Genomic DNA, 72,089 nt, shown 5'->3' with positions numbered 1-72,089 from the left:
TATTTTTCGGAATTCTTCCTAAGAACCGTAAAGGCAATGTGAACGCAGTAGAATTTCAAGTCGTAGAAAAATCCTTAAGAAAATTGGTCCCGCGAAATACTAAGTAATATTTTTCAGAATTTTTCTTAAGAACCGTAAAGGCAATGTGAATGCAGTAGAATTTTAAGTCGTAGAAAAATCCTTAAGAAAATTGGATAGACTTTCACACTGGATGCGGTAAAAGTCGTCTCGTTCGAGACGGCCGTTTAAGATGTCATTTGTTTGCAGTTTGCACTGTCTGTTTTCAGGCTATGAGACTGCACTGGTGTGGTGAGCAAAAGCGTTTTGACTGGTTTAGCCGCAAAGCAAAACCCTGTCCAAGAGTCTGTAACTGCTCAGTTGGTGTTTTCCAGTAAGTAACTCCGCAGCAAGAGCCTTCTTTATTCCACTGGTAGCCCTGGAAACTTCCTAGATTCGGCTAAATTCTAGTCCGAAGCGGCACGTTTGACGAAGAAGTAATTCGCCGTCAGGTTTCAGGGTAATGTTTTAGGCGTAGCACTTGCCCGCAGAAGCCGCTTTGACAGATCCGTCGGTTCATACTATACTCACCCTTCTCAAATGAGCTAGTTCACCTTGCATATTGTGCGAGAATTAGTTTCTGCCTAAGTGTGTCTTCCGTAGTGCTAAGAAATCCCGTGATGACTGAATTTGGCAAATCGCCTGAACCAGTTTACTCGTCAGTCGAACTGGCGTCTTCATGTATTCTTTTGTGACGTTGAGAACTGTTTTTCTATTCTATACTCCTATTACTGCCAACCAAACTTAGCTCATGGCCTGCAGGCAATTCTTCCAGTCGTCTCGTGATCTTGCACTGTGGTTAATTGATTTTCCTCGTGACTTTTGAGTTTTGTCTGTGTGACTTACATTTATTAATCAACACTTGATTACCTCCTCACGTTACGTGATGCAATGCATTTAGGGTTGGGGTAACCAATGTGCCATTCACTGTTCAGTCGATCAGTCAGAAAAATAAAGACTAGGAAATCTAGCACTGTGTGTTTCCACTGCTTAGCACAAATAAACAAGTATTAGGTCAATCTTCTCACTGCCAAAAGCTCAAAATTGAATGTAAAGTTTGTGAGGGTTTGAAACATCAAGTATCCGAATCAAGATACGTGATCAAAAGCACTTGCCACTTCAATGATAATCAAGTAGTGTCTTCGTTTCGTCTCAATAGTAAGCGAAAGATGTCCTACTGCCAATAATCAACCCAAATGTTAAAACCGTTATGTGGACGAAGGGAGTTTCAGTACATGTTGTGTAAGACTTTTTCAGATGGAAGGAGAAAATGAATGACTACTAATCGTGCAAGTAGTTGTAAAAAGGACTGTAAAATAGAATCGGAGAAATCAACCGAACATAAAAACTACTCACTATCTACTGGGTGTGTATAGCGTCTATTCAAGAGGGCGGCGCATCCTTGAAGTGTCGCGAAAACGGGGGAGAAAAGGATGCCACCAAGCTTGAACGTACCAAAGCAGAAGATATTCGGGAGATTGTCTGAGCCGGGACTGAGACCAAGGACGTTTTAAACATCCGGTATATCAGTATAGAGCTCAGTGCACTTCGCAGACCAAGAATATGTGTAAGATGCCTGCGCGTCTGTCACATCAAACCAAGCAACTCACAAACAGTCAACCTTTCCGCAAAACTGAGCTGAAATCATAAGAGAAGATTTAAGTAGGACGAAATGGAAACCAGATTTACTGCATCGACCGTCCTATGTTGGATGAGCTGAAGAACGGAAGTTTTGATGCAATTTGCTGAGAACGTAAGCACGTAATTCCCTTGAATCTACGTCATAAACTAGGTTGAAGGCGTGGTAAGCGGAAAATTACCAAAAATAGTTCACAATAAACTGGATCAGCGCTAGCGCTAAACGGGATCAAACAGTACGTAAAACGAATCAAATGAACTGTGAAACCAAAACAAAGTCGACTATGGCACCAAGAAGGTCTGGATCCAAGACCTCAAAAAATAAAACTCATAGCTTCGTTGAGTATAACCTGTAGACTGGTGTCCACAGGATAAAACGCAGGTGTCAAGGGGACTCTGGGCAGTCGGGTCACATGCACACAAGGCAACCAGTGGCATCACCTACCCAAACAAACAAGCGCGATCGAAAGCTTTATACAGAGAAAAGAAATCCGAGAACATCCAGTGGTGCACCGCCGAGTTTCTCCGGATAGTTATATGCTGATGACGCCACTTAGCTGGGAAGTATTCAGGAAGTGGTTAACCTCAGCGAGCAAAACGTTGGCCATCTATCCAGCCTGAACTAATAAATTTTCATTGGGTTTACAGCCTAAAAACTGGAAGCATTGTAACACTTCATTTACCATTCCAAAAAAGCCAGGAGGCCCAAGTTCGCCGTATTTTAGCTACTATTCCATGATCATTGGCAGGCATAGTCGCATTAGCTTACTTTGTACACTCTCAGTCAGATCGAATCTTGAAAGATTGGAAAAAAATTGGCCACATTTTTTAGCACTAGTGGAAAATAGCTCCGTATGACATCGGGTTACAAAGACTGCTTAATACACTTGTCTAGGTATGATTTATTTCGTCTCACCATAGACCCTGCAGAATACTTTCATTTTAACTGATTGAACGGATGGGGGGCATAAGGAGTAGTATCGTATCGCAACAACGTTATTATCGCACATTTCAAACAGGTGTTGCTTGTTACGTTCCAGTGGACAGGAATATGTTTTCTGCTTCAGGCGAGTTCGCATTTCAATCGGTAGGCTCATTTCCAATTGGCATTCCGCTTTGGACAGAAAAGTTTTTTTATTGGCCAGCTGAAAAACTCCAAGGGTTTGGGGGTGGACTAGGAACCAATCAAGGAGCTTCACTGGAATTAGTGAGCACAAGATAATGATAACCACACCACAAATAAGTGCAAACACTTATCAGACATTGCAGGTAGCCTGTCAAGAACCAGACATGAGGAGGGAACTATACTCATTTGCAAACTAATCCAGTTTTGCGAGAGACTCACCTGGAAAGCATCTAATTTCTAATTTCGTGTAATTGGGGTTCAAGTAGAACATAAGGTTGACGGAAACTCGGGGAATTCACCTACCTGATCAGTCCCAAGAAGGGTGAAACCGGTGATGGGCTGTCACAGAATTTTCAGCAACCTTATGAGTAGCCCATCACGTCTAGACACGGGGATTTTCACAGAGCTAGAAAATATAGGAATTTTAAGACGAAGGCAACGATTCAGAGTAGAATGATTGAAACTGGAATTGGTGAAAGTCACCAGGCGTACCACTGTACGCAGAATGACAGGCTTACCGCTCACAAGTACATGGAGAATGATTTTGGGTATGTCTAACTGACATAGAGCAGCGTGTGACCGTTAGTCCAGGGGGATATTCCAGAAGTGAACTAGTCAAGCCTAGCAGAGTTTACCCAATCTTCTTTCCAAACCAGTTGTCGTGGCCATACCTCAGCCACAAAGTTCAAGAAGAAATTGTGAATTGCAAATGAAGCGAACCAGGATAACTTAGCACCAGACCAGGCCCATTCCTAACAGTTTTACCACTTTCATACCCACATTATCAGACAACATTTCTTAGGTGGCACCAAGCAATTATTTGCCATGCTAGTTGGAAGGGATTTCGGTGATTTGTTCTTCTTTTGCCCCAAGAAACACCCAACCTTGAACAATATCACAAACAAGAGGCTCAACTGAAGCTCCACTGAGTCTTCCGTGGAGGCCAGACTGATTTGAAAATGGGTGTTCTTCGCAAATTTCGTACATTTTAATTGAGGAATGATGAGACCCGGGAGCTTGTGCCAACCTGATGAGCCCCAGGAAGGATGGAGTGGACTGTCGAAATGCTTTTAGCAATGCTATGAGTAGTTTTGTTCGGAAAACTGTGTAATTTACTCAAAGCCTGTGTTGAGAACCGAACGTTTGTGTTCATATTTATACCAACTATTCTAATGTGATGAGTTTTCGATCAGTTCTAAGTGTTTTGCAGCTGATTGAAAGCTTCCTGCTGTTGACACCCAATGCTTTACAAAACAGACCTTAAGAGTGCAGGACCGATGTAGAAAAAAAGTGCGTGCATGGAATGTGACGTCCTTCCATTACTGATTTCTGTCTAACCAAGTCGTGTTGACCGCAAGATGGAAACTGACAGTTTAAGCAGCATTTTTTGCGAAACGTCAATGAGGCCACCAGCATTTCTTGCTTTCCTCAGCTTCCGCTCAACGGTGATCGTTCATTTCTTCAGCACATCACTGATGACTAGTGTTCAGCAATTTTTTCATAAATTTTTACGTACTTAAATCCCCAAATTTCTCCCCTTGTCTATTGGAGATGTACTATCAAGAAAGTCTAAACCTGAGAATTTTAGGAAGTGGTAAGTCAAGGGCCGTTTCACAGTTTTATTCAAATTATGTGACTGAATCTCTCTCTCTCTTCATTGCGTCCACAGTACCGAAAAATATGTTTCGGTTGTGTACGCGCCTCGTCATATGACCTCAAAATTTTCCGAACAGGCATGTCTGTGGCGGTGTGCAGAATGGTTAGAACAATCGAGTATCTGGGAGAACGATCGGGGTATGTTGAACTGACATTTCTACTGCATGGATAATGTGAGGCTCAGTGATTTGGGCATTTTTTGCAATTTCTTGGTCTACTTAATTGGTTTGTTTGCCAAAATCATTCTCGAAGAACAGCCCTCTGTTGACCAGGATTATTCACGATAGTTTGTGATCAGGCCAACCATTTGTACATTCGGTATTTCAGCAGTTCTCTAAAATCCCATCGCCTATCTCTGTACCAACTGAAGATGAAAAAGAAATGGGATGGTAGAGACACCTCCGGGCATACCAGCCTTAAACTAAGTGATACAGTGTTGGCGGGAAACTAACAACCACAGTGTACTAATCTTCAAGTGAAAATGAGGAGGTTTTCAACTTCATGTATCCTCAGCATTTGCTAGTTCACCCTCGTCGGTAACTAGTCAGCAAAATTCCTAGTGCGCACACGTGAACTGCATACCGATGCAAGTTGAAGTAAAGCAAACTACACTCATTTGCAAACTAATCTGGTTTTGCGAGAGAGTTTCCCGGAACCCAGCTGAATCTCTCGTTTGTGATGTTTCCGGGAAACTGAATGTGCTGCACCCGGCCGCCTCATATTTTGTCGCTACGATATTGGAGATATCGCGATATATGTATAGTTGTATTGCACTACTCATAAGAGTGCTGAAAATTCGTTGACAGTACACTACCGGTTAGTTTGCAAATGAGTGTATTTCGCCAGTTTCGTGCAATTTGGTTTCAAGTAGAACATAAGGTTGAAGGAAACTCAGAGACTGCGCCTACCTGATGATCCCCAAGAAGGGCGAAACCGTTCGTGGGCTGTCGGCGAATTTTCTGCAACCTTAAGATTAGTGCCTTAAAATATTGAAGTAAAGCAGTTTTCGGGATGGTGGATATCTGGCTAGTTTGATTAGGTATTAGTCAATAAGGGTATTTGTTCCCGTGGTGAAGCTAAACCAGTAATGAACTGGGGGCTACTTTGTTCCATTAGGAGTCACTCGAAGAGTCCTAAACACGGATAACACACACATTAGTGTGATTATAATAACAGTTACCGGTGAATGTGGACAGCCTATAGTTAAATGCAACGACCCCGCCAAAATTTATGTAGAACGGCTGGGTAGATGACTTTACACTGGAATCAGCGAGTACAAAAGAAGAATAAACTGACCGTCAAAAAACGTTGGCGACGATTGAGAAGTACTGAAAAACGCGGTGATATCGCCAATCAATGCTCACTGAATAGAAATAGTATGTTCTAAAAGGTTCTGTGCCATTCAAAGCAGCCAGCAGTTTTACATTGGTTTCTGCGGATAAAACTGATCAACAGAAGCAGTTTAGACCGAAATTACACTCCCTAAGAAGTTAAAATCTTGCAAGAGTATTCAGTTCTAGATCTTTATGAAATATGCTTGCCTTAGAAGGGTTTAAATCTTTAAGGACTTGCGCGAGCAGTAAATTGAGTCAGACCACAAATTCACCAGAAGTTTTGGAAGGCAAAATAGTCTGGATTGCACAGGGACAGGGAGGTTAAGCCTAGACAACTTCCGTTACATTTCGCGTGCTAAGCAAAACCATCATTTTGCATTGCCTGGTTGACATGTTGCTGAATGGGTTCAAAATGGACGTGAAAAGAAAAGAATCAGTTGTCTTGTCGGAAGGGGCGGTGGGGTATCCCANGGAGGTTAAGCCTAGACAACTTCCGTTACATTTCGCGTGCTAAGCAAAACCATCATTTTGCATTGCCTGGTTGACATGTTGCTGAATGGGTTCAAAATGGACGTGAAAAGAAAAGAATCAGTTGTCTTGTCGGAAGAGGCGGTATGGTATCCCAGAAGTGAACACAGAATCGTACGGACACCAGAAATAGCCCGAACGAGTTTGACACTGACATAACAGTTGCTAAAAAAACCCTCAAAGCATGTTTTGCGAAAAGTAGTAGCCTTGACTGCTTTACCGAAGAGCGGGAAGATTCGTGGGACTACTACTGAAAGATGGATCAGTAATCCCTGCGTGTTCTAACCATTTGTATTGAAATTTTCCAATTTTTTCACCACTGTTATTCCAGATGGAAACTGCGGCCCCTAAACCGAAGTAACCTTCCTTCTGAAAATAACCATTTTGCAATCGATCGGAAGCAAGATTTACGCAGTGACAAGGCTGCATGGCGGAAAACTGTGAAGTGTGAATTTTCCTGTCTTCACTGTGGGTGGCCTGACACTTATAATGATGAAAACAGAATTCGTGCGTCTAGTGTTCATGGTTTTGATCTAAACTCCCGTGTCAAAAGCAAGAATTTGTCTGGATTTATAGATCACGGCAGACTGCCATTCGGTCGTTTTTCTTACTTGTCAAGAATTCAGCACAAGAGGGGAGAAACACACTAACAAAGTTAATTAGGTGGAGAATATGAGTTTCTCCGTGTAGACTTTCAGTCGTATGAATTTTTTAAACATTAAACGTCAGAGAGCGCAGTTGTTGTTGAATATTTGTTTATTTATTTGTTTATACGCTAAAAGAGTGCTAAGAAGAGAATCAATTGAAAATGTATCTATAGAAATCTTCAACCGGCTGTCGGAGAGTTTTCAGCAACCTGTAATAAATATATATTGGGTGTGCCACAACATCGGTACTTATTATGCTGAATGAATATCAGTGTTTATTTCAATAGGCACTGTCTTGAGCACCCACACTTGTATTCAAGTATAATTTTTAAACCTTTTGCTATTTGAAGATTTTTTGATTTTCCAACATTACACCGCCACTTAGGAAACAGCCCTAGCACCCTATTAAGGAGTAATGCTTTCAGAAAGAGGTGTTATATCAAAGAGTTGCCAGATCAGTGAGCTCGGTCGACCCACTGCCTGGATCCAAGGAAATTAACACTACACAAATCGGTTTAACTGGTGCCATTCCGAATTAAAGGGTAACTCACAACAGCCGGAGAATGACTGACAAAAACCGGAGTAGATTTGTGGAGCTTCTCCGCTCTAGGCAGATACACTTCTCGGAAGACGTGGAATTTTTGGCCCTTTCTGAAATGCAGAAAAAGACGTTTTCCTTTTTGATTTTTGTCTCAGACCCATGTTACCTGATTCAAAGCGAAAATGACTACTCTAGACTGAGATAAAATGTGCAGTGAACTTGTGGATTAATATCTTCTTTCTTCGGTTGTCAGACTGTGGAACTTAGAGGCCATCTTAGACGGTAAGACAATAAAGTATTCAATGTACATCTTGTGTGCTGCAAGCAGATATAACCTTTTAAACACAGCAAACGCGGCAAACTTGATCGATCTGCCTGAAACCAGTGATCGATGATCGCTGTTTTCATCTTCCCACCATTCTTCTTCGAAAGAAAAAAACCCAGCCCCAGTTGTATGATTGATCTTTGCCGACAAAGTTTCTTGTCTTCACAGTTTGAAACAAACTTACGGATTTCCAGACCAGTGACGGGATAAATGACTCGTTTTGCCACGATATAGGGTATTGTTTCTGGTCCATTGTTAGGCTGAGTGTAAAATCTAAACTGCGGCGTAAATTGCTTTTGATAAGATCGTCACCAAATCGGACCGACTGCTTTGATAAGGTTGCATGATACTATGGGCTTGTTAGCTTCCGAGTAGGTTATTGGAAAGAGTCTACATGTATACACCGATAAATCCATCATAACGACACCGTTACTACTTTCAAACAGGTCATGTGACTCTCCTGATTGTATCGTGGTAGGACAAATCAGCGAACAGTAATCAGTTCGGTACTTGGTCCAACGAAATAACGGCGCTTTTTGCCATATATGTAAGCTATGAAAGGCTCAGAACAGACGAGAAATCGATCGCCATGCCCTGACAACAGTTTTCGGAAACTAAACTTTTAAAATCTTTTTACTACATGGCTACGTGGAAAAAATAATTCTCCAGCCTATTCCAGACTTTGTCGGGCGCTCCTTTTGGAAAGAAAGCGGTGAGTGGTGTTTGATTCCTATGCATGTTTACGCATACTTCGTGTCTTCAAAGTTGAATCTATGCGTTTTGTTTACTGTCACTATTAACTTTACTAAAACTATTACTTTTATTCTTACCACAACTACTGAAAAAAGTTACTGTCTCCATCCACACGATCGCCGTTTATTTGGTGGGATTAAAAGGGGGTTTGAAATAACTGAGTGTAATTGGTCAGCACAGCAAAAGATGATCGTTGTAGAGACATTTCCAAACATCTTATATTCAACAGAGATTTAATCACGTCGGTGAAACTAATCTATGCTAAAAAGCCGAAAGGCACCATACAGCTGCTTCTTCCGTGCTGCGAATTATCAGTAGCGCACATCTCACGAAACACAGAGGGTTTCGATCCCACTAGCCTGCGGCCAGTGGTTAAAGACTTGACCATCTAACCACAAGGGGCTGATCAGCAGTGTAGCTGACTGTTGAATAACGAAAACCAAATCACGTGGTTGTTTTGTCGGCGGTGGGCGACCTTACAAGCAACTGAAGTTCTACGAAACATCTATACACTGTTGCTTATGATGCGGAGGTATCTTCACCAAAGTGAAATGGTACAAGCTATTGTTAGTCCTCATGACCTCGCTGACTCTCCATTGATGTCGCTTAGGGTAGCTGATTAAGCCAATATCCCAAAAACGGAGAGAACATGAACCTCTCCAGGCAGATTAGGTGGATCAGATCTCTCTGGGAATCTGACTGCCACAGTGGCGGTTCGGTTTCATCCCTGTCGGTTATCGGAAATCTCCATAAACTGAGGTATATATTCCTTTCGTATACGTACTTTTGTACATGTAGTACTGCATATTATTGCTAGATCTCAGAACTTTGCACTTCTTGGTTTGTGACTTCGGTTCACTCAACTGGGCTTTCACGAATACGTCGAGTATGCTGCAATAGGAAACTCAGTGGTTGGAGGGTACTGCTTTATATCGGACAACTACGGCTGCACCGACGAATTCAATGGTTCAACCGTCTCACCCAGAAGCCTACAAGCGAGCTCTGTAAACTTTAACTGGCTCCTTTGACATGCCTGGGATGGTGTACCCATCTTGAAGAGCAGCCGAAAACCTGGATTGATACCACCAACTAGACCGTGAGAATTTCAAACTAGCATGCGCTCTCGGTGGTCGATATTGTGGATTGATCTCATTTTACGCAGACATTGTCTGTTACAGCGATGTTTGGGCAAAAACAGTAGAGGATATTTTTGAAGCCGGTTCATCCTGTCGCAAGAGATGATCTCCAAAAAATAAATTCAAATTGGTTGTGGAGGTCTCAGTGAGCATCTGAATTTATGGAATTTGGGTAAGCCACATGATCGGAGCGTTTTTGACTTTCTGGTAGATTATCTTAGATATCACACCGTTTTCCTTCGGGCTTTTCTAGGCTGTTGTATATTGTTGCCCTATTAAGAGCGCTTTGTCTAATCGTTTTCCATCTGAATAAACTTGTTTGTGTCAGTCATACTGTCCATCGCCTTGCCCATATGGCGCGTTTAATTTATCACGACCATTCCGTTTCCTTCATCGGGGCAAGTGATCACCAGATCGTCTCGAGCACGTAACTCTTTCAACGAACCTTTGTGTTTTTTATTAACAAGTTATGGCGCTTGAAGTTGTAACAAGTGCATCGATAGAAACCATTGAAAAGTCCGACTTGAAGTGCTCAGGTTTGGTTGGACTTGTTTGGAGATAGCTGCCGAAGTTGATCGTGAAAACTCTTCAACTGTGTCTCAATAATAAGTCGATTGTCTTTATGCCAAGGAATACAAAATTTGGGCTTCAACAGAAATATGGCCTAGATCGTAAATATTAAAGTCTTAAATGCTGGTTTGAAAAGACTGCCGGATGACTCTCTAACCCATGACTATTCGTTTCACGTACGTTCAGTGAACAGGTAAATCCGCTGTCGATTAGTTTCCACTTCTTTGATCTTGTCAGCCTCATCCAGGACAACATTCGCCGGTTTTATACAGTGGGCTCCCTAATTCAAACAACTGTCCTAATCACATATCACCACTGAGAGTTTATGGCATCGTATAATTATCCAACCACTGATCCATTTGGTTCACCAGATACCGTCTCCTAGTTTGCTTAACGTTTCCTTCTCGATTACTCCGTGATTTAGTAAGCAACTTTGTTGCAAGCTTGTTTTCGATTGTTTAAAAATCAGGTACAGTATTATTTTCACGAAAAAGCGGTTGCATTTCCGATCAACAAACTCTAAAGAGTGACGGGAGAGGAAAATCCTCTCCCAGTCTCCTATGCCATTTCGTGACAACCCAGCCAGTCATCTGTTCGCTCCTATCAAATTCAGATTAATCCAGAACGTCACGCATGGAAAGCAGAATAAGCAGTTGTACGAAAGGAACTATGGTGAGGCCGGTTGAACGAATTGGAAACGATTAGCTAAGACCGATGGAAACAAAGACGCGGAAGCAAGGCTATGAGAACAACGCTGAGGGAAACTGCCCCAAAATGCAATTGAATTTTGAATATCTTGAGCTTCGTCATGCTGGCACTCACAACAATCAATCTGAAAAGAGCTATCTTGCAAGTGCATTTAATGGTTTGTAGTAAGAAATTTTATCAGCTCCTTGACCGATCGAAGTAATACTCCATACAAGTACAATGCGCTTGGCACCACTGTGTGCGATTCAACCTAGTAGTGTTCTGTCATGCGGAACCTGTTAGATTCAAAATAAAATTCATTGGAACCCGGCGAATGGGAGGGAAAATTCTGTTCAAAACTTGGAGTAGGTTTGATGAACGAAAAAGGACTGTGTGGAGTCATCTGTTCAAACAACTGCACTACCCTTCAACAAATGAAACTGAGCAACTTGCTTATGTGCGGTCAGGTGACGGAAGGTTTCATTTTGTTCGCTTGTTGTGAAAATATACAAAAGACTTTCCGTACTGACCTGTTATTATCCAGATTCATACATTTCTTGGAAATAAAGTATCCATGCACCGAAGTTCAGGATTTACACCATTGGGAGTCGATTACCGACAAGAATAAAAGAAAGCATACCAATATTTACGGGTTAATTACTGCCTTTTTCGCGAAAGCCTTCTTTGTATTTCAGGCCATAGTTCTTTCAGAAACCAGTTGACAAAAGTTGGCAACTTGTGGAACGATCAAACGCAGCTGGATCCTTCTGCTGAATCCATCAGCAATAGAACTTCTTGATCATATCATTAGAGAACACCCCATCAGTTACACAGTATTTAGAACAGTTAATCATCCGTTCTACCGTATGTTCATACCAACAGTGAGTTAGCTTGTGATTCCTCACTATGTAAATGACATTTTCAAATTAAACCAAATGTTACTTGCCCAAGAATTTCATCTTGGAAGCATTGAAAATGTGGATTTTACCCAACTGTGAACATTTTTACCCAAAGAAAACATTTTTGTGGCGAGAGGAAAGCAACACACATCAGAATAATAAGGACATATCAGTTTATTGCACAAAAAAATGTTCTGTTTTCTGTACAAGCAGTTTTACCATACTGTGTCCCAACCAAACTTGATTCCAGACAGAAAGCTTGAGCAGTTACTTCTTCGTCTTAGCCAGGGAGGTACGTCCTACCTAGTCACTGATTGAGGACTGATTAGTACTGGGATAGTTTATGACCCTCGGGTGAGTGAACAAAATAGTAAAGCACAAACCAGTTATCGAAAACTGGCTTCTGTTCTACTTGAAATCAAATTGCACGAAGTTAGCGAAATAGACTCATTTGGTTTTACGAGTGACTTACCCGGAACCCAGCTGAATCTCTCGTTTGTAATGGCTCAACGCAACGGAATGTGCTGCACCAGGCTGCCTCATGTTTCAGTCGCTACGATATTTGAAATATCGCGATACATGTATATCTTTGTAATGTACTACTCATAAGGTTGCTGAAAATCCATCGACAGCCCACGACCGGCATCGCCCCTCTTAGGGCTCATCAGGTGGGCGCAGTGCCCGAGTTTCCTTTCCTAGGCAAAAATTAAGAGGAAGTGGGCAGCTTGGACATACTGCAAAACGCTCCATATTCCTGGAGAAAAAGGAAAATATTGGACAGCCATCCAAAAACCAGTGAACTAGCCCATGGGATCACCATAGTGGAACAAGACGATAATGACAGGGTTGACTGAAAATCTTGCAAACCCCAAATGACAGGGTGAAAATCTTGCAAACCCCACCAAATAGGTACCCAGCGCTGTGTCAACCAAGTCAGGCCATCTGACTGACAGATGCCACCCCACCAACCGGCATTACTGGTCGTTGTGTCCTCTAGGGTCCGATTTCCGGATAAGTCCATATCCAGCATCTAGTGAAGGCAGGAGCAAACATTAATTTAAGGATTTGAAGGCAGCCAAATTCTTTCGTATTTTTTTCTGATCAGTCAGCGAAACTGATCAACAAGCTATTAAGTTCTTGGCAAAATATTCCAAGTGACTCAATGAGGGACTGCCGTCCTCAAGCCAAAAAACTCTATTATTGTTGTGTTATATTCTGTGATTCCTCGCGATGCCATCCGGTTAACGTCAGTATGCAGTGTTGGTGCAACACTTGCTTATAACCGTGTGAAGTTTAGCGTTGTTCTAGCATGGTTGGGTCTTACAAAGTTCTCTAAGCAGATTATAAATAAAGGAAGATTTACCTGCTCGGGCATCTGATGGTTTTGTAATCACTGGATGTTTTGATTGCTCGAGAGCTGTGGTACTAAAAATGGAATATGTAATTGCGACTACATTTTCAGAGATGAACGTGCAAAAACAGTTTCTGCTGAGTTTTTGAACAAGCATCTATAAGGTTTCCCAGATGCGATATTCCTTGGGTGATCATTTTCATCCTATCACGTAAAACAGACAGTTTTAGATATTGCGCCCCGGATCCCATGATAAATACACGATTAACTCCACCACTGACATATAGCTGTATTCTATAATGAGCACTCAACTTCCAAACTGGAAGGTAATTAATTGATAAGAATGCACGGACTCACGGGGATGTCGCTTGTGTAACCTTAGCCCGAAACGGCACGACTCTACACGCGTCAAACCCTTTATTTTGACAATAAAATTTTCGGCAAACGGACAGACGCTATTGAAAACCCAGGCGCAAGTCGGGCTTATACTCGATGAAATATGTGCTTGTTGTTTGAGGGAAGAACATCGTGTGCCAGAGCATTGTGAAGCAATTTGACCATGCCAGGCGACATGGTTTTAAATTTGTGGATAATACGATGATCAGCATGGTCGATTTCTGGATTGACAAAGAGCTCAAAATACGAGGCTAAAGATATACGTGACTTTTGCAGAAATCTTAATTATAGTAAACGTTATTCCTGCCTGCCAACAAGAAAGGCAAATAACTGAACTCCCATACAGAAGCTCAGATCATGAATATGATGAAAGATCTGTTAATCTGCCGGCAAAAACAAGCATCAGATTCGACTGGGCGTTATCCTTTCTTGGCAAACCGTACATCAATGCTGACCACATACTCCAGGTCAAAAATACTCCTTGTCAATTCTCTTCTACTGTTATTGTGTACCACAAGGTTCTCTTTTTTTGTTGTTTCAGTTTTGCGCACGAATTTGTGGACAATAATGGGGCAGTGATGTAGTACCAAGCCATCGTGTGCGATAAGGTTTGCGCAATCCAAACCCAAATTCATATGGTAAGGCTATTAACGGCCAGATATCCGAAAGACGTGGATGCTGATGACATCAGATATAGCAAGCGAAGAGTCTAAAATTTCGTCCACGAGCTGTCTAGCAGCTAAGTGTGTTATTCAAATCCATTAACTTCATAGAGGTCTGACGAACGATATTGACTGATCATGCCAGTTAATCAGATTATCGAATGACAGACAACTAGCAATACACCTTTGAAGAGGGTGGGGGGATACTTTTCTAAGTTTATTCATCCTCCTTAACTGTAAACGATTATGGATTATCACCATTATATCACCGTTACCTAGCTTCTACACTGCGATAGGCGAAGGAATTCCTAGCCAAAGATTAAGAGGAAGTGGGCATACTGCAAAACGCTCTATGTCCCTGTAGAAAAAAGGAAAATAGTGAACAAACATTCAAAACCAGTGAATTGGCAGGGTTGACTGAAAATCTTGCAAACCCCACCAAATAGGTACCCAGCGCTGTGTCAACCAAGTCAGGCCATCTGACTGACAGATGCCACCAAGCTGACCGGCATTACTGGTCGTTGTGTCCTCTAGGGTCCGATTTCCGGATAAGTCCATATCCAGCATCTGGTGAAGCTGTGGTGAACCGATCTTGATCGATCAGCGACATTCACACAAGTTTGATCCAGTAATCGCGTTTCGGGCTATCGTAAAACAGAGAAAGTCGGATGTTGCTTTGACCCAAAGGAACCTTAGAAGCTGTTGCTTGCCTACGTCAACTACACAGCGAACAGCACCGATATATCTTCTGTTACGCCGTTGAAAGTGAGTCCCGGTGATTGTGCCATTGTCTCGGTTACGCAATATACGGTTCATTGAGTAAGACTTACAACATCGTAAAGATATATATCATATTGAAAACCCAGGCGCAAGTCGGGCTTATACTCGATGAAATATGTGCTTGTTGTTTGAGGGAAGAACATCGTGTGCCAGAGCATTGTGAAGCAATTTGACCATGCCAGGCGACATGGTTTTAAATTTGTGGATAATACGATGATCAGCATGGTCGATTTCTGGATTGACAAAGAGCTCAAAATACGAGGCTAAAGATATACGTGACTTTTGCAGAAATCTTAATTATAGTAAACGTTATTCCTGCCTGCCAACAAGAAAGGCAAATAACTGAACTCCCATACAGAAGCTCAGATCATGAATATGATGAAAGATCTGTTAATCTGCCGGCAAAAACAAGCATCAGATTCGACTGGGCGTTATCCTTTCTTGGCAAACCGTACATCAATGCTGACCACATACTCCAGGTCAAAAATACTCCTTGTCAATTCTCTTCTACTGTTATTGTGTACCACAAGGTTCTCTTTTTTTGTTGTTTCAGTTTTGCGCACGAATTTGTGGACAATAATGGGGCAGTGATGTAGTACCAAGCCATCGTGTGCGATAAGGTTTGCGCAATCCAAACCCAAATTCATATGGTAAGGCTATTAACGGCCAGATATCCGAAAGACGTGGATGCTGATGACATCAGATATAGCAAGCGAAGAGTCTAAAATTTCGTCCACGAGCTGTCTAGCAGCTAAGTGTGTTATTCAAATCCATTAACTTCATAGAGGTCTGACGAACGATATTGACTGATCATGCCAGTTAATCAGATTATCGAATGACAGACAACTAGCAATACACCTTTGAAGAGGGTGGGGGGATACTTTTCTAAGTTTATTCATCCTCCTTAACTGTAAACGATTATGGATTATCACCATTATATCACCGTTACCTAGCTTCTACACTGCGATAGGCGAAGGAATTCCTAGCCAAAGATTAAGAGGAAGTGGGCATACTGCAAAACGCTCTATGTCCCTGTAGAAAAAAGGAAAATAGTGAACAAACATTCAAAACCAGTGAATTGGCAGGGTTGACTGAAAATCTTGCAAACCCCACCAAATAGGTACCCAGCGCTGTGTCAACCAAGTCAGGCCATCTGACTGACAGATGCCACCAAGCTGACCGGCATTACTGGTCGTTGTGTCCTCTAGGGTCCGATTTCCGGATAAGTCCATATCCAGCATCTGGTGAAGCTGTGGTGAACCGATCTTGATCGATCAGCGACATTCACACAAGTTTGATCCAGTAATCGCGTTTCGGGCTATCGTAAAACAGAGAAAGTCGGATGTTGCTTTGACCCAAAGGAACCTTAGAAGCTGTTGCTTGCCTACGTCAACTACACAGCGAACAGCACCGATATATCTTCTGTTACGCCGTTGAAAGTGAGTCCCGGTGATTGTGCCATTGTCTCGGTTACGCAATATACGGTTCATTGAGTAAGACTTACAACATCGTAAAGATATATATCATATTGAAAACCCAGGCGCAAGTCGGGCTTATACTCGATGAAATATGTGCTTGTTGTTTGAGGGAAGAACATCGTGTGCCAGAGCATTGTGAAGCAATTTGACCATGCCAGGCGACATGGTTTTAAATTTGTGGATAATACGATGATCAGCATGGTCGATTTCTGGATTGACAAAGAGCTCAAAATACGAGGCTAAAGATATACGTGACTTTTGCAGAAATCTTAATTATAGTAAACGTTATTCCTGCCTGCCAACAAGAAAGGCAAATAACTGAACTCCCATACAGAAGCTCAGATCATGAATATGATGAAAGATCTGTTAATCTGCCGGCAAAAACAAGCATCAGATTCGACTGGGCGTTATCCTTTCTTGGCAAACCGTACATCAATGCTGACCACATACTCCAGGTCAAAAATACTCCTTGTCAATTCTCTTCTACTGTTATTGTGTACCACAAGGTTCTCTTTTTTTGTTGTTTCAGTTTTGCGCACGAATTTGTGGACAATAATGGGGCAGTGATGTAGTACCAAGCCATCGTGTGCGATAAGGTTTGCGCAATCCAAACCCAAATTCATATGGTAAGGCTATTAACGGCCAGATATCCGAAAGACGTGGATGCTGATGACATCAGATATAGCAAGCGAAGAGTCTAAAATTTCGTCCACGAGCTGTCTAGCAGCTAAGTGTGTTATTCAAATCCATTAACTTCATAGAGGTCTGACGAACGATATTGACTGATCATGCCAGTTAATCAGATTATCGAATGACAGACAACTAGCAATACACCTTTGAAGAGGGTGGGGGGATACTTTTCTAAGTTTATTCATCCTCCTTAACTGTAAACGATTATGGATTATCACCATTATATCACCGTTACCTAGCTTCTACACTGCGATAGGCGAAGGAATTCCTAGCCAAAGATTAAGAGGAAGTGGGCATACTGCAAAACGCTCTATGTCCCTGTAGAAAAAAGGAAAATAGTGAACAAACATTCAAAACCAGTGAATTGGCAGGGTTGACTGAAAATCTTGCAAACCCCACCAAATAGGTACCCAGCGCTGTGTCAACCAAGTCAGGCCATCTGACTGACAGATGCCACCAAGCTGACCGGCATTACTGGTCGTTGTGTCCTCTAGGGTCCGATTTCCGGATAAGTCCATATCCAGCATCTGGTGAAGCTGTGGTGAACCGATCTTGATCGATCAGCGACATTCACACAAGTTTGATCCAGTAATCGCGTTTCGGGCTATCGTAAAACAGAGAAAGTCGGATGTTGCTTTGACCCAAAGGAACCTTAGAAGCTGTTGCTTGCCTACGTCAACTACACAGCGAACAGCACCGATATATCTTCTGTTACGCCGTTGAAAGTGAGTCCCGGTGATTGTGCCATTGTCTCGGTTACGCAATATACGGTTCATTGAGTAAGACTTACAACATCGTAAAGATATATATCATATTGAAAACCCAGGCGCAAGTCGGGCTTATACTCGATGAAATATGTGCTTGTTGTTTGAGGGAAGAACATCGTGTGCCAGAGCATTGTGAAGCAATTTGACCATGCCAGGCGACATGGTTTTAAATTTGTGGATAATACGATGATCAGCATGGTCGATTTCTGGATTGACAAAGAGCTCAAAATACGAGGCTAAAGATATACGTGACTTTTGCAGAAATCTTAATTATAGTAAACGTTATTCCTGCCTGCCAACAAGAAAGGCAAATAACTGAACTCCCATACAGAAGCTCAGATCATGAATATGATGAAAGATCTGTTAATCTGCCGGCAAAAACAAGCATCAGATTCGACTGGGCGTTATCCTTTCTTGGCAAACCGTACATCAATGCTGACCACATACTCCAGGTCAAAAATACTCCTTGTCAATTCTCTTCTACTGTTATTGTGTACCACAAGGTTCTCTTTTTTTGTTGTTTCAGTTTTGCGCACGAATTTGTGGACAATAATGGGGCAGTGATGTAGTACCAAGCCATCGTGTGCGATAAGGTTTGCGCAATCCAAACCCAAATTCATATGGTAAGGCTATTAACGGCCAGATATCCGAAAGACGTGGATGCTGATGACATCAGATATAGCAAGCGAAGAGTCTAAAATTTCGTCCACGAGCTGTCTAGCAGCTAAGTGTGTTATTCAAATCCATTAACTTCATAGAGGTCTGACGAACGATATTGACTGATCATGCCAGTTAATCAGATTATCGAATGACAGACAACTAGCAATACACCTTTGAAGAGGGTGGGGGGATACTTTTCTAAGTTTATTCATCCTCCTTAACTGTAAACGATTATGGATTATCACCATTATATCACCGTTACCTAGCTTCTACACTGCGATAGGCGAAGGAATTCCTAGCCAAAGATTAAGAGGAAGTGGGCATACTGCAAAACGCTCTATGTCCCTGTAGAAAAAAGGAAAATAGTGAACAAACATTCAAAACCAGTGAATTGGCAGGGTTGACTGAAAATCTTGCAAACCCCACCAAATAGGTACCCAGCGCTGTGTCAACCAAGTCAGGCCATCTGACTGACAGATGCCACCAAGCTGACCGGCATTACTGGTCGTTGTGTCCTCTAGGGTCCGATTTCCGGATAAGTCCATATCCAGCATCTGGTGAAGCTGTGGTGAACCGATCTTGATCGATCAGCGACATTCACACAAGTTTGATCCAGTAATCGCGTTTCGGGCTATCGTAAAACAGAGAAAGTCGGATGTTGCTTTGACCCAAAGGAACCTTAGAAGCTGTTGCTTGCCTACGTCAACTACACAGCGAACAGCACCGATATATCTTCTGTTACGCCGTTGAAAGTGAGTCCCGGTGATTGTGCCATTGTCTCGGTTACGCAATATACGGTTCATTGAGTAAGACTTACAACATCGTAAAGATATATATCATATTGAAAACCCAGGCGCAAGTCGGGCTTATACTCGATGAAATATGTGCTTGTTGTTTGAGGGAAGAACATCGTGTGCCAGAGCATTGTGAAGCAATTTGACCATGCCAGGCGACATGGTTTTAAATTTGTGGATAATACGATGATCAGCATGGTCGATTTCTGGATTGACAAAGAGCTCAAAATACGAGGCTAAAGATATACGTGACTTTTGCAGAAATCTTAATTATAGTAAACGTTATTCCTGCCTGCCAACAAGAAAGGCAAATAACTGAACTCCCATACAGAAGCTCAGATCATGAATATGATGAAAGATCTGTTAATCTGCCGGCAAAAACAAGCATCAGATTCGACTGGGCGTTATCCTTTCTTGGCAAACCGTACATCAATGCTGACCACATACTCCAGGTCAAAAATACTCCTTGTCAATTCTCTTCTACTGTTATTGTGTACCACAAGGTTCTCTTTTTTTGTTGTTTCAGTTTTGCGCACGAATTTGTGGACAATAATGGGGCAGTGATGTAGTACCAAGCCATCGTGTGCGATAAGGTTTGCGCAATCCAAACCCAAATTCATATGGTAAGGCTATTAACGGCCAGATATCCGAAAGACGTGGATGCTGATGACATCAGATATAGCAAGCGAAGAGTCTAAAATTTCGTCCACGAGCTGTCTAGCAGCTAAGTGTGTTATTCAAATCCATTAACTTCATAGAGGTCTGACGAACGATATTGACTGATCATGCCAGTTAATCAGATTATCGAATGACAGACAACTAGCAATACACCTTTGAAGAGGGTGGGGGGATACTTTTCTAAGTTTATTCATCCTCCTTAACTGTAAACGATTATGGATTATCACCATTATATCACCGTTACCTAGCTTCTACACTGCGATAGGCGAAGGAATTCCTAGCCAAAGATTAAGAGGAAGTGGGCATACTGCAAAACGCTCTATGTCCCTGTAGAAAAAAGGAAAATAGTGAACAAACATTCAAAACCAGTGAATTGGCAGGGTTGACTGAAAATCTTGCAAACCCCACCAAATAGGTACCCAGCGCTGTGTCAACCAAGTCAGGCCATCTGACTGACAGATGCCACCAAGCTGACCGGCATTACTGGTCGTTGTGTCCTCTAGGGTCCGATTTCCGGATAAGTCCATATCCAGCATCTGGTGAAGCTGTGGTGAACCGATCTTGATCGATCAGCGACATTCACACAAGTTTGATCCAGTAATCGCGTTTCGGGCTATCGTAAAACAGAGAAAGTCGGATGTTGCTTTGACCCAAAGGAACCTTAGAAGCTGTTGCTTGCCTACGTCAACTACACAGCGAACAGCACCGATATATCTTCTGTTACGCCGTTGAAAGTGAGTCCCGGTGATTGTGCCATTGTCTCGGTTACGCAATATACGGTTCATTGAGTAAGACTTACAACATCGTAAAGATATATATCATATTGAAAACCCAGGCACAAGTCGGTCTTATACTCGATGAAATATGTGCTTGTTGTTTGAGGGAAGAACATCGTGTGCCAGAGCATTGTGAAGCAATTTGACCATGCCAGGCGACATGGTTTTAAATTTGTGGATAATACGATGATCAGCATGGTCGATTTCTGGATTGACAAAGAGCTCAAAATACGAGGCTAAAGATATACGTGACTTTTGCAGAAATCTTAATTATAGTAAACGTTATTCCTGCCTGCCAACAAGAAAGGCAAATAACTGAACTCCCATACAGAAGCTCAGATCATGAATATGATGAAAGATCTGTTAATCTGCCGGCAAAAACAAGCATCAGATTCGACTGGGCGTTATCCTTTCTTGGCAAACCGTACATCAATGCTGACCACATACTCCAGGTCAAAAATACTCCTTGTCAATTCTCTTCTACTGTTATTGTGTACCACAAGGTTCTCTTTTTTTGTTGTTTCAGTTTTGCGCACGAATTTGTGGACAATAATGGGGCAGTGATGTAGTACCAAGCCATCGTGTGCGATAAGGTTTGCGCAATCCAAACCCAAATTCATATGGTAAGGCTATTAACGGCCAGATATCCGAAAGACGTGGATGCTGATGACATCAGATATAGCAAGCGAAGAGTCTAAAATTTCGTCCACGAGCTGTCTAGCAGCTAAGTGTGTTATTCAAATCCATTAACTTCATAGAGGTCTGACGAACGATATTGACTGATCATGCCAGTTAATCAGATTATCGAATGACAGACAACTAGCAATACACCTTTGAAGAGGGTGGGGGGATACTTTTCTAAGTTTATTCATCCTCCTTAACTGTAAACGATTATGGATTATCACCATTATATCACCGTTACCTAGCTTCTACACTGCGATAGGCGAAGGAATTCCTAGCCAAAGATTAAGAGGAAGTGGGCATACTGCAAAACGCTCTATGTCCCTGTAGAAAAAAGGAAAATAGTGAACAAACATTCAAAACCAGTGAATTGGCAGGGTTGACTGAAAATCTTGCAAACCCCACCAAATAGGTACCCAGCGCTGTGTCAACCAAGTCAGGCCATCTGACTGACAGATGCCACCAAGCTTACCGGCATTACTGGTCGTTGTGTCCTCCGGATAAGTCCATATCCAGCATCTAGTGAAGGCAGGAGCAAACATTAATTTAAGGATTTGAAGGCAGCCAAATTCTTTCGTATTTTTTTCTGATCAGTCAGCGAAACTGATCAACAAGCTATTAAGTTCTTGGCAAAATATTCCAAGTGACTCAATGAGGGACTGCCGTCCTCAAGCCAAAAAACTCTATTATTGTTGTGTTATATTCTGTGATTCCTCGCGATGCCATCCGGTTAACGTCAGTATGCAGTGTTGGTGCAACACTTGCTTATAACCGTGTGAAGTTTAGCGTTGTTCTAGCATGGTTGGGTCTTACAAAGTTCTCTAAGCAGATTATAAATAAAGGAAGATTTACCTGCTCGGGCATCTGATGGTTTTGTAATCACTGGATGTTTTGATTGCTCGAGAGCTGTGGTACTAAAAATGGAATATGTAATTGCGACTACATTTTCAGAGATGAACGTGCAAAAACAGTTTCTGCTGAGTTTTTGAACAAGCATCTATAAGGTTTCCCAGATGCGATATTCCTTGGGTGATCATTTTCATCCTATCACGTAAAACAGACAGTTTTAGATATTGCGCCCCGGATCCCATGATAAATACACGATTAACTCCACCACTGACATATAGCTGTATTCTATAATGAGCACTCAACTTCCAAACTGGAAGGTAATTAATTGATAAGAATGCACGGACTCACGGGGATGTCGCTTGTGTAACCTTAGCCCGAAACGGCACGACTCTACACGCGTCAAACCCTTTATTTTGACAATAAAATTTTCGGCAAACGGACAGACGCAGCTGAAATATCATAATCATTCCCCAGAATTAAATGCCACTCAGCCTTTGAAGGGGACTTCCTGGCAAAAGTCCCTCAGTCCACGAATGATAATGTAGCACACACATCTTGTCGATTCAAACTATCTAAAATATGTTTGGCATGAAATTACAACTAGCGGTCAGGAGTTTGTGTTCAGTAACATTAGCGTTCATACTAAAGCATACTGAGGTCGGTTGACAATCCCATACTTGGGATTGTGTCTTTACACACATTTACAACATAAGGGTTTTGCACGATTTCTTTTTGACCAAATAGGTGATGTCACCATATTCTACAGAATCACTCTGACTTCAGTTTCCGTTCCATAGAACAGAAATTGACGGAACGGATCGTGAACTAGTCGGCCAAGATGTTCTACTAGAACACTACTGGATTTCACCATTTATTTCAGAGAAGACGGAGAGGATTTTTCCATACTTTCAGTCTAACTAGAGCAACTTTCTTGTAGACCAGTTTCTCGACAACCCCAAATACTGTGACAGCAAATTAATGAGTCCTTCGTAAGCTTAGGTGTTGTCAGATCACCGATGGCTTTGTTATCAAAATTAAATAAAAACTAACGTGATCTGAAAATGCGTGTTACCACCCGTGAAAAAGCACGTCCACTGGTGGAACATTTTACCGTTAACAGTAGTGCTATTGACCTTCACTTGTGCGGGATTTCCTTGTTGGAGAACGTATTCTGACTCACGGCATTCGGCACCGATGATGGCCTACATACTTCGTGCCATTTAAATATCAAAATAATCAGCTGACAAACAAAGAAACGTGTTTATACCAAGACTGCCTTTAGGCGACGTTCTTATTACCGTCTGCTGTTAACAGCACAAACCGTCTTATGGTTTATCCGTATTTGTTGTCCTATTAGCTGTCAGCAAAGACGATTTCGTAGTTGGTCTGCATGCTGAGCCAGGCAGTTGCCCAGCAAATGTTTCGTTAACAGTCGGACGGATGTCGTTCTTGTGAACTGCTGGCACGATAAATAGCCAGGTAACAAATCATATAGAGTGGAGACAGACGACAACGCAACACAAAGACAAACGGACCAATGAAAATGTGTGCAAGCCGCCGGTGAAGCAATTGCTAATCTCGAAAGTATTAGACACGTACCGGATATTGTACAAGTGCATGTGCTCGTGGGAACCTTTGGTCTTAGTTTTTCGAAACCAGAATATGCGTTGAAATTTTCTGAGCTGGAAAGAGTCCAAGATGCTCAAACCGATACACAAGGATAACTGGAGTCTCCCACAAGGAGCTTTAGTTCAAATATCTTTGAACCGGCATTGGAGAATGGCACACTGCCAGCGGTTCATCTTTCGGCCACAATAGTCTCGGTTTCATCCCTATCCTGGGAAGCCAAAAAATCGTGAATGTCAGATCTATAACCATTGATTGACCTGGTTGCTCAGAAGTCTCTGATTACGGCGTACGCAAGCTTTACCTCTTTTTGACGGCTGACAAAAAGCCACAAATCCGTCCACAACAAACGATAATGAAATTGACTTCTTTGGTATAGGTTTTATTTTAAACTTTCCTGTCTGTTCCCTTCCTCCTTTATCCTCACGAAGACTTCCGGTTCTTTGGAAATGCCTAGGTTTCCAGGACAGGATTGGGAAGAGACTGCCCCCGATAAATACAAGTGTTTGGAGATTACTGAATGAGGATGAAAGTGATACCTAGTTATCTTTATTTAATTATTTATTTGTGGCAGGGTTGCTTCAGCAAGAGTATGGGAAAGTATCACATTGAAATTCAGTCATGTCAGGTGATATGATGCCTGATAGTTGGGAAAGTACACCCTTCGAAGTTCACAGAAGAATTCCTTTGAACGGAAACTTTTTTTGAAGATGTTACCCTTAGGCTATCTACTCTTCTATGACTACTGAGGTTCTGCAGAAATCGTTTCAGTGAGTGCATTGTCGCGAGGAGCTTGGCTACACCAACTCTGTCCAAGGAACAAAATCAGTATAAAATCGTTTGTAAACGATATAATTCTATTTGCCACTTAAGTAAGCCGCAAATTCGTTTTTTTGAAACCTTTTCTAAAGCAGTGGCATTTTCCCAAAATCATAATTACGCAGTAACATTTTGCGGATAGAAAAAACTTATATTTTGCCGTACGCTACCTCGACAATTTTGCAGTTTTTGTGGCTGCTACGGCATGGAAACCATCTGAGAAATGACATTTCGTCTACAGACATCGATACTGAACGTGTTTTGTTCATTCTCACCAATCCACACATAGTACCGAGGATTTAAATTTAATTTTAAAAAGAGGAAAAATATCTTCGTTTCCGGAAACATTTGGTAACAATCGGTAGATCCATTGCTCGGCAACGTTTCGCTCTTGACACAGAAGCTTCGTCAGGCCAAGTGACTAGGTTACGAGGTTGGCCGAGATTTAAGGCACCAGGAGAAACAATCAGCTAAGTCAAGCCCAATCTTTGTGAGGCGTCGGCCGAGAAATTTCGTGCGTTAGGATGGGTTACCAAGTGTTAGGTTGATGTAAAAATCTAACAGACACAGAAACCGCCTTAAACTACTCATAAATACGTCCAAAGTGCATGTAGACTAGTAATGTCTTCTTAATGTTTAGTCGGGTCAGAGCGCTATGCACAGAAGAGGTCGACCGAACAGCACCTCACATCGAGATTTTAATAAACTTGAAGAAATTGGATACCCAGTGTGTTTCATTAGGCGCTAATTAAGAAGGGTATTGGCTTCGATATCTAGACCCGGTAAGGAATAGTGTGGTACAGCAGTCATTGCATATAAAGCAGGTTCATCGGCGGTTATTTGAAAACTGCTAAATTTGGCCAACATTTGAGTTTTAGATCCAGTTGAATGATCCTCTACTGGTTAAAAGGAATAGGGGATATGTGCATACAATTAACTGCAACGATTTCACTAAGGTTTACGTAGGACAAGCTGCCAGGGAATAGCACACCAGAATTGGTGAGCATAAAAGAAGGATAAACAAACCATCGAATAACGCGGAAAAATACCAAACGCTGGTCAAAGACTCAGCGATGGCTTTACGTGCATTGGACACGGGGCATAGAATAGATCTGAAGAATGTGAAGGTTTTAGGACAGGGCATACGATTCTCACCACAGCGGCTGATAGCCGAGGCGGTGGAAGTTACCAAGCATCTCAGCGTGTATAGAATCGGGAGTGTGGAACCGGCGAGCGTGTGGAGAGCGGTTCTGGATCAACCGAGTTTTCACGTGACTTGTGGCTGTCAGTATCATTAGCAAAAACTGGGGTGGAACTGGAAATCCCAACCCAATAAAAGTTCACAGAATCCTAGCGAAATACACTCATTTGCAAACAAATTTGGTTTTTGCGAGAGACTCACATGAAACCCAGTTGAGTCGCTCGTTTATCACGTTTCCAGGCAACTGAATGTGCTGCACCAGGCCGCTTCATTTTCCAGTTGCTACGATATTCGAGATATCGCGATACATGTATATTCGTAATGCACTACTCTTCTAAAATGCACTCTTCAACAGCTCATGACCGGTTTCGCCCTTCTTGGGGCTCATCAGGTAGACGCACAACACATACGCATATATCTGCACTCAGTCTGTTTTGAAAAAGCAGGTCAGCTGGCGAAAGAGTGAGAACAAAATGCGGCAAAATATTAAACCAGACAAGATAGATATGCCTGCTTATACTTAATAAGACCGATTTCCCGTAGAATTCCGCAACTTGATGATTATCAGGTCCCGTGCTAAGATCAACAAATAGACTAGATTTCACCAGTAAGCAGAAGTGCATGTCGTTGGTCATCAGCCGAACGTCAGAACGCATAGTTTGGTGGCCTGATAGCCACTACGGTCACCACGGCCACGTACACGTGGTGATTTTCATAAACGTTCATTCTCGAACTTTCAGATGCACTTCCACAGTCGGGTGCGTTCCGTCGGAATTCATGTTTCCGTGGTACGGATTACGAATCAACACTGCCCGCATCACTATATCCATATAGAAACTGGCAAACATATTGGTCAGTAAAATATCTATGATTACTGTTCCATAGAAATAGTAAATTTTCTTGGATCAAGCTCAGGAAGCGAATATTTATACAATAAATCAATAGAGATTTCGGCCTAGAGTCCTTGTTTAAGAAGCGCGGCCACTTTGGTCTGTGGCTGGTTTCTTTAAAAAACAGAGTCACCAAATCGACAACGAGGGCAAATTATTTTCACCCACAGGTGTAACAATGCATGCTACTGATGGGACATGCGATTAGGGTGTGCTGGAGTGTCAAAGCGCTATCCCTGGATCTAATGGGAGGTTGATTCGAAATACACTGAACTGCTTTCCAGTGTTTGTTCATTAGTTTTATTATTATTCGGGCATCGCTCAACAAAGTTCAAAAGAACGCCTAATGGTGTACAGTTTCCAAAAACTTCAAGTAAATTTCTAGATCCGTGTCTGAAAGTCTGTTAGTCAGCAAAAACTCCTCGCTTGGAGGCACTGTTCCAGTAACTAGTGGCAGACTCGGTTATCTTGAGAAGGGATGCTTGTCCGTTTTTAGGGTGCGTTATGATGGTCTGTTCACACCATCGTCCGGCGGTTGCTTTTCGTTAAATACTGCGAACTTACGACACACTACTCTTATCAAACAAATAACCATACAAAAGTTAACTTTTGGTTCTTCTGACTCGATGCGCTGCGTGCGTCTGGCTAGATTTTGTCGAGTGTTTTGGCAAATTGTGAACTGTCCGTAAACACCGAGGCAGACAGCTGTCTCATTTTTCCTAATCTCATGAACAACACAGCATGGTTCTGTCTGTCAAATCCATATGCCTTGTCACTGCATTCCAACTTCTGCTAGTTAAAAATGTGCATCCCCTCTCGGTAGGATTGTTTTAACAAGATAAATATTTTTTGCCGTTTACCCACGTCTGTTTGTGAATTTTCTTTCTGACCGTTTGTATATTTCCTGCATGCGACAAATGCGCCCAAACTCAGAATGTTTACCCGGGAAAATTTCCGTTAAAGGTTTCGTGGTTACGTTCCGATATTTCCAAGTCTGAACTTTAACACGTGTAGTCCGACGAAAAATGAGAGGTTTGGTAGGGTGGCTGCGGTTTCTATGAGAATTCACACTGGATCAGTTGTCAATGTTTTGCATCTCTTAGAGGTTTCTGCTTTTTTTTAAAAAAAAGTTAAAAATGCCTGACCATCACACGGTCTTAAAAACGGTTCATAACTTCAAGGATAATGGAAGTTTTCTAACTAGAAATCCGTGATGAAGTGTGACGTGAACTGATGTAGCATATTATCTTTCTTTAGCATTCCGCCCTAACCACTGCATTTCTTTGGTCCTGTCACGCAGCTTTTTGGATTGGATAACAACGTACTGATGAGGAGTTTTTGGCAAATTCGCTTCAGCAACTTTGCTCAGTTTTTACAATGAGCCATTCAATGTTAATTTTAAGATCAAGCTTATTTCGATTCCTAAATGGTCCCTTTCTCTGTGGGACACCGCAGTCGTCAGTGGTTGGCTTGGAACCGTTTTACATGAATGGCGCCTATCAATCTGATGTGTATCTCCTTGGATCGAGCGCAGGTTTCTATTGCTGGACTGCTACAGACCCAAAGAAAATGACATTCGATGACTACTTCGAAGTTTTGCTACCCATGTAGAACATTTTCAGGACAAAAAAATATGCTGAATCGTGTGCATTTATTTGAAATTCTGCAGTACCGTTGGAAGTACCCCATTTCTTTCGAATTGCTTTGTCATCCTAATAGTCAACACAGTAAAATTTTGGACGCTAAAGTTCAAAATCATTACCATGTTCAAACCGCTTGCCAGTTTGAACTTTAGCTTGTTAAATCGACTCACCATGAATAACATCTTCGCGACTTGTGGACAGCTACCAGAAAACCAGCAAACAGATTTTTCAAACAAAATGTACAGCGATCGATATCGCTGATAGCTGAAATAGCCCCTTAAACCTACAATCCGTATGTTGAACAATAATTAGCTGAACAGAAGCAATTTTCCCTCGGTCCTTGAACAAGAAGCTAGAGGTTATCAGCGTAGATGAACTACACAGATCAGTGAGGCCTCGGCCAGATCAATACCAGGCATGACCACACAACGCTTCAGAAATGAGTATCCATAAGGCAAGACTCCTGATGCTCTCCACTGCTTTCTCACAGACGAAATTACATGTGCATGAAAGAAAGCCGGAGAAGTATATAAAATTCTGGCAAGGTTAGTAGCCGCGTCCTGTTTGGCTCCTTATATTCACTGGAGAGTGTTCAAAAGCCGGATTCGATGTTGATTTCCAGATCAGAGAGCGACATCATCAAACTACGCAAAGATGAGAAATGATCCCTGTAGGAAGTGCACACATGTTCAAAAGAGAATGAAGTAGTTTATCACTTGTCTGAAAATTCGGGTCAGAAGTTCAACGTGGTCTGCTACAGTGGAATACTGTACTGTTAGCGTGAATCGTGAGCAGAAACATTTGATCTTATTGTTGAACCTTATGGTGGTAACTGTCGGATTTGGGTGCAAACTTTGCGAGATTTTACAATGGAAACAGACCCATACGCCGGGATGGAGGATAGATTCTTGCATCCTTTGATTCCAGAAAGCTGACTATGACCCCTGATAATCCACCTAATACTGTAGCGATACAGTGTGCCCGCTTTAAAAAGCGCAGTATTGCTTCCTAACTTGAAGGATACCCCGCGCTTGCATTCTGGATTGTGATCTGATCCTCTACACTAGAGGACCAAGTGTGAGGTGGGCTTGAGCAAAGAAGTAAGTTGATTCATAAGCGGTGCAAATTGGAGATCACCACCTCTCAGGGATTTGCCGAATTCGAATTTAAGCTAAATCTTTAATAAATAAAATCATTTACAACGAAAGGAACTCATTTATCTCGTTTGGTTTGATTAGCAATTCATTTTATCTCTAGAAGTGTCCTATCGTGCGCAATAAGTTTACCTAAACCTGACTATACTAATAGAATTAGAAAATAAAATTTAGACGCTATCGTTCTACATCCCAAGGGCGTCTCGAGATGTCTCAGTGGTTAAGATGTGAACTTTCTGACGGAAAGTTCCGTGGCTTCAACCCGACTTCCGCACCTCAACTGCTGCATGAACAACCTAGCAGTATCTCAGCCCTTTTGCTTACTTTGGATGACAAGGATGCTACGCACCAGAGTTTTACAGCCGAACGATTATTTTATAATAATTATTTATTAGAAAAACCGAGATTTAAGAACAATAAGGTCATCGAATAGACCTTCCTCTGCAAAGGGGAAAATAAGATAAATAGATACCTCCTACTGGAGAAGAACTTGTGGCTTTCTTGGAAAGCCCACCCAAACGTTTTAATACAGCCTCTTCTTCAGAGTGAGAGGATACAATTCTTTGCAGCTCGTTTGGAATAGGAAACCGAGTGTTCTGTTCAACAGTCTCTGCAATGGAACGAGAGGTTTCCCTGTCGACGCGTTTTACTAATGTTCGATTGACCATCTTTCGCACAGCTCGTGTTTTCCATCAAAACATTATCGGTCACAATCAAACAGATTAAACCAGAAGACCATTTTCCTTAGATGCCTTCAAAATACATCTCCGCAAAATGTGAAAGTACTTTGAGGCCTAATGTTTGACCCAGAAAATCGATCGAGAATGAGGTGGAAATGAGGAAATATGACACTGAATCCCACGGGAATAGTTCCTCCCTTAAATGTGGTTATCAGTCAAAAATCGAATTACCCGTGATGACTGTGAAGAGTTTCGCACATCGAATAAAGGGACGTGAAAATTCTCTTCAGTTCCCCCGGCTGGACGCAAAACCTACCATAGACATATAATAGCACACCTAGACAGGTTCCGTGTTATCTGTAGAGAGAAGTGTCGGTAGCTCAGGTAGCGTAGATGGTTGCTGGCTTGTTCGCTGAGCCGGGCAGTTTGATTGCAAACGTGGGTTGCTAACCCACCGCTGCCCACCGATACGCTCCCCAATAACGCACTGATGATGTCACCTCGATTGGTGATATAACGTTTGTAATCAAATTGCCCAGCTCGGCGAACAAACCAACGATCAGATTCCGTGTTCATTTGCTTTGAAATTATTTCTGGTCACAAATTGCGTTGCATGGTGCAATACAGCAAGTACAGGAAATGGAATCGTACTGGACTACGTTTAAACACATTTTCGTACCATTTGATTCAGGCAGCAAGGTCAACTAGTCTTGAGAATCTGCGAGAAAAGACAGAACTGGTTGCGTCAATTTTCGGCGCTGCTTCTGTCCTGTAAGTATAGGTGATCTAGACTGAACAGGGAAGAAACGCGACAGAGGCTTCTTTCTTATTTAGAATCATCGACGAAACGCAAAAAACGAATCTCCATGGAAAAACCATGATGGTTATGCGGCCAGTGCCCCATCGGCAGTGTGATGAACTCTCGAATCTCCTCATACTGTCAATAATATATTTTGGTTTCAAATACCCAACTAAATCTCAGATAAGATTTTTCAAATCGTCCTACAATACCAACAATCGATTTATAGTATCGGTCTGAGATTTCGTAACTCAAGGAACCAGTCCACTCATGATCATTTGAGATGGATTCCGTGACTGAAGGGTGATCGGCGCTCTGTCTCGTCAAAATGCAAATTACTGACACTGCGGAACATTCGAATATGGTAGAACGGTCTAGTGTTCAACTGTCAGTCGGGAGATCGCTTCTTCGAATAGACTTCGGCATTCCTAGAAGGTGTGCTCAGCCTTGACTACATTTACAAGATGAACTCACAAGTGAAGTCTCATCGACATCTCAAGGGACTGGATGATAATAATGACAATGATGATGAGTACAGACGCCCTTAACGGCGAGAGGGCCTAAATCTGTTTCTCGGGATCTAACCCTTGATCCCAGCCAAGATATCAAAGTATTCTTCCCGCTATCGAAACCGAATAGCTCCTGATATAATGGAGAGAAGTGCTTTGTTCTGAATATACAAGGAAATAAGAGGGATGTATAGGCTCATCTACAAAAAATGGTTTTGACAGAAGTCTCGCTCATAATCCAGCTGACTTTTTGTTCATGGTGTTCTTAAGCAGCTGAATGTGATGTACCAACAGGCCTCATTTTCTGTTGGTATCCCTTTTGAGATATGGTGAACATCATAAACAAGATATTCAGCTGAGTTCCAGGTGAGTCTCCCGTCAAAACCAAATTCGTATGCAAATGAGTGTATTTCACTCTTGTACAGTTTGAGCTCAATGGGGCATACGGTTGACGGACACTCGGGGACTGCGCTAGCCGGTGAGACTGTTGAAGAATTTCAGCAACCTTATGAGTAGTTTTTCATTCTACAGAAAAACATTAGCATAATTTCTTCTGGTTTAAAAAAGCATCGTAGCTCTCCAATGGATCAGCAGGCCAGAAAGATACATGCATTGATTTGCCAACTCCTATCGTTATTTTCTTTAAGACAAGAACCTAAAAAGAGTGAAAACGTATAATCTTGTTGCAGTGCCATCAAAGAAGTGATGAATGAATCAGAACGATTAGAAGATAAATAGCAATCCCTGTCAGTGCTGCATGTACACTATTAGAGTGCAATTGGGTTCAACTTTACCCCGATTTGACCAAATATCAGTCTCACTTTTGGTCAGATTCAAAAGGTGTCCGATAGACTTTCCAATTTTGCATTCGGGCAGGATTGTTTTTAAAATTTCACCTGTCGAATAATTCATCCCACTACGTCTGAAAGGAATAAAAGTGGGACAAAACTTTGATGTGTTTGGACACTTCACATTGATGGATCTATTGTCTACTGAGGTTTTTAATTTTTGACGTTTTCGGATGAGTGAGCGCAGCCGGCAGAAAAGTTTAATTTCGCAATCAGTATGCGACGAGACAAAATGGTTTAGATTTTTTCGAGATGCATTGGCAAGCAACCAGTAAATTTGCATTTTTTTTGGAGATTACCCTTAGGTGTTCGGTACAAAGAACGAGGCACCGGGAGTTAGTTTTTAATGATAATTTATTGTTCACTTACGCTGCTTAGTTCAATACTGAAGTGAGGGGATTTTAGAAACTTCAATCTGGACTTCGATGTTTAAAAAACGTCATTCTATGCCGGATAGATCTGACTTAATGTACAGTTAATTCGTCCTTCTCGCTAGTCTTAAAATGCTCCAGAGAGATTTGAATTGGCGGCATCCCGGCTAGCAGTTCAAGAGTAAACTCCTCAGAGAGGTAAATATCTCGCAAGTTGAATGCGTCTTCTATCCAAGGAGGTTTCAGCAGAGAAAACAATAGTAGTGTGTTACCTGTAAAGAAGGTATAGAGATATATCGAATATCCTGCCAACTGAAATATGAGACCACCTGGCGCATGGCATTTAGTTACTTGAAATCATAAACGAGATATTCAGCTGGGTCTCAAGTGAGTCTCCCCTGAAAACCATTTGAGTACGGAAACGAGTGTACTTTGATGACTTTGTGCAAATTGGGCTCAGTTGAAACATAATATTGACGAAAACGGGAAAACTGCGTCCAATTATGAGCCCCAAAGAAGGGAGAAAGCGGTCGTGGGTTGTCGGAGTTTATTCAGCGACCCTTTGAGTAGTTTATTACGTTCAACACAGTCAACAATTTATCAAGTGATGTGAAATGTGTGATTGAGGAGTAGTGTTATAGGCTGTCTAGATACAAGTGAATCACACTGTTGTTTAGCTATTTCTGGTAGAAATATTCCTTGTTTTATTACCATTTAGATGGTTACGGTTTCGAAACTCCAGGGAGATCCGTGGGCGTTTCATTGCTGATGATCTTTAATAGGGGGAAAACAGTCATACAGTGCTTCATCACCAGCGTGGTGCAATCTTGATAAAAACACGAGGTAGTTCTCACTTGACCCTGATTTGTGAGGAGGTTTTTAGCTGTGCTAGAAACATCTGCCTCCAAGTTTATTTTCCAAGAAAAGCAAACAGGATTTCACCTTAACTGTGGGTTAAATAACTAGGAACCGGCGCTTCTAACCTTTTGTGGTAGAATTAATAAGAAACATGCGTTACGAAATTCAGTGAGGCGCGAACAGGACGTAGCAGTTGGACGTTTCTGAAGGTCAAATTGATGATTCAGCAAGATACCTCACCTGTGGAATTTAAGGCGAGGTCACAACATTTAGAAATGTTGAACATCAATTCGTAATCTGGCTAAACAAGACTTACTAGGTTGAAGATGCTAGCGAATGCACAACACTTGTGATTCATTCCGTTGTAAACCTACAACCATCGGAAATCTGGGATTTTGATTTTCCCACCGTGCAACATACCATGTTACTAACAGAGAATCTGAGTGGATAATCTCCAAAAAGCACTCTTGAAATGCGAAAGGAACGAATGACATGGCCAAATATCCGATTCCAGCAGCTTTATGTTGCACGTAAAATCAAACGTAAACATTCAGCCAAATTTATTCTTTGAAGTAAACGATTAATACAATAACCTCCATGGACCACGTCTAATCACGGGGAGAAATCCATTTTGGACTGTCTGAGGATTTTTCGGGCACTTGCCCCTTACTACGCACATCTCATTACATAGTCAAGAGGAAACCAACATTGGAAATAGGATGCGGACAGTGGAATAATTCATCTGGAGCAATTTCCTGACAGATTTACGTTATGTGATAGTGAGAAGATGACCGTGGTAGAAGGTATAGTCTTTAGTTCTGAAGTATCGTCTGTACATACTCGGAAGAGTGGTTTAGGCAGCCATGGGGATTGAACTTTAGTCGCCAAAGTTGAAGTACACGATCTTATCTACTTGGCTACTCGGGTTGGAATCAAATGCATGTTATCTGTATCTAGGATGGTACAGGAACTTTCCACACAGATAACTTTGACTTTTTCAACGAATCATACCCAAGCCCGCTATCCAATGAACGTGGTATCCATTGTATTACATTGTACGAAAGATGCGTCATCTTCACCCTACAGCACAAAAGTGATCTTTTCACGTTTAGTAATGGATGGCTTGCGTAGATGTTTGGTTTGCAACTATATATATATATATATCCAGAGAGAGAGAGAGAAAGAATGGACAGTCCTTAGGCTGCTCTACATTTGATAAGCCATAACTAACTCAAGAAAAACGGGACTTTCCCAACTTTGTTTTCTGTTCCGCAGTGCAGAACTCAGTCTTTTTTCGCAACAAATTTTCCAAGTTGTAACAACTGGAATTCGATAGCACGGTTCGGAATAATTTTATGTCGTTAATATGCTCCCAGATATCACTTTAAAGGCTCCTTCTTTTTCATTTTGAAAAACCTAAACCTTTTTTAAGCAAACGTTTTTAATTTTTTGGTTGGTTTGCTATGAATCCTGTTTGTAAAACTTGGCGAGGAGGGAGAAGAGTTGAAGAAGGCTTAGAACAAACAAGAAGGACTAAATGACTTGAACAGACTTACGCATTTTATAAAACCGAAGCAAGAGCAAGAAGAATAATGCACCACCATGATATTGACAATGGTTCCAAAATGGTTCGTTGATCTGAGGTGGACCATTTCCTGGTTTCATTAAAACCTGGGTTTAATGGGGGAATTTCAAAAAAACTTCCATTTCAATCTTTCCGGAAAAGAGCTAGCAGCATAGATAACAGTCTTAGAGAAATAATGACGATCAAGCCTAGAACCGCATTTCAAACGGGGCAGGAGATCAACGAACAAGAACTTCACAAAACATTTTGTTGAAGAAAGTGGAATCCGTTGGCTAACTAGATATTTGCAAACAACACCAGCTCACACAGTGGAACTCAGAAAAATCATTAGAAAATGTGTCACTCATTTTCAACGGAAAGATGTTTTTTCCACACCCGTGAATCCACTGGACCATAGCTAAAATCAATGGACGGGATCGGTCAACATGAAGGTTTTCGCTCAGAAGACAACTAAAGTTCGGTTTTCCATGAAATCAGCATTTTCAATGTGACATTTGAAGCACAACTCTGTAAAAGCCTCCGTTTCTCCCTACGGTATATAGCGGTAGTTGTTATTCGAGTGTGCACCAGGAAAGAAACAGTAGGTGGGAAGCAGCTTGTCTCAATGATTGACAGCGATTGTCCTCGTGAAAGATTTTTTGTCCGGTCCCTATAGGCTTCTCCGCAAGAGACGACATAAATGGTGTGTGAGGCTTTGCCTTGTAGAACATGAAACCGAAGTGAGTAGACTGGAGTTTGCCTGTCTCTGGTATCCGTGGTTTGCTCATCCACATTACAACAACCTTAACCAGCGTTCTGTTTAACGAGCTTTCAATGGACCGCAATCTTCCTGTTACTCCCCAGTATCCTCAGTTCGTGACTGCAGACGGGTTCCCCACGGGACTCAATAACCCGATAACAGTTCGTTCAAAGTTAGGTCACGAGATGGACGTCGTATGGCTGTGTATTTTGTTTGTATTCCTTTACTGTCTTCTACATTCCCATCGACTAATAACGGCTTCAGACCCCAAACAATTATATTGTTATATCGTATGTATTATGTTATACTATATGTTCTAAAGGAACCACAAGAGTTTAGTAAGTCTCTGTCCTCGCATCACCTTCCTACTGTCCGTCTGCCGGGATCACAGGGAGCCTTCGCTTACTCACCAGATAGACAAAGCCTTAGAACAGCCTTAACCTAGCTGAGTAAGATTTTCTTCGCTCTCTACTTTCACTACAGACTGACTACACGACTTGTTTTTGATGATCTTGAGGGCTCCTGCTAGCGAAGCCTCCCTGAAGGTTCCGTTCGATAACCAGCCAATAAAAGATAACCACGCTAGCCTACCTGAATCGCACATTTCATTCTGATTTGCTGTCGGTGGCGTCTTAAACACCGCTTTGAAGCTAGCCAACAGTAATGGCCTTGATTTATTTCTAAAAGGAGGGGTACAAGTTCCAGCCATGCCATTGCCACGGCCGTTTGGGCCGAAAAGCCGAATGTTGATAATCTTCGAATGATATGTAATTTTTGCTATCCAGACGCTAGCTCCCTCTACCAAACATGGCTCTGGTCCTAAATACTTCGAAACTTACGAATGAGTCGTTAAGGGATATGCTTTTCCTCACATACTTTGGATCTAACCTCACTGCTAGAGACTGCGGGGGTTAAAATTCTCCTCAGACATAAAAAAAACTTAAAAACTCGATGGTGTCAAGATGCCAGTAAGGCCAAAACAGTTCGATGGACACTTCTCCATAGATGACAATGTAATCTATCAGCTAACACTGCCTTCGAGCGATCCTACGAATTATCAGTGAACCGTTTTAGTAAGTCCCAGTCGATACGAAGAACGCTGATCTGGAATACACTGCCAAACGACGTCGATATTCTTGGTTGAACCACGCTATGAGGATGAATCGGAAACGGCAGGACAATGGCGGAAAAAGTTTGCGGTTAGGATGTTTGATTCACTTCATTTGCCTTGTAACCAGGACGTCATAATTATGAAACCCGTTGAGTTGCAGTTCCTTTAGTTGCATTTCCCTGCGCTAAAGCGCCTCATGAGTCTAAAACGAAGTCGGACAAGCGGGAACCAGAAACCTGGAGCTATATGTTTTAAAATCGCGTTTGAAAACTTGTGGAACTGTGGTGCTCTTGAACGCTTGTGAGAGGTTCTGACTTTCCCAAATCTCGTAAACCATCGAGCAATCTCTGTCACACATCTATCTGTGTGGTTCAAGCATGTTGGTTAGGTATTTGTTCCGCTCATCCCATTCCATAAGTGCAGTCCGACCATTAGCCTGTTTTTGGTAATTTTTCGTTGCTAACTTGGACTTGTGATAGCCACACCCATTTTTCGCTTAGCGAATCCATTAACCAATTCGTTCAGATCAGTATTTTGAAAAAAATCAGCATTATACGGATGGCCTGAAACATCCCCGAAAATCCATTGTCTGATATTCATTGGTGCAGTTTCCTAGCACAAGGACATCGACGAGCCGGACTGCTCGAGCAATTTAGACCGGGAGGTAGCTAGTTCGACTATTGTTCAAGCATGCTGTCTTTCCGCTTGATTTGTGTAGGTGTAAAACGTATTGACGATGCAGACTACTGGGTTGTTTCTGTTCCTAATTTAGCCTTTTTGTTATTCAATAGAACCCAGCGACCACGCAACTCAAAATGTTTGCACTCAAACTGTTGATTCAAGCAACCCGACCGTCTTGAAAGCCAACTCAAGTCATTCCCTCAGAGCAGCCTCTAGTTTGATGTATTTAGATCACTGTTATCTTATCCATTACCCCTATATGTTTGGCGTTTTTACGTCTGTGATTGGTGAACTAATCCGAAATGCCGAAATCCCGCAATTCACATCTTTCGGCTATTTTGACTAAGTCAGGAGAATCTTCAAAACTAGTGTCTATAAGGCAAATTTATGGCGTGCTTTGACCGGATCCTATGTAAATTCGACTACAAATGCTCAGCATTTCGGAAGATAGATTCTAAATTCACGCTTTGTGTGAGACACGACCATCAGAAAAGAAACGCCTGACTGGATGTAAATCCGGATTCTAAATAGTCTTGTTGTCTAGGTGTTGTGACTTCCTTTGGATCAGGTGGATCATATGTATTGCGTGATCATAAGGAGCAATCAATCTATTCGATTCGTGCTTGCGTATGTATCAGTCCTTTTTTCCACTCAACTGATTTTGCGCGAGATTGTATTTCCCACACTGCATTTGTCTTATGTATTTAGAGTTCAGATGCCCATTTAGCGTGTTGCTGTTTGCGTCACACACAAGAAGTTCCGTAACCTAAAAGGCAGTATCTGAACGACACTTTTTTGCCTCATCAGAAACATTCTTTTAGATCTCAAAATGTTTTCTGGAAGCTTAAGTGTTCAATGCACCTTTTTCCTTCGTAATTTGTTAGCAGTTTGGAGTTTGCTCATTTCTGAGATTTTAGGACAGCGTTTGATCTTTCTAAGCCGGAACAATGTTGATTCTTGGGTCACGTGATTGCTGGATAATCTTGCCTCTAGTGTGAAGACGAAATGGTTTTGGATTACCCCGTACACTTTCAAACTGAAGACTAATCAATATTGCACAAATTAACAAAACCAAAGATGTGTGCTAGATATTCAGATGTTCCTCATTTACAAATATTCTGGACCGCTGTAGTTTTTTTTGCCAAGATTTTGTTTATAACCTCTAATCTGAATGGCCCCACCATATCCTCTAATCTGAATGGTCCCACCAGCATTTGGCGCGTAAATTACTTCACTGGGTTCAAGGCGACTCCATTTCGTAGATCTGCACCATACTACCCTTCATTTTGATTCAATATTTGACGAATTGGAGACAAACAGGCGGTGCCGTCACGAAGTACATTCATTAGCACAAAAGTGCAAATATACTAAGGACTTAAAAATCTCAAGTGCACAGAAGAATCAACCACTTAAAAATATTCAAAACTGAAGATTCTCAAGAATCCCATCCCAAACAAATCCATTACCCAATAAAAATATTATTAAGCCTTCATAAACAAATAGGGCTAATATTCTCTGGATACAGTCTGCAATTTCTGAACCATCGTTGATGGTGAGACCACTGAGACAACACGACCCACAGTTGATCACGTGACTATTCCCTTGGTAATCCATTTCAGTGTCAGCATTAGTCGGACCTGAGGAGCGGATGAACGGTCTACTAGACACTATTGCTTCGATTCCTGCTCAAGAAATATCATGTGCAGTTGAGTTGCACTCATATTGGAAGATAACCCACAGCTCTTATCTTATTCATTGCGAAAGTCACAGGCAATTTGGACACGCCTCAGTAGTTGGACTTGAATTAGTGAAGACAAATAATCATACTGTGGCTTACTTTAAAGTACTCGCTCTTGATTCGAGTTTGCTTTTAAGGGTTAGTCCAATATTTGGAGCAAGTCAATACGTTCCCTAGACGTAAAGTCGTCACTGAATGTGTCCAGACATACGTGTAACTAAACGCGTTTGCGATAGATGAAAGACACCAAACATCAGAAATCCTAAATTGTCAAGCTTCAAAACCCCTTTGAGGGCTGAATTTCATACCGCCCGGCGTTAGCACGAGGACTGCGGTTCTGTCATATTGCCTAAACCCAGACACGAGAAGTTGAGATGCACGAGTTGGGTCGGAACCACGGGATTTCCAGCTATTAAACTCACACCTTTTTCACTGAGGTGACTCGAGCGGAAAGCCACAAAACGCAGAACTAGTTCGGTCGCTTTCGGGTGTCACAGAGTAATCTATAGACTGTTATATTCTGTGTCTTTTGTTGTAGCTGTCTGGGACAGTCCGGTGCAGAATTTACGAGATATCAAAATACTACTTATGACTGTATGAGCGCCTGAGTGGTTCAGGTGGTTTTTCTTGCTGGTCTGTGTATGAATAAAAAACACTTGTTTTTAAACGGTGGTTAACGAGTTTTGTTCTAACCGACCACAAATAAAACAATTTTGACTGTTCAGTGAAAACTGTTGTTCATGAACTGTTTGAAATAAAGCAACAGAATAGAAAGCTTGATGAAAATTACGATCTGTTCTCAAATAAAAAAGGGATGATTTGTTGATCATCACAAAAATAGAAATGACTGTATACTTCTCATCTGTAACAAAAAAGCCATGCACCGAAAAATCCATTTGCAAACCTCAAACACATCTGGCGAAATAGTGAGTCTGTGGAAGCAGTGACACAAGTTTGAGCCCTCCACTCCCTATAATTTACGTTTTATATTTAGCAATATTTAATGAAAACATCAGCATAAAATTGACGGCCGTCTATAGATGGTCGTCGAGGAAAACGTTGGCATTAAGAAATTTATGTTTTTTTACTGTTTAGTTTAGTGCTTTATCTATCGCTGTAGATAAATAAATTTGTGAGACGAGTAATCAAACAGTTTACCCATTAGACTGTTATTTGAACCAAAGTGGACATCAACAAAACCGGCTGGTTTTTCCCTAGGGGATTCAAATTGAATTTGATAGATGATTTCTTTGTACTGTATGAAATCCACGGATAGAATGAATGCAGTCAAGCAACTTTTACAAAGGATTTGTATCTACCCAACCATACGAACTGCCCTGTGTTCCTCAGCTAGTCACCTGACCAAAAAACTTGATCATTCTTTTGCACGCTTTAACGTCTTGGCGAGGGTAAAACTGTATATCTAAAAGTTGATAATATGTTGGAATATTTGTAGCTCAGGTGCATTCATTGTTAAACGATCAGGTGGCTGTTGATCTGTTCGCACAGCTTGGCAATTGATTTGCAAACGTTTCGTCGCCATTTAAGGAGAGCACACTGAAAATGTTTGCTCGAATGCTGACGAGACGTTTTCGAATCGATTACCAAGCTCGGCGAACAGATCAACAGACATTTTTAAGAATAAGGGTTTCAATGGATGGGTAATATTTGTATCATTATTGACATATGTATGTGTTTTACCTAAATCATTGGGGATGTATCTAACAAACCGTGAAAAATGGGCAGTATGCACAAAAGTTTATTTTGCAAAATCAAAAATTGCTGGTAAATCTTTACATAGGAATGAGAAATAACAGATAGACAGTGTGTAATGAGTGTGACATGAATCAGAGAATCGATTTTGCCTTTCAGTATTGAATTCCGTTCTACGTAGAATTAAACTGTATTGCAACTGACTTGTTTTGGCCACACATTACCGGAACACGACGCCAAATATTCGTATGAAGTTTGGCAAATACACTCATTAAAATATCAATTTCGGTTTTACGGAAGACTCATCTGGAACCAGAGAATAAGCTAAGTTCTCTCGTGAATAGCAGATTGGGATGCAAATGCGTATATTTATCGATTTCTCTGAAAGGTTGAGGGATACTCGGGGACTGCACGCAAATGACGAGCCCCAAGATGGACGAAACCGTTTGTGGACGAAGGAAATCACCTGAGGAAAAACTAATGGTTCTATTAGCACTACGCACACAAGCTAATGATAAATTCTATTCATGCCCTGGTTTTTTCAACGTATGCTTTGATGGTTTTGTCCTGCATATGTAACCAGTTTGAGCCTGAAAATCAATGAGCAATACACACCTTTTCCGTCCTTATTAAAAATTTTCTGGATTGTGATTCTCGCGATTCTTCAGGGAGTTTTGGATTCCATAATACCCGGTCGGTAGTTAAACATTACATCTTTCGGTTGTGGGTATGGTAGTGTGATTAGCTTACATTTATACGAGATCGTTGCAGTACTATATTGTCTATACTTTTGTGTCAGCCTTTTTAGGATCCCTTTGTGTAGGTGAGCACGGTTTACACGCAACATTTGCTGCTATACGCCCTCCAAACAAAATTGCCGTCTTCAAAATCGTGTGCGATGTGCAAGGGTGATTAGTGCCAATCATCGTAAGCATCCGGTTTTCCATTCCATTTTATGAGGTTGCGCTCAGCTTGAATTTACAAAAAATGACCTGAAACCCCTTATATTTCCATTTAAGTGTACAGTTAATTCGGACACTCAATCAATCAGTCACACTTGGTCCACTCTAAAAATGGTCACGTGACACAAATCAAGCACGAACGTAAACGATTTGTGCAAAATTCGAACATTTTCTCCCCGGAACGCAGCAGGCAGACGAGTGTCTTAAAGCTGGGTTCGACCCAGGCAAAACCATTGGGTGTCTCCAGATATTAGGACTTTTTTTCCAATAATCCGCCTCCTGTATATGTGGCAATATCCAAAGTTCCAGGTTAAAAATGAGCGAATCAGTAGGTTAAGAGCAAAATTCATGATTGAACTCTCGAAAGTCATGAAAGGACTACCGTACCAAGAGGCAGTAGTTTATCATAACGAGCCCCCGGTTTCTTTTTTCTCAGTGACGGACCTCTACGCTTCCAAAATACATTTTGCCAGTCTCGCCTAAATCAGTTTATCGTTCTCCGTGAGTACGAAATCGGAATGTTTCGTTATGTTTAATAAAACGAGTCCGGTACCTGAAAGGAGGCCAAGTAGTAAAATAGATATTTATCTTTACTAATAGCTCAGGCCATATCTTGTTGTGGGTGGTATCACTTCCCTTAAGTCTTTGAATGTTGGGATAAAACAGATTGTTGAGCAAAGCTTTTCGTCGAAGTTTCCAAGCTATCTTGCAAATAACCTAGGTTTTAAACACATTTTCTTATTTCGCCAGGCTGAGAAGTTTGGTCGACACGGATTTTCACCGCTTTAGGGGTAATTAGGTGCCCACCATCCAAGGTGTATCTTTGCCATCCATGCACTGATAGTCTCTGTTTCATCAAAGCGTATCTTGAAAACAGAGTTATTCTAAGTTGTGTATACTTGCCATTTAGACTGCATAAATGAAGGTAAAAATTAATAACATAAAGTTTGTTGGTTCCAAAAAAGGCGCTGGAAGTGAGATCGCCAATTAGTAAGCTATGTGCCACATCGCATGAAACACAATTCCAGCCATAAAACTTGATTCCCATTATCTAACTGTTTAAATGATTTGCTATTGATCTGCTGAATGTGGCGTTGTAACTTGAACATACTGATGTTCCCAAACCAGCAATAGCAAACTATGGGAAATGTAACCAGCAATAAAAGAGAATGCGTGTACAGACGATTCCCCGGTTGAAATCGCAACGTAAAAATGAAATGCGTCCTTAACGGAGAGTAGCAATGAAGGTCGCTCCTGTAGGTTGTCTCGAACTTGTCCTAAAAACTTTTCTGGCTAAGACAGTCCCTCTCTGCCAAGGGTTGGTTCTAGTTTTGCGTTTCCTTCGTCAGTCTAGGATAGAACTGAGGGAGACTCACAAAATTGCCAGAAGTTCTACAGAAAGCTTTGCAATTTTCAGCAATGTCTTGATTCCCTTTTTGTCTCTAATTCGACAAAAGAGACGGAATCTGTTAGCAAACCAAGAATCAACCGCAAGCCGTTTGTCTGTCTAGACTTGGTACCAGCAAACATGATTCCAGGGGCAACTGAGTCAAGCAAACGAGTATTCAGACTAATCTGTCACTCAGACAAGGACAATCCACAGTTTCGACTGACTTTAAATTTTCGGAAACATGGAGCAATGGATCAGCTTTCTCAACATGTGCTTGTTTCAGGATCGACGTAGCAAGGAGAAGATCGACAAGGCCGGATGCCTTCTTTTGAGCTGGAGCTGATTTTCCGTTACCCAGCTAAACCGTACCGTAGGCATGGGCCTTCCTGCATCCTCTTCGGCATAAACGGATCATTTTCCGACTGACAAATCTGATTTAACTATGCATCGATTTGCAGATGCACTGTAAGAAAATTTACCCGATTATTAGTGGAAGAGAAACAGTTTGACCCAAACCGAAGCCAATATTTGCACGTGACATGTTACCGTATTCTGTAAAAGATGAAGTATGATGCCATTCTATCACGCTGGGCATGACAGGTGAATAAAATACATCAACCACGTGATTCATCTGTATCCAGTATTTCAGTTTCTATTTGAGCCTGTGGCATAATTATGTCGAATCTGTTCCACAGGCCCTTTTTCAGATCGATTCGAATGAGTATCTTAGGGAAAATGGTTATCCAAAAGTTCTTGTAAAGTGCTACTGGTCACTATCCGCTTCCAGAGGGCTTATCAGTTGAGCCCCAGAAAATAAAGCTTACATTCATTTGGCATTCAAATGTGATAACCTCTCGTATCGAGTGCATCATCGCCTACAGTGACATCTGTAAAGCTTACTGTTCCAACTACCCAACAAGTGTACTTGTTAAAAACTAGAAGCGTATCGCTCCCACCTGGTCCAACTATGTCCACCTCATTCAGTGTAAACAGGTGTAAGTGCAAGTATAAAAACACGTAGGGGAGCAGGACTGAGAAACTTACGACTGTGCGCTTACCAGATCATCCTATTAAATGACTGTTCTGATGAAACAATTACACGTCTCACAGAGTACCCTAAAACGTGTTTGGGACACTCACTGTATGAGTAAAACACACTGCACTTAAGTGATCAAATATCAGAATGCCAACTTGCTTCGCTCTGGACGAAATTCTGGCATTCTGATAACCGGAACAATCAGTTTCGGACGAGAAAAACGTTGATTTAAACCATGTACGCCAAGTGTGGACAGATATGGGACCAACTTCTCCATTCCCTACCTGGTAACGTGTGATTTGTTTGCTCTTTTGTTGCCTATCCTCCCTCAATGCTTTATGCGATTGGTATTGACAGCTTACGTCCTGTTTCACGCTGAATGCCCTCTAAAAAGATGGTTTGTTTCTCTGATATATAACAAGATGATAATATTCTACCGAATGGGGTTAGGAAATTACAGGTCCTGACAGGGTTTCTTGTTCTAATCTGGCTATACTGTCACGTGATCGGAGTGACTGAGAGGAAGAATACATGTTGTCGGGGACCTTGACGCCGTTTATAACGTTGGACCAACTAAACGCTACACTAGAAATCAGACAGGCTATCCTGTCCTAATGCAAAGGTGATATCCAGTTAGCGAAATACACTCATTTGCAAACCGACTTGATTTTTCGGGAGACTCACCTGGAACTCCCTCTCGTTTATGATGTCCTTATTGACTGTATTTCGCTAAGTTCATGCAATTTGGGTTCTGTTAGGACATGAAGTTGACGGAAACTCGGGGACTGCGCCTACTAGATGAGACCCAAGAAGGGCGAAATCGATCAATCGATTGAGATTTTATCCAATAGTTGGTGCCATTTTATGCTGAAAAGCTGAGCAGTTGTTTCATTTTTGTTAGGACTCACAAAAATCCATGGAGTTTCGAACCCAAGATCCTTTGGTCAGTGTCTGACTTTCATCTTTTCGGCCACGAGTGGCTGGACAGCAGTGTGATTGTCTCTCACCTAGACAAGAAATCACGCCAACCATACTTCAGTTACCGTAAAAACTTCACGTGGTTTAGACCTAATGCACTGCTCATAAATAAGGGATTCCACTAGGTTCCAGGTGAGTTTCCCATCGAAGCCAATTTGGTATGCAAATGAGTGTATTTTCCTAACATCAAGTGGTTCTTTTTGGTCTGTCTTCTAGACTATCGACTTTTTCCCCCGAGCTACTTATGGATTGATGGTGGTGTGAGAGTTGCGAATTTTCAATGCGGATTTCGTCATTCAATGAAGATCTTCCGTGCTGAAAAAACAAGAGGCTATACAGTCACTTTCACTCGAACAGCCAATCAACGCTTGATCACGTGATATGGTTCGCGTTTTGAATGATTAGTGGATCGATCAGCCGATCATGACTCAACGGTTAACTGCTAGCCGGAAAGACACCACTTCCCTCTAGTTTCGTGAGATTTGAACTGGTGTTCATTAAAAGTAGGGATGAAACACCGTGCGACTTTTAGCGTAAGGTGAAATCTGCACTGGAAGTCCCAAATCTCATCGTATTTCCAAAACTATATACGATCAAGTGAGTGGAATAAAAGCAGAATGAGGTTTCCATCGTGCGTGTAGAATCTTGCTTTTTAATACTGTTTAGCTGATGGCTTACATTTTGTCTTCTGTTAACCGTTGAGCTCTTGTCACTTAAGGATGATTAACTCTTCTGAGCCGACCAGATCAGTTGTTGCTCCTATGCTTCCTTCTGTCAAATTATATCACTCCGATGCTTCTCGGGGATCAAAAGAAATCTGATCAGATTTGTTCCGTGTGTAAACGCCACAACTGATTAGCCAAAGAGTTCGAGATGCCTTGTGAGTCTTCTTTTCTATATTCGATCTTAGATTTATCGAAATTGATTTTCTATTTGGATTCCTCATGTTTACAAGTAAGTTCGTGGCAGTTTCAGTCTAGATTTTGCACAAAGACATACAGAACGAATTCTGGCAAAGAACCGATAAACAACTGTCTGAATTTATGCCAACTAAAAAAATGCATCTACTGCGCTTTTCACCAAAATTTAGGGATTGCGCTTGATTTGACCAGAATATTGGAGATGTTCTGATTGTGGAATGGACACTTTGATTCACTGTCTAAAAATTGATTTTCTTCCCCGAAACATTGAAGTTCTGTTTTGGTTCACTGCATGAATTCAAACCTCTAAACACGGTCGACTTTGTTCAAAATTTTTGGTGGGACAGTCTCTCCAAGATTCATCAATGGAGCACGTAGCAAACAAGCTTGATCTCAGCCGTGCCCGTCAGACCACTTGGTGACCATTACGGTCAGAAGACAAATCGGAATGACGTGCCAAAAAGTCTAATCTATTCCCTGTCAAGACATGCAACTGACAGACGGTGATCATACACTTTTAGACGACTAGAATGGGAAGCAATTAGCACATTTTACTGTGTGTGGGCGACAGAATGAAAAGAACATCAGGCTAATTGCATTGCATAGACATGGAGTTCTTTGGTGCAGAGGGAAAAATAGATATGTACCACAATGGTGGCTGAAACGCAGCTCTTTAAATGTCACATTTGGTGTGTAAGTCCAAATGGTGTAGTGTGGCCTTACTCCGTGCGATGTGGTACCGTGCTTCTGTTTGCTACTCGAACACCCATGGCAGTGCTATAGTGCGTATTCTGAGATGTATTGTGGGTGTTGCGGCAAACAGCTCGTCATACGGAGAGAACAGGAAAGGTGAATCTAATGTAAGTTTGAAGAATCGGATGCTGTGCCTACGCACTAGAGGTCCTAGTGCACAGACGAAGACTGATCGATTGATTTAGTTGATTTGGTACAATGATCAGGGCTGTGACCTTCAGTAGTTTGCTTCATATTGCTGGTGTTTGCCATCGCCCATCTTGCGCTGCTTTATGGGTCCATTCCCACGCGTTGGCATGGGTCTTCATCTACGTATCCATAACAAGCACCACAAGCATCCACGGCAGTACACGAAACAAAATATCAAATTGCAGCTATGCAGATAGAGCCATACAATGCGACTCAATGTGTGCAACAAATCGTCAAGAGGAAAGTAAAGCTACAAAACCTGCCTCGATAAATAGAACATTCACAGCACAAACTCGTCTTTATTCCACGTCCAACAGAACCACCATATATCTAGCTTGTTCTCGTTTACAAAATTTGGTCCACTTATGCGTCTTCTCCTAGATTCAACGGAAAATTTCCCTTTACGCAGAAATGGAGGACGATAGAACGGTACTCTGTCCACGCACTATGAATACTTACTGTAAACTTAGGTGCACCAAAACAACACTGAATCTATGTGTCCTCCTTGTAATGGATAGTGGTATGTCTGTGTGTTCGCACGAAATACGGGGGAACTGAATTAAAAAGTTCTGCCCCAAAAGAGGGTGAGTGAGCGCTCCATAACAACTAACAGTGTTTATACTACCGTCAGGGCTACTTCAAAGGAGAGAAAGGGAGAGATTTTACAAACTTAAGTGTCGTGGTTATCGTCCAATTGCCTATACGGTTCGGCTGTAATATGAGGCGTCTTCGGCGAATCCTTCCTGATCTATCCTGATATGACCAATCGTAGAGCCTAATCTAGGATTTAGGACAAATCTCGTTACCGCACATCATTTGGTGACTTGACTTTAAGCAAAATCGTCCTTGATGGAACTTGAACAAAACCGACACCCCACAACCATTCTCAGTAAGAATCTGCAGGCCAGCCGCCGACGGCCGATATGAAGCAGATTTGAATATGTTATCGAAATTCTACTCTGTATATAGAGTTATTAGTACTTTATAACTTTTTCATCACCAGCGATGCCCACATGAAGAAACTCTCGGGCCATCCTAGGGTGTGGTCTCATTCATCCTTCAAATAAAAAGCATTTCTTTACCGTTTTAAAATTTTGCCATTCTTTGAATAAGGTTCGAGGTTTTCTGCTTCTCATGCCATTTTGCGTTGTCTTGGAAACTAGGAGATTAAATCTGCCAAAAGAAAAATGATCACTTTCGTTAAACCTTTCTGCCGAGTGATGTTTCCAGTCCCTTTTTTCCGAACATGAAACGTCCAAAAACCTCATCCCAGTTTGCTTTAATTCTCATAAACGGAACACAGTTCCCTGGTACACTGTTCTTTCATCCTACGGAATGATATGTTTTCCGCTGTTTATTACAACTCAGTGTAACCCCTCCCAAATGCTACCCCCAAAGTCACTTCAGGTACTCCATTTAAAGCCAACTCCGGACCAATAATTATTACGTATTTGCAGAAAGTTCAAGTAGATCCTCTTAGTGATAAGGTAAATGAGAAATGGGAAAAACGATCCCCTCAGTTCTTAAATATGTAATAACTGAGATGATTCCAGTCATACGCGAAGTGCTCACTCGTACGAGAAAAACGTGTTACTCGATCTTGTGCGTCAGTAAATTTAGGTTAACCTAGGCAATAAATGTCCTTGTAACTGGAGGTAATTAAAAACACGTCACTCCGGTAGTCACACAAAATAGGTGTGATCCCGGTGCAGTTGGAACTAACAGTCGGTTGTACACATCACAGTTCAACTTACTGAACCGTTTATCACCCAAAAGGAATGAGGAGATACCAAAAATCGTCAACTTTCTCCCAGGGAGGTGGGTCACTGAAGTAAAGTTGGCGTCTCTTGTATGACGCTACCTCGCATCAATGTGGGTAGCTGTCTGTAAAAGAAGCCAAAAAAGCGATAAATCGAGTTTTGGTCTCGTAAAAGTGGCTACTGGTTAGTTGCAGATATTCCGTATATCTTAACTACAGTTTTATGGCGACATTTACAAGGACCAAGGTAATAACTCAAACAAAAGTCACATGATTGATCGTTGTTCGTTCTGTTCTGCTATTGTGTCACCAACAGGGCGTAAATCACAGGAATAGGTTAAACATTAGCTGTACGGAGCCTAAATACTAGGATTCTGCTAGAGCAGTTTCTTTGGCAATGAAGTCTTTTTATCCGTTTTTTTGTCCCTCCTACACGGATTCCTCGTAACGTGGTATCATTGATTTTTACGTCAATCGTATTCGGGGTAGGCAAGATATTACTTTTGGTTTATTAGCTGGGCTGAGAAGTTTAACTGCAGACGTTCTACTCACAGTCTGGGTGATATTGCCATTATGTCATGGTTGGAAGGTACTTCTACTGACTATGTCAACTTGGCTGGTATCAGGATGCTTGCAATCCAATTGCCAAGCTCACAGAACAAACCAACGGCAATTGTATGCCGTTCCATATAAACCTAACATTTCGTTGGATAAACTGGCTGCTGGAGCCTGACGGAGTTCAGTGATAAAGTTCTGGATAGACGAACCGAAATGGCCGGACAAATATTACACCATAAAACCTCGGCAAGTGATGGTCTGGCCAACTGTTTTTTTTTCAGAGGGGTCTTCTAGAACCACCCTCCTTTGTGACGCACCATGGAACCCAAGGACAACTGCAGACTAGTCCTTACCAAAAACAATTTTCCTCCTGTCGAAGAATCATCTGCATATCTCTAGTTTATGATAATCGGAGCGTTTTCAGAAGCATTGTGACTAGTGTCCTTCCTAGTATAGTTTAATAGATGACATGAGAATTGTAGACAGGATCACTTCAGTTCGACAGTCAGACAATCACCATAAGTTTTTTAAACCACCTAAATATTTGTGGATCTGGTGTGGGGCATTCACTTACCACTCAATCTGAATTTTCTCCCCTGCACCACTCATACTATGACTGACTAGAACAGTAGTTATCTGTGACAGCTTAAATAATCGTTTCGGTTAGCTTTTTTAAATTTTTTCTGGGAGCTTACGTAGATGCTTCTGAGTGGACTAAACCGACCATCGTCCTTTTGGGATCGTGCATTCACAAACCGAATTGAGCTAGTGGCTGTGTCCTCAATCGGGTAGACTCATTTAGTCTAAATAATAAGTCTACTGGATAAAACGACTCATCTCAACCAGGTGGACTGGAACTTCAAAGAGATTTCAGAGGACCAATTATGAGGCAAGTATTCCACTAGATTTTAGCATGTGTGAAACTAATATTTAGTTATTCACGTGACTGTCATTAATTGCCCGATCAAAGGACCAGTTGAGGGGAGTGAATAAAGCTAACAAAATGTCTGATTATAGCTGTGGCTACTGTAAGAGATGTTTATGCCAGGATTCCAAGCCGATATATTATGAACGACTCCAAGGGAGACGAACCTTGTAAAACACGTACAATTGTTAGTTCACATACGTCAACCTCGTATGACAACAAAACAAGTAAAACAAAGTCGGCTAGGCGATTTCAAATGAGGGCTACCATAATTTGCTGCATAGTGTCGCTTACCTAGCACCCTAATCCGGGGGCATACCATGGTTTCAACACATTCCATATACTACAGCGACTGTTTTAACACTCTGAAATTCGGTCCTGGCGCTTTTGACTCTTGTATCGCGAAGGTAGATGACATCCAGACGGATCACGCGCGTTCGTTTCCTACACACTTCATTCAATCAATACTTTATCGACACCAAATCCAGCTTATCACGCAAGGTCATGTGACAACAACCTGTTTTCCAGATGAGTATTGCACATTTGAGAAAGAGAAAAATGCGGTAATCACCTCTCCTGAATGATCCTGCAAGTACCTTGGGTTGAATTTGGAGAAACGCGTGCATATTGCAGTGGATCCAGCCACTGTCCTTGTCACACTACTGTTGCGCCTCAATACAAACCGCAAGTACATGCAGGAAGCTTAAACAAAAAAATCAACCAACTTCATCGATCATCGGTTCGATTGAGACCATCAGACAACCACCTAGCTAACATGAAGAAAACTGCAGAGGAAAACAGGTTAGTTAGTTACAGAAGGCTTTACAGTGCTTAGCGGTTAGTTAGTAGTTAATTAATACGATAATCGTTAAACTGTGCCGGGAAACCCCGTCAGTCCAACTTTGTCCATAAAAATAAAGAGGCTTGTTCAGATGAATGTCACGACGAGGAGATGTCACTTATCCGGGAGAAATTTCTGATTAAAAAAGTGGTACTTATGCCAGAAATTTGACAATTGTTTTACAACAGGACCTGAAGAGCCATGTTGGAGAAAGCAAGTCAAAACAAGCGTGAAGAGTAAACTGCAGGGTGGCGGGGTCATGTGATCTCAGATTTGCAGGAATCATATTCCATTAACCGTATTAGTCCTTTACAAAGACCGAGGTAAGTTAAGTTCAAAACCACGGAGAAACATGAGGACGCATGTGACGCTCTCCTACCCCATCAGTGCTAGCGCAGCAGTAGGATTCCTCCTTGATACAAAGTAAAATAAAAGGTTGACGAAAAAATTTTCGACAGCTAGCAACTGACTCCGCCCATCTTTGTGCTGCACATACAATTGCAGACTGTGATAAACCAGATATTAGGCTGAGATTCACACGAAGCTGATTTACACATGACTGCACACTGACTTTTTCAAGTGGGGAAGGAGGTTGATCGAAATGCATGGACTACGCCTACCTGAAGAACTCTAGGAAGGGCCAAATTGGTGCAGGACCATAGAGGAGTTTCCAGCAACCTTATAAATGTACGCTGAGTCACATGAACATGTTGACATCTTGGCCATCCAAAAAACCAGGCGGATTTTTCAGATAAGTCTACCGTTAACAGCAAGTCAATTTACAACTGAGTTGGAATGTCCCTTTATACAAAGCTTCCCGTCAGTGTAGTTTGGCAGGACACGATACTTATGTCGTATCCAGATAGGAAGGCGGATAGGGTCGAGATAGAAACACCAGTCTAATGACGTCTGTTCCATGTTCACATCAAAGATGGTTTACATAACCACCAACTATTGGTTGCACTTTACTAACTACCTAACAAGGCTTAGTGAGTCGAGACCACCTGTTCAACTTCGTTTCAATTAGTATGTGACCGACTGGGGAGAGAAGACTTTGTTTTCAAAACGAAGTGTGTTGTGAAATTCTCAGGTTCTAATAAGAAAGGAAGCCTCATCAAAGTGGAGTCATGGGAACGGAATTCAGTAAAAATCCATAGCATTACCATGAACTGCACGCGCCTTCAAGCTTACAGGGACGCGCTGTGATTGCCCGTTAGGGTTGCTAACTTTGCCGTTGGGGCCAGTGAACTACGAGACGATCTATTCAGGCTGCCCATAGATGAACTCAAACCAATCAGCCAGTCTTCTACACTGTATTCATGCAAAGATACTTTTTGCTCCCAGAAAGAAACTATAAGCACTTTGTCTCCCCCAGTGTTTCATCGCATTTCTTGCTTTACAACAAACGGTCGACCTGATATCCTGAAAATCCGTCTTTACCTCCAAGATGACATTTCTATTAGCCCAAAAACTTTTGATCACAGAAAGGACAGTCAGCATAGTGATTTGGCCGTACAGAATAGTCTAGTTTAAAACGCATGCAGAGGAGGGGAATAGTCTCAACTTTTTTTATCCAACAGTTAATCGAGAATCGCTTGGTTCGACCCACTCTCACTAAATCAGTCTGCCTCTACAAGCATACTTCTGCATTTGGTGCCATTCGAAACAGGTGTAGGCTAACAAACCTGGACACAGGAATACAACAGGTGCGGGTTTGACCATCGGACTTACGGTAACAGCATTACATTCCTTTCTTTCTTTTCACCCTTAAGCTAACGCGCTCTCTTCCCTCCCCTTCACTTTCTTAATGCACAGAACGTTGTAGGTTGAATGGCCTCGTATGCCGTCTACGTACGACATTACCGCACTATGGATCAGCCACTCGTAGTCGAGGGACAAAGTATTCAGACTATTTAATGAGGGGAACTACACACAAGGTTGCTGAAAACTCCTCGACAGCCCTTCTGTTTCGGGCTCATGAGGTAGCCGCAGTCTCCGAGTTTCTATCAACCTTATGTTCAACTAACTTGAACCTGCACTTTTTTAGGGAAATTCATTCGTTTGCAAATCAATTTGGTTCTCACAAGAGACTCAACTGAATCTCTCGTTTATGATATTCTACAACTATTACTTGGAATGCCACAGGTTGGAGGCTCTTTACAGCTTGATAAAATGCTGGTGATTCCCGAAAATAACAAACAGATGCTTCTTTGCCTTTCGGCAGAGACTGGCATCGTTTAAAGGACGAAAAACAGAGCAGACTCATCAATTCGAAATTCAGAGGAACAGCAGCATATGGCAAACACTCTTAAGTTTGGTTGTACTTGACAGACTAAATACTATCGATTTCAACCACGTGGGTGGCCAAGATAAGGAAAAGTAAATTAAAGAAACATACGTACACCGAAAGCCCGTCACCGAATGGAAACGACCGAATTAAACAACTCATGAACAGTGATCAAGTCCTAATCTCTCGACCTGATAATGTGAAGGAATTCAAATCAGTTGCACCACCATACATCTCCATAAACACGCCAGACAGCAGTATCCTGCTTGGTTGTTGTCGACCACGTGGGTGGCCAAGATAAGGAAGAGTAAATTTTAAAAAAATACGTACACCGAAAGCACGTCACCGAATGGAAACGACCAAATTCAACAGCTCATAAACACTGATCAATTCCTAATCTCTCGACCTGATACTGTGAAGGGATTCAAGTAAGTCGCACCACCATACATCTCCATAAACACGCCAGACAGCAGTATCCCGCTTGGTTGAATGGAGTTAACAGGTTCACGTAAATTTGTTGGAATCCGAGCACCAAAACTCTGCATTTTGACCACTATGTTGGCTAAAGCCCGTTTGTGTGTGCTCAGAACAACCATAGTTGAACAGTGAATTTCGTCTGAGCTCCCTCCCATCGTGTAAGTCATTCTAAGCCTCTCTATCAGTAGCGCATAGACACGTTACATTTTCACTGACTAGACTGTTTTTGAGTAATTCTGTTTGTCAACTGCCATACCTTAACGACAAACTAGTTTTTTTCACGTATTCAGGTTCCTTTTTACGTTTTCTTATTTAACAAGCTTCGTATTATAAAAAGCTTGATCAGTAGGATCTTTAGGATCAAGCTTGTTCTCGAAGTCTTGCTCTGTAGAGTCATGTTTGTGAGACGTAACCAAGTCCTATTTATCAAGGCTTCTATCTTCTACCTGTACACTCATTAAAAAACCCACATTTTATTTGTTTAATCTAAAACGTTTTGGTGTTTGAACATTGGTGGAAGAAAAAGATAGCTTGTCCGATCTGTTGTCAACATTAGTTCACGTCATCCAACATAATGAAAAATACTACTGTAAAAATTGCTAGTAGAAATTATAAATCTGAACTTCATCGAAAAGGCATCCGAAGTACGATCGGGTCATGCAAATCACGGTGAGTGGAAAGCGCACCACAATTCCGTTTGTTTGTAGACGAAGGTATGGCCGAAATTTTGTAACAATGGAACGCGTAGCCAACAAATGAGGTCTCACATTCCTTATGGCGATATTACAGTTGAAACATACGGCGACAGAAGAGGTGGGATTCCATCAAGATGTTAAATGATCGTCATCAAATTCGAACGTTTTACTACATACATCGGAACGTGTCCTCTTACCATCCAGCTTCCTTTCCGCCCCCCCCCCCCCCCTGCGGGAGGTTTTACTCATAATGGCATAAATTGTCATGAAACTGTGTGAGCCCAAATAAACCTCCCAAACCATTCGCTTATTCATTCCAACGGTTCAAAATTCCTAACTGGAGTCAATTCTCTCCTGGTATATCAGGATCATTTGTTCCTCTGGGACCTTTATTGTTTTGTCAGGGAGTCAATATATCATTTTCTTACAAAAGTTTGAACAGAAAGACTATGGGATCAGACATAGTTATCCTTATCCAGGGTGGGCCTTTGGAATTGCGCATTCCGAAAAGTCCAGTTCCCCAGTCTATGTAACGATATAATAAAATAATCATTCAGCTGTAAGGCCCTTTTGGGGCTTAGCTGCCATACCACCCTAAGGAAGCACGAGAGATGGGATAATGCCAGGTTGTCCAAACCTAGACAGGGAAAGCTGACAGGGTTTAAGGCACAGATCTTCTGATCAGTATATTCGCACTCTAATCATTGAGCCATCGCACCCCCATCGGTTCATAAAGGCTGGAGTATTCTGGTAATCTTCAAATAGCCTACCTAACACTCATATTTGCAGTTCACTCTCTCGGAAAGACCTCCTCTCAGATAATGCCACCTCATTTGGCTGGATGTAGCATTTACACCCCGCGAAAATATCATATAACCAGCCATTTCCCACCACTCTATCATTTACCTGAATTAGTTGTAATCAAGAAGCGACAGTTCTATTTTGGAGGTAAATCAGAAAAATTAACAAACACATCACTTTGATTAACTGGCATGGACATCCTGAAACGTTAAAGGGAAGAACGACAAATGTAAGAGTAGACCCTGGTACCTGTGCACCGCTCCGAAAGTGAGACCGTGGAGTAGAACTTTTAGCTAAAACCTTACACAAAAGCACTCATTGAGAGCGGTTGGGGACAGAATGCCTGCAAAATACGTCGAGATAAGCCAACGTTTGGTTAAGCCAGGAATCCAGTCGGCTTAGTAGAGGGTCCGTTCCATTCGTAGTATTCCCTGGTCCAAAAACACGTACCGTAAAAATTGGGTTTCATTTTTCATTTGGAACGACGTCCAAGATATCGATTTGGGCTTTGTGCAGCAATCTCATTTCGAATTCTTTTTAGTCTTTGGTTATCCTCATCATTGTTTTCAAATGCGGGTAAATGACGGACAATTAGATATTTAACTCGGAAATGACGTCGATAGAACTCACGAACACGCCTATCTTTTGAGCTCCAAGAAGAATGGAACCAGTGGGAGTTTTAGTAACTGTAAAAGTAGTGGTTTACATCTATAAATAAGCGATCACTCATTACAGAGCTTAGCGCGACCTATAGAGCCATACATAAAGCAAACGCAAAATCATTTCAGATGCACTATTGCTAGTTAGAAGTTTAGTTCATGTCGGAAACAGTCGAGCAAATTATTTGATTTTACGTAAGACGTGTTCAATAACCAGAACCACACTGATTGTCCGTCGGTGAAAGATTGTGTCCTGTGAAATTACACACTTTATGAGGTTACTTTGTCTGAAAGCCACATTGCTTTGTTTTGGTTTTGCTAGTTAGGACAAACAATCATGCCAAACCGTGGAAAATATTCTCTCAGCCTACGAATGACGTCCACTAATCTTTGTGGTTTCTTTGCTTGTTCCATTACTGCTAGGTTGACGCACCAAGCGGCGGAAAACAGTCGTCAGCTTCGCGATTCGGCCAGCGCAATAACCGAAGAAAATTGTCGGTTTGGGGAAGACTGGTTACTTTCTCGTCCATGAGTAGCAGCTGTGTGAAGCTTTCATGCGCGGTTCCATAGTTTTACGCCCGGTTTTACCTGAGGCAAGAACTATGGGATCCTCAAGGATAATTGCAAGAATGCTGGATTTATATTTTGATCTGCCTTTCTTCAGGAATTTTAATGACCTTTCACGTGGTTTTCCATAGGCAAACAGATGAAGGACAGACTGACGGAGAGGATGCAGTCACAGATGATAAGTTTTCACTCGCAGCTTGATGGAATTATTTTAAAAATTTGTGACCGTAAACCATTTACCCAGTACCGCATCGTTTACGATGTATTCGAATCCACAAGTTTGCTTCGACAGTTCCATAAAAATGCGCAATTAGTAAATATAAAAGCCTTTAAATTACAGGGATAGTCATTAATAGAAGACGAGTTACCGTAAAATGTTATTGCTCTCGGTCGGCGAAGATGTATTCTACGTCCAGCAAACTTAGCAATTTATCGTAAGCTGTCTCCGTTTAGTTCCTGTTCGCCAGCTCGGTCGATACGGGCTTCAAACAGCAGAGATAGTCAATAAACCATTAATCACCCATTAGTTGGCAACATATCCCATCACTGTCTACTCGTTTGCCCTAACGCACTCTTCGCTCAAGCACCGTGAGTTGGTCACTGGAACATCACTCGTCTTCCGTAACCCCCGCAAGGATGATGCTTTGACACTTCACCAGATGTTACTCATAAACTTCATCAGTAATATGCTGCATCTCGCCAAGAATTCAGGTGTACCCAAACTTGCAGTCCAATTAAGGCCATAATGGATACATTATCTCCTGCCCTCTTACTCGGGCTTCCTTACAATAGCTTGAGGAATTGCTTGAATTTGGTAGAAGAGCACTGTCACGTGGTTGAAAGACATTGTGAGGTTAATTCCCAACCAGCTCACCCGATTGTTCCTGCATGCTTTATCTTGACATAGAATATCTACTAGTCGGAGTATTCCTGATCGGGAGAATCAAACTAGACTGATAACCTCCGATCACGAAGGACGCCGAAATCAATATACCCGGTGTAACAGCACCACTTGATCCTGTATGTACATTTAAAGTACGACTTCTCGTCACCAGTCACTAATCACATCACCAAAATGACTGCACGTACGGTGTTTGATATTCAATGCACATGGCCGGGGCGAAGTTAGCTCGAAACGTCCGCATGCAGATAGAGAATATTGTAAACGTATGTCATCTTTGGAATGCGCTCGAAAGGGTTAGTGGGAAATTATATCTAGCCTTATGCTGACAATACCCGTTTGCCTGGAATTTCTCAAAAATTACTCAGTAATGTGTTGGAATGACTTCATTTCAACACCCTTGTGTGCATTTCCAGTTTCCTCTCTCTAAACACACATTCTCCGTTGTGTGTGGTAGCGTTTTGCTGAAAAAAAAACAGACAACCATATATTTTCATAAAGAAAACTACTCACAAGGCTACCGAAAACTCTTCGACAGCCCAGCGACCTTGTGAGTAGTTTACTTTATGAAAACATATAGTGCGATATCTCGAATATCGTGCCAACTGAAACAGGGAGCGGCCTGTGTGCAGCACATTCAGTTATAGAATATCATAAACAAGAGACTCAGTTGAGTCTCCCGTGAAAACCAAATTGATTTGAAACTGAGTGTATTTCTCGAAAGGCAACCATATGGTTTAATGGACAATGTTTTAGGGTATTTGATACAAATATTACTCCACCACAGCCTATCGATTTTGTTGGGGGTGGAAGTGAGTAACGTTCTCGTTGCCAATTGATTTAAGACAAGCGAGTGTATGGAGCTACTTTGATCTTCGAGGAAGTCTGGTAGCTAGGAAAACATCTGTTTACGAGAATACATATAATACTGTGTAACATTCCGCGTTCTGAGTTTTGCCGTTATCGTTTGTATCCAGAAGCCTTTGGAATGACTAGATGTCCCGATAAGGACGAATGAGTTTGGGTGACAAGCAAGAAAACACACAGTGACATTTTCAAACGCCCCACAGCTCGCTAAGCCAATCAACAGGTACTCCTTGAAGCGACAGGGATAATGTGTGAGGATTAAGCTGTTGTGTAGAAATTACAATATTACTGGAGATAATATATCTCAGTAATGAGAGCTTTTGGTAAAATATTTGTGCGAGTTTCCATCCTTATAGTATAAGTTAATATCAAGTCCACATCACTCCTCAGTAGGAATAATATCAGGATAGAAAAAATTGCCTGTTTTCTTCACGGTACACAGTCTGCCTTGAATTTTCAGTCTCGAATGGAGTCTTGCGATGGAGACAGCACCTGCCGCCACAGTTGTAGGAACGGAAATTTCACCCATACAATGGCCATTAGCACAGCTGATATGGTCTCTGTTCGTCTGACGCTCTATAAGACGGATCGCCGAAACTTTTTCCGAGGCTTTTATTGCTTTCCATTTTCATTAAAGCTGTATTGTTTAACTGTGCCAGACACTGCCTACCTGAAAATCTACACTACAAGACTAGGTTATGTAAAACGGTGAAAGGTCGTCTTAAACAAGACATTTTTACAATTTCTTAGGTTATCTACTGACATTCTCAGTTGCGTTAGTTCCCTCTGGATAGTTTTGTTTGCCAAGAGTGAATGGTGCCAAATTTCCATCTCTACAAAAATCGCCCCGAAACAAAGGTGAAAGAATATGAAGAACATGGAGCCTTGTTCAGACAGAGAAGTGTTTCGAAAAGGAATAATCGCCGGCATTTTTTCTTTTTAGATGTTTGCATCGAATGTTTTCAGCATAGCGTCCAAAAATACAAATAAAACTTCAGTAACTGCTTAAAATCTTCCAAAATTGTTCGACATACTAGCCTGAACTTTTATGTTTTTCAGCTTGGAGTCACATGTGTGACTCCTGTCTGTCTCAAACTTCATGTTCATTGGCAAGACTTTCGATTTTTCGACATCATGTCAGATAGCATTGAAAATAAGTCACAACAGTATGCGGCCACAAGCAGTTTATCAACTGCATAACTGAAATAGTAATAAGAATCGTTTAGCTGTAACACCCGTTCGGTGTCTAGCCGCCATGCCACAAGAAGGAAGCACGAGGGCAGGGAAGTCGAGAGGTAGAGGTCGGGTTCGAACCACGGAACTTGCGGTCAGTAAATTCGCGCCCTCACCACTGAACCACCTCGCCCCCCCCCCCAAATGAAATAGTGGCAATAAGCTTATGGTTGTATTGACTATTTCGCATGAGTTCATTTTATCGTACTTTCACAGTTGTGGGACTCAACAAAACGTTGTTACCGAAACAGAATTCGGTACTCTGTCTTTTCCTCCAGTAGAAGCAGGCCTAGCCTCACATGATGTACACAGCTGTGGCAGCTTAATTACTTTTACTAAAGCGTAGTTTCACTGTAAACTGACATAAGACTGTGGTGGGGCCGATGGCACAGCGCAGTAAAGCCGATTAATAGGGTCAACACACAACTCGTACGAGAGTGAGAGTGGGATAAAGAATGTTTCGAAACTAAGTCGGTATCTGCCAGCCAGCTCAGTACCGGACCAAGATGACCTTATTTTGACTACGTTTCAAGTGCATCGCGTTCAAAACACCCCACTTAAAGAGTATTCTGATGCGCATAAGTTGACAAAACTGAGTGGATTTTACACTATCCTTGTTGGTCAGATTCTAAGGCAATCCGAGGTCTACGTCCCCATCGAAAAGAAACGTTGATTCGGGGAATCCGATGAGAGAAGACCGTTTAAAATTCAAGATTCATGAAGCGACTTTTTTTAAAACGGTTGTTATAAAGTGCTGCAGCACATCAATGGTTTTGAGATCAGTTGTTCAGAATTTGTAATACCTATTCCAGATCGCAAGCAATTCCCGTTATCATACTAACATTCACTTGTGACTTTATTGGGGCAACAAAAATATTTGAAATGCAACATGATTGGTTTTTGTGCGTCTCAGTGCACGTCCGGAAGCTCTGTAAGAGTAAAGCAACCTTCTCTACCGCACCTAAGAAAAGTGGAATGCGTTTTACCTCGGTGGGTTGATTTGGTGCTTAAATTACGAAATTAGTACCAAAAAACAGTAAGTAAATAAGTAGTCAAATATATCTACTTTGTTCCGATGGCCTTTTCTGCAGCTAATGTATTGTTATAGCATCCTGAGAAATCGGTTGTTTTAGACTTAGAAATGAACCCTGCTTCACAGTTGGATGAAAAGTTGGTAGCATTTGGTTTCCGCAACTCTCCTCAAGCAGCCATCAATCTCGAGACTACATTACACGCAACTGTGTCATCTACTGCTTCCTATGAGGCGGTAAAATGTACGACTTTTAACAAATTTCCTGCAGCGCTGTAAGCGGTATTACCGCAAAATCTGACTAAATCACTCCTCAGCCGCATGGCTGAACTGCTTCCTTTAAGATGAAAAACTCAGTTTTATGTTAGGGTAAACGGTTTTTGATTTTATGTAGCATGCGAACAGCAAACGGCCGAACCCTTATGATTTATCTGACAGCCATCCGGTTGGTGAACGTGGGATCGTTGGCAGTCTTCGAACCCAAGCCCCAGAAACACAGTATATAACCCGGCTGTTTTAGAGAAGACTTTCGATTACATAAGGCGTTAGACCAACTCGTTCATTTGGTGGGTTAAGTGCATCAATGAATTGCTTCCTCCGACCTATCCGGAGCTGAGGAAAGTATCAGCTAGAATTTGCAGGATCAAGCTTTTAAGAACAAGCAGTGACATCGTGAAGCATCACTAGCTAACCCTCGTCTTGAACAATAGCGCCAAGACTGTGAAAATGACCGCTCATGCCCTCTCAAGCTGTCGGTATCCTGGTTACTGCAGTATTTTTTAGAACGACTTTTCGGTGAGAACGAATCTGTCACATCTAATGTTGTTAGCGTACAAAAGACTTCATTTTGTCTCAAGACGAGGCATGGTACATAAATGACGGGTCGAATAAACACACCACGAAAATTTTGCTACCTTTACAATCCAAGTGTCCATCTACCGTTGGCGACACTTTCGCTTCTAAGAACTTCACCCGGACGAATACGGCCAGTGCATCGGCCACGGCTTCCTTCCTTATAACCCTATTAAGTTGGTATGATCAGAATTGTGGTTCACATTCTCCAGAGCTTGGGACTTCCAACCCGGATTGTCGAGGCTTGCGAATGTGTCTATTTCGCCCTCCGATGACGGGCAACCCGCCAGTGGAAAGGCAGATTAGATTCGGCTGGAATGTTGTTCAAGTGTCATCCTGTCACTCTTTCTACATGAAATTCACAGTCACATCCTTATGTGTGTGTGTCACATATATGCCGGACGTAATAAGCCTCCAGACACGTTATATTCGAGTGAAACGTACATTATGAAGGCCAACACAAAGCTCGAAAGGACAAAAGTGACATAGAAGATTCATTCTGTTGTGCGGCGAAACCCTCCTGTTAATAATAGGGGGACTTTTTTCAACCCTCTGAGAAGGTGCTGATCAGTGGAGACCAACAAGTCGGCAAGTACATTTTCTCTTCTCTAAAGATCTATTTGTGAGATTGTGGAGACAGCCACAGCTGTGATAAATCATTCTTCAAAATCTACCCAGCAAGTCGGTCGTAAGATATAACCACTCAGGCCAACCAACAGGAGCCTTAAACCGGTGAGTAACACCGATTTATAGAAAGAAATTTCTGTATTGCTCCTGTTTACTTGAGAAACCAGTATGCCAATGGTGCTAAGCAGAGCCACTACCCACAGCTTACCAAAAATGAATCAAATGTTGGGATCAACAAGCTGGTCACTTCGTTAGGTCATGACACCTGAACACTAGGTGTTAAAGTTTACCCTAATGCCAATAAGCTATTCCAATCGATTCTGTAGCGTAGCAATGATCAAACCTTTCTCTGTCCCAAAAATTGGATCTAGGGAAGTGCCTGTGACAAAACGATCGGAAAAAGGTAAACTAATTTTTTCTTCTGTTTAGTGAATTCAACTCAGATATCCCACATCTAGTCAGTTTTGATTAATCACCGTTAGAGTCGTACTGAAATGCAAAGTAGTAGCTGACTGGTATCGGCTTCTGGATCTACCCGCCGCATTAGAATAATGTGATCCCAAACAGAACGGATAACACCCCACGTCATTTTGCGCAGAGTAGCAGCACATGCGATTTTTCCCAAGGACCAGAAAGAAAAATATTTTGTTGAACTTCATGCCACGGTGTGCATAACCGACAGCTAATGATTTGCATCTAAGACCGTGAGAGCTGATAGCTTGGGGAACATAGTGGATAACATCGAATGGACTGTGGCTCACACCCCTCGCGAGTTCAACTAATGCCAGCCAACCAGACTGAATTTTGATACAGGACGGTACGAATATTGCGTCGCACAATATCAATTGCAGCACCAGTAAAGGTAATAAAACTGAAATTTCCACTAGCATTTAAAAGCGATGTATGTCCTACATATGCAGGATATCGGGTGACTTCGGTAGTCTCTCACCTAAAGTTTTGGACTAACGAGTTTTGTGATCTTGGGCATCGAGAGTTGTTTCGCTTATGGAGCGACAGACAGTACTTATACTGTTGGATGGAATATTGCAGGCACAGATCCGTTGTCCATTAAGCGGAGAAGTTTTTTGTTTGAATCAGTGAGATCCAGAATTTCATGTAGCCCTGGAAAACTGCGAAATTTAAGGAATACAAAGATTCAACATGCTCCCACCGGATGTTTAGTGATGTGACTAATGGCCTAGTCTGACCTGATCCAGTTTAGCCACGGTTTTCTTGAATAAAAAAATGTGCGCTTCATCATAATCACTTCATAAAAATCGATCGGAAGCCGCGTTCTCAGGTTGACATGGTGACCGCTGCTGTAAATGAGCACGGGGAATGAGCATGGGAAAAAAGTTTCTCGGGTAAGCCTTTTTGTACTTTTGGGCAGTCAAGAGTTATTTCTACTTCTGGCGTCGTTTCGCTCCAGAAATGAGCGAATATTGAATTCGAAAAGTTCTTCTGGCTCGTAATTAATACTAAATATATTCTTGGTAAGCATTTGCTTATCCGCTGGTATCCGTACGGTCTGAGTTCACTCTGCGGCTGACATACCCAGGTGTCATTTAATTGGCTGTTTTACCTTTCTCGTTGGAGGATTTAAGTAACCATTCCAAAACTCATGTCCCGGAGCGGTTTTATTTAATACCAATCGAACCAAACGAGCTTTTGTGAGGCGTCTCCTGGCCACCTGGCCTTATTGAGGTATCGACGAGCGTTGGCATACCAAGAAGTTACGGTACTGGATTATCTGGATCGCCATTCCACCCTAAGAGTAATGCAAAACCCCTGTTGATGCCAAGAGTTTAATCAAAATGATGAAACTCCAACTCTAACTCTTTGATTTGGGTAGCCTATAAATTATATTGGCGTCTTGGCAGCGAACCGTTTTCTATCCTAGCAGAAAACAAACAAATTCATACCAGAACAAGGACTGTCATGCAAACGCGAAGTTCAAACTAGCGAAATACACTCAACCCGGCTGAATCTCTTGTTTGTTATGTTTCCAGGCAACTGAATGTGCTGCACCAGGCCACCTCATGTTTCAGTTTCTAGGATATTCGAGATATCGTAAAGTCTAAGCTGTTTGATTTCTAGCATCTTTGAATGAAAAACCAGCCACTGTATAGTGGTTAAAAAGGGAATCTCTTAAATCTGTACGCAAAACAACGTGCTGCGATATTTCATGCGAAAGGGAGAAAGACGATTTATGAAACAAATTGAAACAATGAAAGATTAAAGCTACTCAATGGCATGAGGTGATTTCCAGAATTATCGTCGAAGGGTAGAACATCTCTAATATAAAAATATGTATACAATTATTCATGTGAGAACGTTTCTCTGGTTGATCGAATCTAACGCAAGGAACCAATGTCATTCACCACAGCAAATTTTGGCTTGTCATTTAATGCACTACTCATAAGGTTGCTGAAGACTCCTCGACTCAGTTGCCTGGGCACATCATAAGAGAGATTCAGCTGGGCTCCCGGTGAGTCTCTCGAAAGACCAAATTAGTTTGCAAATGAGTGTATTGGGCTGATTTTGTCTGGTTAGTTTCTCGGGGATATGCGGCTAGTCCTATGGTCATCCAAAAATATCTTTACTGCTCAAATACTTTCGGTAAACATTGTGCAACGAACAGAATGGTGACACCTACGTTATTGTCTCCTAATTTGTCCATCACCCAAATTCGGGGTTCGGTTTAATCTTTAAATTTGCGTTCCAGACTACAGTTTAAGACACTCTGGATACTTTTTTGATGTTTTGACTAGCACACCCCTGGAATTGGTCACAAAAAGTGACCCATCCGCGCCTCGTTTGCCTTTCTTTGTGATTCTTTTGTTGAGAGACCAGTTTGTTGGAAATGATGAATCCGATGAAATAACGAATTGCATTGGGAATTTGTGTGAATTTCTACATACTAACGCAGTGACGCTGTACCTACGTAAATTGCACATCTGTTGAGGGGGCACGTTTTGATAAATCCAGGTTCACCGTAAACGTGCAGAATATCACAACGGTTTGTCCCGCCCAGGTTGATCGTTTTTTCGCACCAGATGAAAGCGATACCATCTGGCGCCCACAGGCTTCCTGCATTGAATAATGTGAATTTTATCACATACGTGGTTGGAAGCTTTGCGTGAGAGACAACATCTGCTTTGTAGCCATATTCGTCGCACAATTTGTCAGAGGTGGTCCTCTTAGTCTGTGCACTTTCCTTAAGCAATATTGCTCGACGAACCTCCGCAGAGAGTATCTCTCCCACTCTCCGCAGCTGATACTCTTCTGGTCTGCCCGTTTCTGTCCAATAGTTTAATAATTCTGTTAGAAATATCTCCCACAGTTTTCGTGTGGATGAACTTACCCATCTGCCGTTGTCTACAAACTTCTGAGTTTAAAAGACACACACATACGTCTATTAATTTATCGTTCAATTCGAAGGAAACTTGCAAAACTGTATCAGCTTAGCCAAGATTTAACACTTTCAGACTAGAGGTTTTACTGGTCTTGCGAGTGCCTGCTCCGAAGTGAACTATTTTAACTATATTTGTTACAACCTCAGAAGTTGCGCGACTATGGATGCAAAACATAACTGTTACTCGGGTTAAATTTTGTAGAAATCAATAAAAACATGCAACAGAATGCACTCATGCTCCTGTAGAGCACTCATTTCTACAGCAACCACCAATTCCCAAAGTCATCTGTTTATCGTTCTTACAAAAACTTGCGACAGACATTTCGCCTGGACGCCTCACGCAGGTCCCAAGAGAGGAACAGATCATTCTCGATTACTTTCAGTAAGTTTGGCGCTTGATATTTCTCATCTGGCAAGGCCATCAGTTTATCCAGGTAAGGCCATCATAGTTGGTCTTAAAAAAAGTACTCACTTAAGTGGCATTTCGCGCTGGTTTCACTCTAGTTTGGATGTAGATCCTTCGAAAGGTTCACTGGTACACTGCCCGAAGTTATGCAGACACGCTTAGTGGCCTGGGATATCGTGAAAAAGGAAAGCCTTTGTTGCCAATTAATGCACTGTCGAACGCGAACCAAGCAGAGGCAAGTCACTAGACGAGAAAGTAAACATTTCGTATGCACGTAGTCTTTAAAAATATAACAGCAACAAATGTAACACAGCAGTGAACGAACACTGCAAAGCGGCTCCACAATCTCAATAATAAACTTAACCTTTCATCGGGTGCGGGGGTGGAGACTGGACACGAACCACAGACTACTCTCGTGCTTCATCAGTAGTATCCATCGTCGCAGTGGCATAGTAATGTTCTTTCTTTCGATCGATGACCCACTTGATTAAGCAAAACAGGTAAATTTCGGGTCAATCGGAAGCGGCGTCACTGTGTAATATGTCGAGACTGACTAAGTTTCATCAATTTCACCCAAGTAGAGCAAAAAGTTTATGGAAATAACACGCTTAATCTTCATGTTACGTGTTTGAAGTAATAAGTGTTTTAGGTGTTTAAACATTATCTTTTAAATGCTAATATGATCGAAATTCATCCCAAAAAGTCATCAGACATATCCTCTGGTCGGGATTTATCAGCTAGCCATGCGAAACATCTTCGAAACACCCTCATCCACATTGCTAAAATCCCGGTCATAAATTTGATCAGCTTTCCAGTAAGCTGTCTTGCTCTGTAGCCGAATAAGACGCCACATATGTTTGGGCAAGGAATAAATATGTCATCGCTTTACTATTGACAGATCATGGGAAGCTAACAGTTTCCTTTCTGTCCAAAGGTAAAAGGAAATTAGCCTGCATAAAGTAACAAGTGGCAGATTATGACGCACCTCCTAGTCCGGTGAGATGCAATTAATCTTACATCACAATGACAAAATGGACCCGTAGATTTCTTGACGTTATCTAAGCCATGGTGAAAATAAAATTCAAGAACTGAAACGCCCAGGAATACTCAAGAAACACAGAAACTACTTGTGCAACCAGAACCCTGGTCTTAAAAGCAAATATTTAACATCAAAATACAATCGCTCGCAGACGGAGATAACCTTCTAGTCGAGCGCGTGCCGGCAAAAATCGAGATCAGACGGGAAAGGGAACAAGAGAACTCATTTATTATTAACACGATGAGAAGTTTGAAGTGGTGCGTGCATCTGTCATTAAGTTTACACGGAAAGTGTGATGAATTACCTAAACGTGATTGTGAACATTAGACAGGAATCTTAGAGAAGAACAATTCACATCAACGGGATGGTATGCTATTTGCTTTAGGAGTTCGCAGCTCCTAAAGTGAGAATAAAAAAAGCCAAATTTTCATCGTTCTTTCTTGATCAATCAAATTTGATCGTACAATTTTCATTTGTTTTTTCTAACCTGAATTCAAATGTGTAAATCTTGATAACGGGCTCTGTGAACCCAATAACGTAAGAAATGGCCCATCATATTTTAAATATAGTGTCATCGATTAAGCAATTAGCTTAAATGTGACAACATAAGCCTGGAAATATGGAGTCTTTTCCGGAAAATCGATCTAAAAGGATTCTTTAACATCCAAGCGAACCTCAGGTTCTTGATAGGTTTGTACTAAGCGCCATTCTCCTCTTCTAGCATGTTCCATTGGTCGGTCAGGCCTGCTCGTGATTTGTCCACAATCCGAATGGTTCGACGAAACCGAGGTCGGTCCTTTGCAGCACAGAACAAAATGGAGCGTTGCCAGTTGGATGCGGTGAACATCTCATCTGGTTAGCTGAAGAACGGTTTCTCAAATCTGTATCACAACTGGCCAATAGTGCTGTCAGCCTGTACAACGCAGGTGTCCGTTTAGTTTCTGTATCGCCTGGTTGCCCACAGTATGGCCTTTCAAGAGGAAATTAGTTTACTTGGTTCAACCCAAGCGCTAGCGCTGTGTGGTATGCTCTGGCGATCGGAAAGCACATATGGTTTTTAAAAATTTTTCAGTGCTAAAGTTTCCCCTTTCAGACTCCTGCTGTAAGGCGATCTCCTTTCACATCTCAAGAAAAGGAGCCTCAAACTTAGATTTCACAGTTGTCTAGTCTCTCAGCTTTATAAAAGGATTATTTATTTTCTGAGAGTTTGACAGTACTGTCGTGTTGCTCACTATCCTGCACAGCAAGAAAACAGTAGCTAGACCAGACCTCCAATTCTGTTCATCATTTGGATATCTTGCTGATTCCTCTTGTTGAGAGTCATCAGCAGCGCTCATCTCACAAATCCATATGGCTATTCGAAGACGAGACCTCCGGCTAGTGGCTCAAGACTATACCGTCATTCAGGAACGGCTGATTAGCCATGTGTCCGACTCGCAGTAACGCAGGACCTAGTGCCATTCAACCCTCAGTAACTCAGTTCACATTACGTGATCTGGTGTTGATCGGCTTCTCGAGTGATGAATTCTCAGATGGAAGTCCCATGCCACTTTTGGATTATACTTCCTTGAGAGTTAAATTCAAATTCATTAAAAAATATGTACAGAAGCACTTAAGCAAATTTTCATAGGATTGGAAATATCGAATAAGCCAGTGAGGAATAGGCCGGAATGTTATTATCCCACATATTTCGTTGCTACTGTAAAGTACATAATGTACTATATATTATTCTTCCATAATAGGTTTCAAGTTGCCTCAATAACAGGTGGTGGGCTACAGAGAAGTAACCCAACAACTCGGGCTCAGCGTTTCCTGCTAAATAATCGAGAACATTTTCAAAGTTCGAACTACCAGGATTTGACTTCAAACAAGAAAAATCAGATAAAAGGCAAACTTTTTTGTCACGAATCATTGGACATAATTAGATACCACGCACTGAAAATTTTACATTACTGGCACAAATTCAATGAATAGCGAGCGGAATTTTTCACTTATACACTCACCCAAGACTACTACGAAGATAAAAATGTGTGATGGATTACGAATAAAATAGGCACTGCAAATGATTCCAGCCCGCCGGAATCAGGTCTAATTCGGAGTCAACTACTTACAATTTTTATTCAATTACTGAATGAACTTGTGGTTCAATTACAGGCACTGGTGATCCACAATATTGCTCATCAGTAAACGGAAATTTACTTACTGGGAGCACCTTCCGTTGATCGACTGACCAAAAGAACTTTCAAATTTCATGTCTTTTTGCGGACTCTGTCTATTTGTCTGCATCGTTTGTGACTAAGTTTATATTCAAAGTGTTTTTACCACTCATCTTTCGCACATCATAGTAAATTCAGTCTAATATATCGAAAGAAAAATAAGTTTGGAATATTGTTAGACCAGTCTCAGTGAGCATGCAAAGAATCAGTACACCTCGACAGATACGCTTATTTGCATATCAACTGGGTTTTTACGCAAAACTCATATCAATTCCCCTCGTTTATGCTATTCTCCTTTAGTGTACCTTTTTTGATGCCTTCAAAATTGTCCGGTCAGTATCGTGGAGATTGGCTTCTAGTTTGCTTCCTGACTCGGTTTTTTTATACCCCCCTCCTTCAGCTTTCTTTCGAAATAAGCAACTGGAATACTTCACCTCAATAGCAGAATGGCGTACTTCTCAGCGGTGAAACTGTAGTGAAAGAATGCTGTTTTTTTCAGGATGAACAAACGGTTAGGAACCTTTCCGGTACTTTCTGTTGATCTGAAAGAACTCTGAAGGCACCTTGCATATGCGAGATATGTTATGTACATTTCGTAACCAAACCTATGTTCCTACTGAAACCACATACCCAAACACCCATTCCGCCGGCTTTTACATTACGTTGTGTGATTCAGTCGTTAGGACAGTTTATCTGTTTCGACTAATTATGCGCATAGTCCGATCGTTGAGCGTTGCGGCAAATACGTGATTCTTTCAGTGCTCTCCATACTACCAGAAAAAACCGACAGTTTGTCAAACTGCAATCAGCCGGGAAAATGCAGACAGGATTTGTCTCGTTTTACTTTTGGTACGCTTTGAAATATTTCATTGTTTCTATTTGAATTATGTTACAATAAAGCGTTATCTAGTATGAGGTTGAGCAATCACACGTGTTTTCATAAGGTGTGCCGTTTTGTAAAGTGGATGTTATACCCGTGAATGGCAGCGTTCTGATAAGCTACTGTTGAATGATAACCGAAACGGGTATGCTGGTCAACACTCAAACAAGCCTACGTATAGATGTTTAAACTTTGCGGCTTTGCATGCTGATGAATATTCGAATTCAGGATAAAATAATCATTGCGCAATCGAACAGAGACAACCTGCTACCCATAAGTCAGGATGACATGTTAATTATCATCTGGATGAAATATATATGTATTCATCGTTTTGATATGGCAACATACACCATTGCTCAAATGTTCACGCGTAAGTCAAGACTTTCACCACTTTCCAGTACGGTTCCACAGGTAGTCCGTAAAAGAATATTACACCTGGAATATTCGTCCTTTTACTCGTACTTTGGTAACTGCACCTTTACTACAGTACCAAGCGGTTGGTGTGAGCAACAACAAATAGGCAGATCACAAGGTCGATTCCGCCAAGGCAGGTCTACTCGTATATATATATATATATACAAGTGTGTAGAGCCGATTGCATTGTTATCCTTTGACAGCACTGGACATACACTGCCTGCAAAATGGACCGGACTCATTTCAGTTTCACTTCATGGGGCCTACATTGAAATCGAGGTAGTTCAAGTCGTGAGCTGTACTGGAAAGGCTAACCCTCTTCTAATTGGATTGCCGGACTTCAAGCATTGATCAGAATTGCGTCTCATATGTTCTAAAACCCGCACGTGTAACCATTTTGCAGAACTGCCCGTTGAGTTCCGGATTTTCGCATGATAAAACTGGAAGTTACAACTTTTAGCCTTATATAAACTGAAGCAAATTTGATTGCCTCCCAATTCGTGTTCCACTCTCCCCCCCCCCTCGATAGTGGACAAGCTGGTTTGGGATGCGAGTTTGGAACGTTCATTTCAAGTGATCCAACCGACTGAGCGAATTCATTTGCTATAGGAAAACGCGATCAGAATAGATGCATGCACGCTTTTACCTTCGAAACGATTCCAGTACCCAGGCTCACAAGTCAAAGCTGTTACTGTTTAGAGACCTTAGTAAAAGAAGTCTGAGTGTGCTAGAGTGAAAGATCTGCCATGACGTGTGCAAAAGTGTTGCAGCCATTTGGAAATGAGCACCTTTTTATCTACACGTAACGAGGATTCGTGACTGTGTAATTATGCCAGAATAGGTAAGGCACCAGATCTACGATCAGATGTTTGTTGCAAACAAAACGTCCTTGTGGCGGATCACACAAACTCCACTAGAATGGATATCCATCAAAAATCGCGAATAAGCGCTCCCACCCGCCCGAAATTATTTCGACCGTATTTTTACA

Source organism: Opisthorchis viverrini (assembly GCF_000715545.1).
Source record: "Opisthorchis viverrini unplaced genomic scaffold opera_v5_5, whole genome shotgun sequence".
Lineage (NCBI taxonomy): Eukaryota > Metazoa > Platyhelminthes > Trematoda > Opisthorchiida > Opisthorchiidae > Opisthorchis > Opisthorchis viverrini.
The sequence above is the reverse complement of the archived record's forward strand: the minus strand, read 5'-3'. Positions refer to the sequence as shown.